Source organism: Arachis stenosperma, chromosome 10 (genome assembly GCF_014773155.1).
Source record: "Arachis stenosperma cultivar V10309 chromosome 10, arast.V10309.gnm1.PFL2, whole genome shotgun sequence".
Lineage (NCBI taxonomy): Eukaryota > Viridiplantae > Streptophyta > Magnoliopsida > Fabales > Fabaceae > Arachis > Arachis stenosperma.
This window is the reverse complement of record NC_080386.1, coordinates 55959495-56031324: the sequence shown is the minus strand read 5'-3', so window position 1 is coordinate 56031324 and position 71830 is coordinate 55959495. Positions and strand designations below refer to the sequence as shown.

At 34.5% G+C, this 71830-nt stretch overlaps 6 protein-coding genes across 9 annotated transcripts; 3 read left to right on the top strand and 3 right to left on the bottom strand.

The window, feature by feature from the left end:
* The first annotated feature begins 5627 nt into the window (after positions 1-5627).
* On the top strand, positions 5628-6692 carry LOC130957114 (uncharacterized). Its single transcript, XM_057884004.1, has one exon. The coding sequence runs from the start codon at positions 5628-5630 to the stop codon at positions 6690-6692; it is 1065 nt and encodes a 354-aa protein (XP_057739987.1).
* Positions 6693-16555: 9863 nt separating this feature from the next.
* Positions 16556-23734, top strand: LOC130955807 (DNA mismatch repair protein MSH4). The gene is made up of 24 exons (XM_057882781.1): positions 16556-16715; positions 17127-17330; positions 17578-17613; positions 17720-17832; positions 18104-18149; positions 18533-18579; positions 19117-19224; positions 19294-19369; positions 19638-19710; positions 19820-19965; positions 20085-20170; positions 20499-20638; positions 20774-20913; positions 20992-21042; positions 21301-21364; positions 21600-21743; positions 21824-21891; positions 21980-22038; positions 22395-22551; positions 22637-22689; positions 22758-22856; positions 22933-23047; positions 23117-23239; positions 23444-23734. Exons 1-24 carry the CDS (start codon positions 16650-16652, stop codon positions 23606-23608), a joined length of 2379 nt encoding a protein of 792 aa, XP_057738764.1. The 5' UTR covers positions 16556-16649; the 3' UTR covers positions 23609-23734.
* Positions 23735-23962: 228 nt separating this feature from the next.
* LOC130955808 (60S ribosomal protein L15-1) lies at positions 23963-26340 on the bottom strand. Its single transcript, XM_057882782.1, has 4 exons — positions 26247-26340; positions 25167-25333; positions 24435-24632; positions 23963-24338 (listed from the first exon to the last, which is right to left on the bottom strand). Exons 1-4 carry the CDS (start codon positions 26248-26250, stop codon positions 24093-24095), a joined length of 615 nt encoding a protein of 204 aa, XP_057738765.1. The 5' UTR covers positions 26251-26340; the 3' UTR covers positions 23963-24092.
* Positions 26341-45492: 19152 nt separating this feature from the next.
* On the bottom strand, positions 45493-47408 carry LOC130957905 (heat stress transcription factor B-2b). Its single transcript, XM_057884750.1, has 3 exons — positions 47231-47408; positions 46692-47064; positions 45493-46607 (listed from the first exon to the last, which is right to left on the bottom strand). The coding sequence occupies exons 2-3, from the start codon at positions 46938-46940 to the stop codon at positions 45852-45854; spliced, it is 1005 nt and encodes a 334-aa protein (XP_057740733.1). The 5' UTR covers positions 46941-47064; positions 47231-47408; the 3' UTR covers positions 45493-45851.
* A 16776-nt stretch (positions 47409-64184) lies between these two features.
* Positions 64185-66493, bottom strand: LOC130955966 (uncharacterized). Of its 4 annotated transcripts, none has more exons than XM_057882982.1 (8): positions 66430-66493; positions 66165-66334; positions 66037-66076; positions 65863-65920; positions 65672-65766; positions 65454-65557; positions 65019-65147; positions 64185-64923 (listed from the first exon to the last, which is right to left on the bottom strand). In XM_057882982.1, the coding sequence occupies exons 2-8, from the start codon at positions 66302-66304 to the stop codon at positions 64305-64307; spliced, it is 1185 nt and encodes a 394-aa protein (XP_057738965.1). In that variant the 5' UTR covers positions 66305-66334; positions 66430-66493; the 3' UTR covers positions 64185-64304. The 4 variants fall into 4 exon arrangements, with proteins under 4 accessions (XP_057738965.1, XP_057738964.1, XP_057738966.1 ...); XM_057882981.1 differs by having other exon boundaries at positions 66459-66492; XM_057882983.1 differs by having other exon boundaries at positions 66037-66070; positions 66459-66492.
* Positions 66494-69414: 2921 nt separating this feature from the next.
* LOC130955513 (protein P21-like) lies at positions 69415-70352 on the top strand. Its single transcript, XM_057882385.1, has one exon. The coding sequence runs from the start codon at positions 69468-69470 to the stop codon at positions 70140-70142; it is 675 nt and encodes a 224-aa protein (XP_057738368.1). The 5' UTR covers positions 69415-69467; the 3' UTR covers positions 70143-70352.
* The last annotated feature ends 1478 nt before the right edge of the window (positions 70353-71830 follow it).

Below are 71830 nucleotides of genomic sequence, written 5' to 3'. Positions count from 1 at the left end.
AAAATTAACTTTCCCTGAAAATATACAGCACAACAAAATTCACTAGTTTTAAGAATCTTCTGGTTCTTTAGTGAATGTCCATGAGAGTTTTCAATAATTCTCCGCATCATGGTTATTCTCGGATGACCCAATCTATCATGCCAAGTTATGAATTCATTTGGGCTAGTAAACTTCAGGTTTACAATGGCATGTGATTCAATTGCACTAATCTTGGTATAATACAACCCAGATGAAAGTGATGGTAACTTTTCTAATATAACCTTTTTATTTAAATCATGAGTTGTGATACATAAATACTCATGATTTTTCTCATTCATTGTTTCAATATGATATCCATTTCGGCGAATATCTTTGAAACTCAACAAGTTCCTCAGAGACTTGGTAGATAATAGTGCATTATTTATTACAAATTTTGTTCCTCCAGGAAACAAAGTTATAGCTCTTCCGAAGCCTTCTATCACATTGTCCGAGCCAATAATAGTATTAACATACTCTTCTTTTGGCACAAGATGGGTAAAATATATATTACTTTTAAGAATAGTGTGCGAACTTGCACTATCCGCAAGGCAAATATCTTCAGAATATGTCCTTGCCATTTTTCTTCAAAGACAAATAATAATAATAATAAAATGAGTAGAAGTACATACACAGTAAAATTTTTCACATGAATACTTAACAAATACACATATTAAACTATTCCATCATTGATCAAATAGCCAATATTTCCTTCAGGATCCTCAAAGAAATTAGATACATCATAATGAGTGGTGGAATTTTCATAATTTGAAACAAAATTTGTTTTCTTTCCTTTGTCATCCTTTTTCAAGGATGCTTGATAAAGATCAACTCGGTGCCTTGGGGTACGACAGGTACATGACCAATGGCCCTTTCCGCCACAACGGAAATACTTATCCTCTGTTTATTTATTTTGCCCAATATTTCTTTCTTTATCCCACTTCTGGTGAGATCCTTTCTTGTAAACATAATTTCTTTTTCTTCCATAATTTTTCTTGTTATCAAAATCTTGCCATTTACCTCTTCTGGAGTTATAAGTTGCCGCATTTGCTTCAGGAAATGGGGCGGCGCCAGCTGTGCGCGCTTCATGATTTTTTTTAAGAGTAACTCATTGTTGCGTTCAACAACAAGAAAGTAAGAAATTAGCTCATAATATTTTTAAATCCTTTTTCTCGATTGCTACTGTAGGAGCACATTCGAGGCATGAAAGATCGAGAAAGTTTTCTGTAACATATCGAGCTTAAGGAAGTATCACCGTCCTTTGATGATTGCACCCTTTTTCAAGGTCTTTCCACATATCTGCAAGATCTTTTAATGTGAGATATTCATTTTTCAATCATACGTCAAGATGATGACGAAGAAAAATCATGGCTTTGACTTTATCCTTTTGGGATGTATTATTTCAGCCTTAATGGTATCTCCAAGATCCATTGAATCAAGATGGATTTTAGCATCTAGTATCCATAATAAATAATTATTTTCAGATATATTAAGAGCATTAAATTCAAGATGAAAGAGCTTTGACATAATGAAAATTTGTTATCTGGAGTCTTCCTAAAATTTTGTTAGAGTGTCGTGCTGATAACGTGTTATAAAATAACTAAATAAATAAATAAGGAAGAGGTAACAACTATAAAATAAAGAAATATAAAGAGAGAAGAATGTATGTTATAAAATAACAAAATAAATAAACAAGAAAGATGTAACAAATATAAAATAAAGAAATATAAAGAAAGAGAAGAATGTGGTAGTCGTATAAGAGAGAGAGAAAATTTTATTGCTGTATGGAATATCTCAGTTGCTTCTCTATTTATAGGCAAAGAAGTTTTACATTTTTCAACTTCATTAATTTGGTTTGCCTTGAGAAGTTAAACTATTCAGTATTGAAATCAAACACCCATATTAATGATGGTCATCTACCTCATCTTTCATCCTTATCACAATACAATGCTCTTTTTTTAGGGCAATTCACGTTGATAAGCCAAGGGAGGAAGAAATTTACACAAATCCGCCAAACTAAAATCTAGTTCATAAATCAACCAAACCACGTTTATATGTAGTTCGAATCAGCTAAATTTGAACTGCATTTACACATAAGTCGAATGATGTTGATTCGAATTATACTCAAATGTACACACCCACTAATTCGAATAAACCTGAATTCAAATCAGGGTGATTCGAATTACACTCACACACGCTGCACATAGTAATTCAAATTAGCCAGATTCGAATTACTCATGATTTAATTCTGCCCATTCTTTTATTAAAAAATTAATAATTCATTAAAAAATTAATAATTTAAAAATTAAAAAAATATATATTTTATTTCATGCATTAAAAAAAGCTAACAAAATATTTAATTACGAGACTTCTTTAAAATGTTAATGAGCTATCAATTTGAATTTTATACAATACTCTTTTGCCCATTTATAATAGCTCATGAATATTTTTTTATAAATTTTTTTAATAAATTTATTTAAATTATACCACAAAAAATATTTTATTCTATACAAAATAATTAAAAAATGGCTTAAAAGATGTTATGAGTACTATAAAAATTTGTAATGTCCTAATAACTTAGGACATTAAAGAAATACTCTACATAATCAATAATAATTTGGAAATTAAAAAAATATAGTTATAACCAGTATTTACCTAAATTACTAGAATATTACAAACTCTCCTAACATTTTTTAAGCCCTTTTTTTAAATTGTTTTGCATATAATTTTAATAAATTTATTTAAAATATACCACAAAAAAATATTTTCTTCTATGCAAAATAATTTAAAAATGGCTTAAAAGATGTTAGGAGTACTATAAAAATTTGTAATGTCCTAATGACTTAGGACATTAAAGAAATACTCTACATAGTCAATAATAATTTAGAAATTAAAAAAAATATATTTTTATCATGTATTTACTTAAATCACTAGAATATTACAAACTTTTATAATACTCATAACATCTTTTAAGCCATTTTTTAAAAATTATTTTATATAGAATAAAATATATTTTACAATTATTTTGTATGGAATAAAATATTTTCTTTAATTTCTAAATTATTATTGACTATGTAGAGTATTTTATTTAAAATTTGAGTACATGCATGTATTTACCTAAGTCATTAAAACATTACAAATTTTTATAATACTCATAACATTTTTTAAGCCATTTTTTTAAATTGTTTTGCATAGAATAAAATATTTTTTGTAGTATAATTTAAATAAATTTATTAAAAAAATTTTAAAAAATATTCATAAGCTATTAAAAATGGACAAAAGAGTATTGTATGAAATTCGAATTGATAGGTCATTAATATTTTAAAGAAGTCTCGTAATTAAATATTTTGTTAGTTTTTTTTAATGTATGAAATAAAATATATATTTTTTAATTTTTTTAATAAATTTTTTTAATAAATTATGATGAGTTTGAAAACTCTAATATAATTTGATGATGATCAAATATTATTAAAATAATTAATTACAAAGTTATAAATTTGATAATTGCTAATTTAAATAATTTTGCTATGCAGATTTTGGTGTTGGGCAGAAAAATTGGCTAGCCCAACGTAAATCCAAATACTCAGCCTTGATATTAATTTGTTGTGATGGCTGAAATTATGGTTATGCTAATTGGGCCAATAGCTTGGGAAATAGGCCCAGTGCATTCAGCTTTGAGCAAAAATATTATATTAAGTGGCTGAAGCAATTTGTGGTTAATTGGGCTGAAAAGAAAAGAAAAGAAAATATCATAAGCCTAATAAGATCAAACTTCAGGCTTATGCAATTTTGTCATATGAATGTTGGCTGAAATACTTTATTTGTTGGGCCAATTTTAATTATTATTGATACAAGCCCAAATTATTTTGCTTGCTTGGTCTGAAACCAATTGAGAGAGGAAGCAAATGTTTTTGCCTCATGCTTCCAACGGATCCCACCTTTCAAGTAGTGATGGATTTCAAATTTAATTAATTTGAATTTAACTTACATTGGGAACCATGAGAGAGAAAGTGTAATTGATTTGATTGATTGCATTAATGATGCACGCTACTCAGCATAGAGGGAAGTAAAAGCAACTTACTTTTAATTAATTTGTTCAACTTTATTTAATTATTTTTCTTTTACTCTATCTACTCTCTTTACTATTTCTTCTTTCTTTCGGTCATATCACAGAAACCATGGAAGCTAAGCCTAGCCACCGAAAAGAAAGAGAAGCAAGTAACAAGATCATCACAATGATGTCAAGAAAAAAAAAACAAAAAGTATGTTGTGGCTGAGATTCTCATCACTTATGGTAAGATTTGGTGAAGAGATCTTGGCTTCTCCATACCCAAAAATGGATGAAGAAGATATCGGTCAGAAGAAGAAGATCCTTGGAGGGATGGCTTGACTCTGATTTTGTTCAACCACCACAGGAGGTAGCTACAGTGGCTACGTGATGGAAGAGGCAGATGTTGGAGCAGATGATGCTATCATCATCATGAAGCATCAAGGGCTAGGAGTTCATCTTGGAGTGCAAGGCAAGATGGAAGGCTCGGATTGATGATTATTGGTGACCAAGGAAGGACCAGAGGTAATTGCATGTTGGGTTTTATATTCAGTTTCCTCTTCTCTCTCTCTGGCCAAACCGATTTATATGAAGAAGAAGAAGATTAGCTTGGTTTGTTTGGTTTCAACCGTGGAGGCTTCCCCCTATATATAAGGGTGAACAGCCAGGGCTTGAAGCAAGGAGTGAGAGTGTAAGGCATAGAGTTCTCATAGCTACCTAAGCTAATAGAAGTTCTTCTCCTTCAATGTTTTTATTTTGTAATTTTTTTGTTTAATTTTGTCTGTCTTGAGTCTCATGGAAAAAAGGCAAACAGTGAGGTTTGTAAAGAAAAAGCCATAGAGTGGAAAAAGGCAGAGAGTGCAAAATTAAAAGAAAAAGCCATAGATGTCCTTAAAGGTCCTTTGTACATCTGTGTTATGTTTCATGATTCTGTGGGAATCCCCTTGTAAGTTGGGTTAGCACTTTGTAGTTGGAAGCTTGGCAGTAACTAAGTCAAGTTCATGATTAGGTTTTAGATTCTAGACTTGTCCCAGATAGGAAGGGTAGCTCCTAGGGAGAATTGGTGTTTGTAATCAAGAATGATTATAGTGAAATTCCATCATCATTATGATGAAGACTAGATGTAGGCTGCACTGCACTTAGCAGTTGAACCAGGATATATCTGGGTGTAATTTTCTCTCTCTTCTACTCCATTTTTGTTTTTGCTGCACAGAAGATAAAACTGAAAAATATCTCGTGCCGGGTCACGAGATAAAAAGAAAAAGTCTCGTGGTTAGATACGAGACAAAAATAAAAAAGTCTCTAGAAGTTGTTTCAAAGGCCAGCAAGTGTTGTCAAATGGAAAAAGGGGCTAAGATTCAACCCCCCTTCTCTTAGCTACTGAAAATCATCAATTGGTATCCGAGCTTAGTCTCAAAGAGATCAAGCTTTGCAACTTGGAGAAAAGATCCAGATGGCAGAAAATAGTGGCTAAACTCTGGTGTCCTACAATCTGACAGAAGGACAGTCAAGCAACAGACCTCCTCTTTTCAGTGAGAAAAACTACACCTATTAGAAGGAGAGAATGAAGATTTTTGTGCAAGCAATAGATTACAGACTATGGAAGATCATCCTTGAGGGTCCTCAGTTTCCAACCACTACAAGTGCTGAAGGAGTAATCTCACTCAAACCAGAAGCCAGCTGGACCAAAGAAGACAGAAAGAAGGTGGAGTTCAATGCCAAGGCTATCAACTTGCTCAACTGTGCTATCAGCTTCAAGGAGTACCGACAGGTATCACGATACACAATGGCAAAGGAAATCTGGGATAAACTTCAAATCACTCATGAAGGAACCATCATAGTAAAGAAGACAAGGATAGACATGTTGAACAGAGAATATGAAATGTTCTCAATGAAGGAAGGAGAATCAATAGATGAAATATTTGAAAGATTCAACATCATCATTGTTGGCTTGGATGCTATGGGAATTACGTATCCTTATTTTGTGCTTGTGAGGAGAGTTCTTAGATGTCTTACTAAAGAGTGGAAAACAAAAGGTTTAATCATATCTGAGAGTAGTGGTCTAGATTCCATGACATATGATGACTTGAGAGGAAACCTACTTGCTTTTAAAAACACTTATTTGAAAAAAGATTCAAAAAAGAAAGGAATTGCTTTTACATCTGTTACTAACCCCCTGGATGATGAATCCAGTGATAATTCCTCTGAAAAGAAATTTGTGTTGTTTGCCAAAAAATTCAAGAAAATGGTGAAGTTCAAAAAAAGAAGCAAGGAAAGCAGCTCAAGAAAACAAAGGAAAGATCTCAGCAAGGTGACATGTTACAACTGCAAAGAAACTGGGCATTTCAAGTTAGATTGCCCAAAGTTGAAGAAAGAAGAGAAGCCAAAGAAGGGAAAGAAGAAAGGGTTGATGGCTTCTTGGGAGGACTTAGAAAATAATTCTGAAGATGATGAAGAATCCAAAACCAAGTCTCAACCATGTCTTATGGCTGACCACATTGAACAGGTAGTCATTTCTAACCTTGACACTGAAACTCTTCATCTTATGATAGATAACTTTTTTGAAAAAATAAGATGCTTTTTGCTGGATGATCAAGATCTTGAACAACAAATCACCATTCTTAAATAAAAAAATGGATTTCTCAAAGAAAAACTAAGGGAGGCCGAAACTGCTGTAAATCTTGTTGAAGAAAACAAGCAATTAAAAGCCCAACTTAGGAGCTGCAAAACTGACCATTCAGTTGTTGCATATGTAAACTATTTTAAAGAAAATGAAAAGTTGCTTAAAGAGGTCAAAAGGCTTAAAGATGACTTAGCCAAGTTCACTCAAAGTTCTGAAAATCTAAATCAAATCTTGGCTAGTCAAAAACCTCTCTATGATAAAGCTGGCTTGGGGTTCTATAAATCTGTTGAGAAACCTTATTTTGAAAATATGGCCTTATCTTCTAATGACATAATGTTTCAAGACCCAACAAGCTTTAACAAAACAGCAACTCCAAGGTTTTGTATACTATGTAACCGAAATGGACACTTTCCCATTCAATGCTTTTTCGGTGAAAGAATGATTGGTGATAAAGTTTACAAAGTTGTTTTTTATTATAATGGATTAGGACATAAAAGGTGATTTAACGTGAAAGGATCCAAGAAAATTTGGATACCTAAGGTCACTTAAGCTTGTTTTGTAGGTGTGCCTAGCATCCAAATGGAAGGAGAATATGTGATACATAGACAGCGGATGTTCTAGGCATATGACTGGAAAGACAACCTTCTTCATAAAGCTTGATGAGTATGATGGAGGATTTGTCACCTTCGGTGATGATGGTAAAGGAAAGATAATGGCCGTTGGGAAAGTTGGTAAAAGCTTTTCATCTTGTATAAATGATGTCCTTCTTGTAAATGGTTTGAAACATAATTTACTTAGTGTAAGCCAATTGTGTGATTTAGAATATGAAGTTATCTTTAGAAAGTTTATGTGCTTAGTTGTTTGTGAAAAAACTGGGGATATTTTGTTTGAGGCTAAAAGGTGCAATAATGTGTATGGATTGACTCTTGAGGACTTAAAAGAACAAAATGTAACATGTTTTACTTCTCTTGAATCTGAAAAATGGCTATGGCATAGAAAGTTGGGTCATGCTAGCATGTACCAAATTTCTAAGCTAGTCAAGAAAAATTTGGTTAAAGGAATTCCAAATATCAAATTTGATAAGGATCTTACTTATGATGCTTGCCAATTGGGCAAACAAGTAAAATCCTCTTTTAAACCAAAACATGGAATTTCAACCAAAAGGCCATTAGAGATGTTACACATTGATCTTTTTGGTCCAACAAGAACTCAAAGTTTAGGAGGTAAACACTATGGTCTAGTGGTGGTAGATGATTACTCTAGATTTGGTTGGATACTTTTTCTTGCTCATAAAAATGATGCTTTCCATGCTTTCTCAACCCTTTGCAAAAAAATTCAGAATGAAAAAGATTTAAAAATTGCCCATTTGAGAAGTGATCACGGAAGAGAATTTGAAAACCAAGACTTTAAAAAATTCTGCGATGACTTTGGAATTGCTCATAACTTTTTATGTCCTAGAACCCCTCAATAAAATGGGGTGGTTGAGAGAAGGGATAGAAGCCTTCAAGAGATTACAAGGGCCATGCTTTGTGAGAATGAGATTCCAAAATTTTTATGGGCTGAAGCTGTAAATACAGCTTGTTACATTTTGAATAGGACCATTATTAGAAAAGGGTTGAAGAAAACACCTTATGAGCTATGGAAAGGAACCCCTCCAAATCTTAAGTATTTTCATATTTTTGGATGCAAATGCTTTGTTCTTAACAGTAAAGAAAACCTTAGTAAATTTGATCCAAAATCCTATGAAGGGATGTTTGTTGGATACTCCACCACTAGCAAGGCCTATAGGATTTATCTCAAAGAACATAGAACCATAGAAGAATCTATACATGTCTCTTTTTGTGATTCTAATTCAATTTCCAGTGCTGTGATTGAAAATGATACAAATTATGAAGATGTTGTCAATAAAGAAACCAGTGAAAAAAATTCCAAATCTGCTCAAAATGAAGAATCTGCTAGTCTAGTTTTGTCTCGTCAGAATGGAGGAGATATTTCCATTTTGTCTCCTAAGCCAGCAAGAGAAACTGAAATAGTAAGACCCACTGAAGTTCATCAAATCTCAACATCACTCTGAAAGCCTAGAGAATGGAAGTCCATGAGGGGTTATCCTCATGACTTCATCATTGGTGATCCCTCTCAAGGTGTAACAACAAGATCCTCAACCAAAAGGCAATCCGAACCAAGCAATTTTGCCCTCTTGTCACAAATGGAGCCCAACAATGTAAAACAAGCTCTTGAAGATCCATCATGGGTCAAAGCCATGCAAGAGGAGCTTGCTCAATTCGACAAGAATAAGGTTTGGACACTAGTACCTCATCCGGATGGTAAGAAAGTTACGAGTACTAAGTGGGTGTTCAAAAATAAATTAGGTGAGGATGGAAAGGTTGTTCGTAACAAGGCTAGATTAGTGGCCCAAGGTTACGATCAAGAAGAGGGTATAGATGTTGATGAGTCTTTTGCTCTGATAGCTAGAATGGAAGCAATTAGGTTGCTTCTTGCCTATGCTGCCCATAAGGGTTTTAAAATGTTTCAAATGGATGTAAAATGTGCCTTTCTTAATGGCTTTATTGATAGAGAAGTGTTTGTGGCACAACCCTCCGGTTTTGAAGATAAAGAATTTCCAAACCATGTTTTCAAACTCTCAAAGGCTCTTTATGGCCTTAGACAAGCTCCAAGAGCTTGGTATGAAAGGCTTAGTGCCTTCTTGTTGGAAAATCAATTTCAAAGGGGTACCACCGACACTACTTTATTTATTAAAGCATCTAATGATGATATCCTCATAGTTCAAGTTTATGTGGATGACATTGTGTTTGGATCGGCCAATGAGTCCTTGTGTGAAGAGTTTGGAAAATTCATGACTAGTGAGTTTGAGATGAGTTTAATGGGAGAGCTAACTTTCTTTCTTGGCCTCCAAATTAAACAAACTCCTAGTGGTACCTTTATTCACCAAGGAAAGTATGCACTAGAACTAATCAAAAAGTTTGGCCTAGAAAACTCTAAACCAATGGGAACACCAATGCATCCAAACACTAAACTTGAAAAGGATGATAATGGGAAAGATGTGGATGAAACACGGTATAGAGGAAAGATAGGATCTCTCATGTACCTTACCTCCTCTAGACCGGATATTGTTCAAAGTGTGGGTGTATGCTCAATATTTCAATCTCACCCAAAAGAATCCCATCTTTCAGCCGTTGAGTGCATCATTAGATACATTAAGGGTACAAGTGATTATGGTTGTAGTATCCAAAATCTGATGACTTTTGTGCAGTAGGGTTATGTGATGCAGATTATGCGGGAGATAGGGTGGATAGAAGGAGTACATCCGGTATGTGTTGCTTCCTTGGAAGCTCACTCAACATGTGGTCAAGCAAAAAACAAGCCACATTGGCTCTATCCACAGCTGAAGCTAAATATATTTCTGCATCTGCATGTTGTTCTCAACTAATTTGGTTAAAAACGCAGTTGGAAGATTACAAATTAAAAATCAATAGTATACCCTTATTTTGTGATAATATGAGTGCTATAAACATTTCAAAAAATCCTGTTTTGCACTTAAGAACCAAGCACATTGAAATTAAATATCATTTCATTAGAGAACATGTGCAAAAGGGTACTATTGATATTCAATTTGTAAAATCTGAAGACTAACTTGCTGACATTTTTACAAAACCCCTATGTTAAGAAAGATTCTGCACCTTGAGAAAAAGTTTGGGAATGATAGATTTAAGCTCTATTGATAACTTGTGAAATTTTTTATTCTGTTCAGTTTTGTCTCATAGGAAAGCAGGAGATAAAAATCAGGATGCGTTGAAAAGGTTATGATCAAGGGGGAGACTGCACAGAAATTAATTCTTTCTGGCCCCACCAAACTTCTTTGACCCCACTCTGACCGTTTTGTTAGTTCCTCTTTGTGTAAATCACAATCTCTTTTTGTTGTCTCATCAAATCTTGTTGGAAGAGGATATTGTCAAATCAAATCTTTTCCCTCTTCTAATCCCTTGATTCTAGGAAACCACTTTTCAGTTTTAATTTCAAATAAAAGGAAATTCCCTTGGTTAATAACCGCTCATTAATGGTCATTAAACTTCCTCCAATTCTCTCTCCACTCAACATTTAATGCGTCCCTAACATCCTTCTTATCCCCACTCAATTCGGTTCTCTTCATCTTCTCCCTTTCATTTCTTCATTTTCATTATCATGAAAAAGAAAACCGCTCCAAGAAAAAGTGAACGACTTCTCTTCTCCCAAAAACCTCACACACCTCAAACTCACACTCACATACACATTCATTCTACCTCTTCATCCTCTCCCTTACCACCTTCCAAGCAAACCAAAACCATAAGGAGAAAAGTCATCGCAACGAAGACTTCTTCAGGGAAAAAGAAGGAGAAGGTACCCGTGGCTGAAGAAGAGGAATCCCACACCTCACCTCCTCCATCACCGCAACTATCACCCCCGAAGAAAACCACTCCCGGACGCAGTTCACAGAAAACAAAGAGTTTTGTGTTGCACAACACCAGGGAGCTCGTGAATTCAGAATCATTGGATTTCAAAAACAAGTTCAACAAATCACATTCACACTTTGATCCGGCCAGGTTCAATTCATATGCATCCTATGAGTTTCACAAAGAAGTGTTGGAGAAACGCCACTTATGCGCCACTTACCTAGTGAATCTGGACTCACTGGCAGCCAATGGGATAAACTTTTCCATCTGTTTGAAAATCTGAAATGGACTCCTCTGCTCCATATTCAGAAACCAGTTTATCTAGGGTTGGTCGTGAGTTTTATTCTAACATGCGACTGATCGATGGCACCATTCACTCCTATGTCAAGAGGGTATACATGACCCTGAACTCAGAGGCAATCGGGGCTGCCCTAGGCTACACAGATGAAGGAGCAAGAGCTTACATGACTGACAAATGGGACTCACAGGTTGGAGTCACATCCAAGGTTGCTCTTCAACATATTTGCGAGAACCTATCTGGCTTGGACGGCACCATCCCGACTCACAAAGCACCCGGCCCCACAAACTCACTGCTTCACAGGATCATCACTCATATCCTAACTCCTCAAAGTGGTTCACATAATCGAGTAACTGTCTCTGACTCTCTCTTACTTTTTGCTATTGTCACTTCCTCTCCTATCTCCTTTGGATACCTTATGATAAGGCACATGTGGGAATCTGTTAAAAGTACAAAAAAAGGCTAATTTACCTTATGGCATGTTTCTCACTAGTATTTTTGAATATTTTAAAGTTGATTTAATCAATGAAGCTGTAGAAAATAAGGTTTCCCTCATCAAGGAAGGAGGAGGTATGAAAGGAAACAAAGGGAAAAAGTCTATTCCCTCTGACAGCGACTTTGAGAGCAGGCCACCTGAGCATTCCAAGACAGTCGAATCCATGAGAGACATCCTTACTAAGTTCTCTAATATGTCTAAATTAATGGTGGATTCATACAAGGCTGCACAAAAACAAGTGTTTGAAAATGAAAGGGCATGGGGGAAGTGCCAAGAGAGGGTGGGCCTGATGTTGCAGAGTCTTGAGGAGGATATGGGTGTGGCCAGTGATGATGAAGCGGATGAATCTGAGTTCAACTTATCTGATGATTAATCTATTTTTCTTATATTTGATATTGGCTTGTTTTGGCTCAAATTGATACTATACTAGTTTACTTGGATACTTTAGACCTATGACATTGTGATAAACTCTTGGTAGTTTGATTATATTTTGGATATTTTGCTTCCAATACCATTTTTTGTAGGTGCCCCTTGATGCCAAAAGGGAGAGAAATGCTGAAAAATTGAAATTAAGAAAACAGGAGATGAAATCCTTTGTGGATTTATGATCACCCTTGTTTCAATCACTCGGCATGGTGATCAACCTGATTGTGATGCATTTGTTTTATCTTGAAGATATGCATGATGTGTTTTGGATTAGAAATATGCATTTGATTTATCTGTGGATGCATTTGATTTACTTTGAAAAAAATGTTTGCTGTTTTGATTAAGGAATATTTTTTGTAGTTCCTTTAAGCTGTAACATGTAAATTCGGATAGTTGCTATGTTTAGAGATGATCATGCTTGATTAAAAATATTTTCCTTGTTCTGATTAATTTGCTCTGATATGGATTGGAAAATATTTTTGAATGAATTGAATAGCAACCTCTTGAAACATCAAAAAAATTTTTGGTTAATATGTACTCAATTACCTTGTATGAGTTTGAGCAGAAAATCATTTATATGATAGCAAAGGAGTTTTGTTTGTCATTCAATTCTACTCATAAATTAAGCCATTCAACATCCTACAACAAATGTGTTGAATAACATTGTTGCCTTAGGCTTGATAAAAATTATTACAAGTATAAAGCTTCCCTTGGTAAAATAGCATATATTAAGGGGGAGCCATGTAACAATTGGAAAGGGAGAAATTCAAATATTCAAAGGGAGTACTCTAAACTCTAATCTTTAATTCCTTTCCATTTCAATTTTTAATAATGTTTGTCATTAAGGGGGAGATTGATGAGTTTAGAAAACTCTAATCTAATTTGATGATGATCAAACATTATTAAAATGATTAATTACAAAATTATAAATTTGATAATTGCTAATTTAAATAATTTTGCTATGCAGATTTTGGTGTTGGGCAGAAAAATTGGCTAAGCCAACGTAAATCCAAATACTCAGCCTTAATATTAATTTGTTGTAATGGCTGAAATTATGGTTATGCTAATTGGGCCAATAGCTTGGGAAACAGGCCCAGTGCATTCAACTTTGAGCAAAAATGTTATATTGAGTGGATGAAACAATTTGTGGTTAATTGGGTCAAAAAAAAAAAAGAAAAGAAAAGATCCTAAGCCCAATAAGATCAAACTTCAGCCTTATGCAATTTTGGCATATGAATGTTGGCTGAAATACTTTATTTGTTGGGCCAGTTTTAATTATTATTGATACAAGCCCAAATTATTTTGCTTGCTTGGTCTGAAACCAATTGAGAGAGGAAGCAAATGTTTTTGCCTCATGCTTCCAACGGATCCCACCTTTCAAGTAGTGATGGATTTCAAATTTAATTAATTTGAATTTAACTTACATTGGGAACCATGAGAGAGAAAGTGTAATTGATTTGATTGATTGCATTAATGCTACACACTACTCAGCATAGAGGAAAGTAAAAGCAACTCACTTTTGATTAATTTGTTCAACTTCATTTAATTGTTTTTCTTTTACTCTCTCTACTATTTCTTTTTTCTTTCGGTCATATCACAGAAACCATGGAAGCTAAGCCTAGCCACTGAAAAGAAGGAGAAGCAAGTAACAAGACCATCACAATGATGGCAAGAAAAAGAAAATAAAAAGTATGCTGTGGCTGAGATTTTCATCACTTATGGTAAGATTTGGTGAAGAGATCTTGACTTCTCCATACCCAAAAATGGATGAAGAAGATATCGGTCAGAAGAAGAAGATCCTTGGAGGGATGGCTTGACTCTGATTTTGTTCAACCACCACAGGAGGTAGCTATAGTTGCTATGTGATGGAAGAGGCAGAAGTTGGAGCAGATAAAGCTATCATCATCATGAAGCATCAAGGGCTAGGAGTTCATCTTGGAGTGCAAGGCAAGATAGAAGGCTCGGATTGATGATTATTGGTGACCAAGGAAGGACCAGAGGTAATTGCATGTTGGGTTTTACATTCAGTTTTCTCTTCTCTCTCTCTGGCCGAACCGGTTTACATGAAGAAGAAGAAGATTAGCTTGGTTTATTTGGTTTCAATCGTGGAGGCTTCCCCCTATATATAAAGATGAACAGCCAGGGCTTGAAGAAAGGAGTGAGAGTGCAAGGCACAGAGTTCTCATAGTTACCTAAGCTAACAGAAGTTCTTCTCCTTCAATGTTTTTATTTTGTAATTTTTCTGTTTAATTTTGTCTGTCTTGAGTCTCATGGAAAAAAGGCAAACGGTGAGATTTGTAAAGAAAAAGCCATAGAGCGAAAAAGACAGAGAGTGAAAAATTAAAAGAAAAAGCCATAGATGTCATTAAAGGTCCTTTGTACATCTGTGTTGTGTTTCATGATTCTGTGAGAATCTCCTTGCAAGTTGGGTTATCACTTTACAGTTGGAAGTTTGGCAGTAACCAAGTCAAGTTTAGGATTGGGTTTTAGATTCTGGACTTGTCCCAGATAGGAAGGGTAGTTCCTAGGGAGAATTGGTATTTGTAATCAAGAATGATTATAGTAAAATTCCATCATCATTGTGATGGAGACTGGATGTAGGCTACACTGCACTTAGCAGCTGAACTAGGATATATCTGAGTGTAATTTTCTCTCTTTTCTACTCCATTTCTGTTTCTGCTGTACAGGAGATAAAACTAAAAAATATCTCGTGCCGGGTCACGAGATAAAAAGAAAAAGTCTTGTGGATGGGTACGAGACAAAAATAAAAAAGTCTTCAGAAGTTATTTCAAAGGCCAGCAAGTGTTGTCAAATGGAAAAATGGGCTAAGATTCAACACCTCCTTCTCTTAGCCACTGAAAACCATCAAATTATTAATTTTTTAATAAATTTTTTTAATAAATTATTAATTTTTTAACATCATAATTCAAATTATACCATGAATAATTCGAATCAGTCAAATTCGAGTAACTTGGAAACGCGTGCATGGGTGTAATTCGACTGATTCGAATTACCGTGTGTAATTCGAATCAGGTTGATTCGAATTAGTGTGTGTGCAATTGTGTATAATTCGAATGAACATGGTTCGAATTATGTGAAAGTTGAGTTTGAATTTAGTTGGTTCGAACTACATATAAACATGCCTTGGTTGATTCATGAACCGAATTTTGGTTTGGCAAATTTGTGTAAAAAATTTCTCCCCTTGACTTAATAGAGTGTTTTGTCCTTTTTTTTATTAAAAAGCAATAACAAAAAAAACACACACGTGATATTATTATATTATTATAAAAAATGTTATTTATCGTTTAATAATTATCAATTAATCATTCTTTAAATTTAATTTATTAATTATAATATTTTGTAATAAATTTATATTCTAAATTTGTAAAACAATAAAATGGATAAATTACCAAAAATACACTCGAATAATTTTGTTGCTAATAAAATGTACTCGAATATTTTTATTGACAAAAATATCTTTAAATAATTTTAAATTTTGACAAAAATATCTAATATTAAATATGTATTTCTTAAAAAATTTTTAATAATTAAATTTTGATGCAATTTTTTGTAAATAATATTAGAAAATAAGATATTTTAATTCTTAAAATTTGGTAAAAAATCACTAAATTTTAATGATAAAATAACTTTTTTTAATTATATTTACAAAAAATTGTATTAAATTCAATTTTTAAAATATTTTTAAAAATACATATTTAATTTTAAATATTTTTATCACCTTTTAAAATTATTTTTAAATGTTTTTATCAATAATAAAATTTAAATATATTTAATTATATTTTTGATAATTTATCCAAAATAAAACACATAGTGTAACTTCTTTTTTAAATTGTTATATTTTTTTCTCTTTGTTCAAAAAAGCGGTTACTTTTTTGAATTCGCTCTACGGTATCTGAATTTTTCGGTTTCCATCGTCATCACCAGTACGTTTTTTTAATGTAAAAATCGTTCATTTCAAGCTTTTAGCTTGTTTCAGATCACAGGTATTCCACGGGGTTCTTGAACAATGCAGAGTTTCCAGGGATTCCAAAACTGCAGCAAAAACCCATGCAAGGGTTGTAGTACTTGAGTATTCAGTTGGTGTGTTATTTTTATTTATTTTCTTTTTTTTTTTTAAAAAAAAGGGATATCGGGTAAGCGGCTTGAGGGATTTAAAACGTCCCAGCGGGAACTCGCTACATCTTCAGCTAATGGAACGTGTGCATCATCGACGCTACTATTAGTATCATTTGGCAAGGCATACAACAGAATTTGCTAAAATTTGAAACCACACAATGGAAGACGCCATTGGAGAGGGTTCCAGCTTCGTCATCGGGATCATTGAAAATAGAGCCAAAGAGGTTACGATCTTCGATTCTCTCTCAAACATTCATTTCGTGTTTTATTTCTGCTCCAACTTTTCTAATCCGTATATTCCTTTCTCCCTATTGATTATTGTTTGGTTTTGAAATTTCTATATTTGTAGTGGTTGATTATTCGAAGGATATATAAGCTCCATGTTTAACTATTCTTTATTCATCAATCTACTTTCTAGATCTGCGCGCCGGTAGGAATCTCAATAAAGGAATAGTTAGAAAGACAAATGTAAAATTGATTCTCATTGGCAATGTCAACGAAGTGCAGTAGTATAGTTGTTTTAGCATACCGTTTGTGTTATTTGGGCTATAATTCGTCTTAAATGAATATATTCTACTTTTGCTTAATTTTCTATTCATCAGGTAAATGAGATTTATACTGCCTAACTGGAACAGGTTGGACTAGCTGCTCTTGATTTAAGGTCCGCGTCCTTGCATCTATCTCAATATATTGAAACTAGCAGTTCATATCAAAACACAAAGACGTTGCTCCATTTCTATGATCCCATTGTGATCATTATTCCTCCAAACAAGTTAGCATCCAATTCCGCAGCTGCAGTTACAGAATTGGTTGATAGATTTTATGCATCAGTCAAGAAGGTAATATCTATAGTCTTGAGGGACTAATACCTGAAAAAGAGAAAAAGAGTTTTATAAGGCGTTGGACTCTCCTATCATAGTAGCTAGCTTTTGTAGTGATAGTTTTTCCGTAGTCTTGTAGCTCATTGCAATCTTTTTCCCTCTCTCACTACATCCTTCTCTCATTGTTGTGCTTTGAATGCAAAACAATATTGTTGGCATCCTTGTAGTACAACGTTTATTTTATGAGTAGTTCTTTTATGTGCAGGTAGTTTCAGCCCGCGGTTGTTTCGATGACACAAAGGTTTCCACACATGCTTTTTTGCTCTTCAGTTTACTTCAAGATTTAGGTTGTTGTAACAACTTTTTTCTGGTAAATGGCTAAATGCTACTGAACCTTTATTTTATAGGGTGCTATCCTAGTAAAGAACCTAGCTACTAAGGAGCCTTCAGCACTTGGTCTGGACACGTATTACAAGCAGTATTATCTATGCTTGGCGGCCGCGGCTGCCACTATTAAGTGGTATTCCCAATACTCAGTCAATATAAATCTTGGTGATCCCCCGTTAGTGATGTCTAAAACCTGAATATTAAAAATTGTTTTCCTTGATATTGAAGCTTGAGTCTTTCGTGTATAATGCTTTCTTAGTTCTACTGCACTAGTCATCTTTCTTATTAGGTTTTCTTTTCTTGAAAGGTTATGAACACTAACATCCATATGTTTATGTAAGTATGGATCCTCATTTTCCTAGTGTTTGATTGCCTGCAATCAAATTTCGACTGTACATGCACAGGATGGAAGCAGAAAAAGGGGTCGTTGTTACAAATCACTCGTTATCAGTATGCGTTCTGTTTCGCATTGTTGTTCCTTCATTTATTCTTTCTTGTTTCAATTAATTTGAAGTCAGTATTGTTTATCTTATCACTGGCATTCCCTGAATCTTGGAAAAAAATAGTATAGGTCACTTACCTATACAACTTCATAGTTTGAACTTCAACTCTTTACACACTTGAAGTCTGCTGCAAATCTAAACATTATAAACATCTGTTTATAGCCATTCATTGGGTTGTTAATGTTCTTTAGGCCAATGATCAATGTCAAAGATCAAATTCTTTAACCAGAGAACTCCCGTATTTAATTTTTATATTGATTTAATCTGCACCTAATTCTTGTGGAATGAATACTGCTTATTTTTGCTCTTCAATGCATTTCACTATCTCAGGTCACCTTTAATGGATCGTTTGATCACATGAATATTGATGCAACCAGGTACCTACTTTTCTGAGGGGATAACTGCTTCTTACTGGGAGATACTTCTCTATTGTTTTTTTACGTGTACTATAAGTCAAAACCGACTCAAGGCTCATTTCTTGTTAAAGACTGATGCAGTTTTTCACTTTTCCTTTGTTCAGTTTATTCATTTATTATTGCTTTCATTTCACTGAAACTCTTTTACATTTTGTGGAGCATATTTTGATTATTAGTTGTGATTTGAAAGTGATAACTATTTTGGAATTTTGTGATACTGTAGGAAACACTTTCAATTATCAACAGGAACCAATTCCTATATGTTAAATTGAACAACAAATGTATGGTGCTCCTGAAAGTAAATTATTAAATCATATTTTGATCTACAAATATGCCATGAAATCACTTTTGACTACTTTGTGTTAACGGATAGGACTGTTTGCCCCTTTGGATTAGAAAACGGGATACATTTTTTTGTAATATATTCTTTCAGTAATAAAATATTGATACGGCATCTGTTTTATGCTAACGGATTCTGTGGTCAAAATACAATGGCAGTGTTCAAAATTTGGAAATTATTGAACCATTTCACTCTGCCTTATTGGGAACTAGCAACAAGAAGAGAAGTTTGTTTCACATGCTAAAGACAACTAAAACTACTGGAGGGTATGTGGTGAATCAACACTAGTTTCCTGATGCAGAAGATCCAGTTTGACATTGTATTTGTACCTCCAGGACTAGGCTCCTCCGTGCCAATCTGTTGCAGCCACTAAAAGACGTTGAAACAATCAATGCTCGTCTTGATTGCCTGGTTAGTGTTTATCACGTTGATTCAATTTGCCTTGTTATTTTCGACTTTAAACCGTATTATTGCTGTCTCCTTCAAAGCTCACCTTGTTATAAATTTCAGCTCCAATGATATTCTTAATCGTCGGTGCTCTAGCCTGAAACTTAGTTACTTAAACTACTTCACCTCTCATAATTGCATGCTGATTTTTTTTAAGTTTGGGAACAACCTTACAGAGGTTTAACAGCATTCCTATAATATTTATATCATGTCTTCTAATATTGCGTTGTAGGATGAATTGATGAGCAAAGAGCAACTATTTTATGGTCTCTGTCAGGTTTTGCGTAAATTTCCAAAAGAGACTGGTAAGTATTGTAGGATGAGTTGATCATGAGCAACAAACTGATGAATGATGTGTTTGATAAGTTTTATACATCTCTGTAATAACAGAGCTCTATGGTTCTCTTAATTCAGATAGGGTATTATGCCATTTCTGCTTTAAGCCAAAGAAAGTTACAAACGAGGCCTTGTCAGTTGACCATGCTAAAAAGAGTCAAGTGCTAGTATCGAGTGTTATTCTCCTTAAAACTACTTTGGATGCCCTTCCTCTACTATCAAAGGTACCTCTATCTCATACACAAAATCACAAACTAGAATAAATATTCTGGCAGTAAGCAATTTAGGCTGAAAAAAGGGAGCTTGTAGATGATTTTATCCTTTCTTCTGCAAAATACAACAGGTGCTTAAGGATGTGGAAAGTTTACTTCTTTCAAATATCTACAAGTCAGTTTGTGGAAACGAGAAATATGATCTTATTAAAACAAGGTATATGCTAGAGTTTCCTTCTGACTATGAGTATATGCAGTGGTTATAAATTATATCTTCCTAGTATGAAAATTCATTCAAGTAGAGGGAATACCAAATTATATATCAACCTATATTTGCTTCATCCGTAAAATAGCTCCTGAGTAATACAACAACTTAATGCACTGTTTGTACCCAATAACAGTGCGCCATATGCTATTGGTAATGTAAAATATGTTGAATATACTGAAAGAAAAGAAAAAAAAAAACTCTATATATTGTAAAACGTTCCATCAGCCAACGACTTGTTAACTCGGGATTTTTTTTTTTTTTTTTTTTTTTACCTCAGGATAGGGGATGTTATTGATGAAGATGTGCTTCATGCCCGTGTTCCTTTTGTTGCTTGTACTCAGCAATGCTTCGCTGTTAAGGCTGGGATTGATGGTCTCTTGGATATTTCGCGAAGATCATTCTGTGACACCAGTGAAGGTTTATAAATCTGCCTTGGGTGTGATCTCCATGCTTCCAATATCTTTCTTGTGCATGGGTGTAATCATTCTTTAAATGAAGCATTACCATTTACCATATGAGACTTAACTAAAGCCCTTGATATTATATTCATAGCTATCCACAATCTTGCAAACAAGTATCGAGAGGATTTCAAGTTGCCGAATTTAAAGCTTTCCTATAAAAACAGGCAGGGATTTCACTTTGTTATACCACAGAAGAACATTCAAGGAAAACTTCCAAACAAGTTTATTCAGGTTAGAGATTTCTTTTTGGTATGTTATCCTTTTATTTAATCTTTGTTTCCTAAACCTAGTTTCTGCTGGCTGTATTAGGTCGTAAAACATGGGAACAACATTCATTGCTCAACTTTGGAACTAGCATCTGTGAGTAACTAGCTTGAACGTTTGACTTGTATTACACTTACAATAACAGCAAATTGATAAAAAGACCCATTTATATACAAAGCCTAAAACTGTTCTTATTATACAACATTTTAGTTTTGGTTTGCGTCCTACAAATGTGTTAACATATCAAATAGTGCAGGTTTTATGTGAAACTACAACACTAAGATGTTGCCTTCCTTAGAAGCTTGTCTTGGCTCATGAAACATTATGTTTCATTCGTTGTGGTTAAATTTGCAGTTGAATGCTAGGAATAAATCTGCAGCAGCAGAATGCTATACCAGAACAGAGATTTGCCTTGAAGGTAGTACTTTCTACTTACTGAGGGAACTAGCTAATGCAGACTTTCATAGGTCTTGGCATATTTATTCTTTATCAACTACTAATAGTGCATAAATTAGACAACTTTCTAATCTGGCATGTAAGAAAGGAAACTACTGTAAAGGTCATTTAGTTCCTTGGGCTTACAATATCTTATATTTCAAGTATTGCATTTCTTCTGTCATAATGTCTATATTCTAATAGAAAAGAAATCACAGAACTAATGGATTTCATCCGGGAGAATGTCTCTGTGTTGACACTGCTTGCTGAGGTCTTGTGCTTGCTAGATATGATTGTGAATTCCTTTGCTCATATGATATCCACTAAGCCTGTCGACCGATATACAAGACCAGAATTTACTGGTAAGAAAATTTGGTATTTCATAACATTTTTGTATCTGGATCAATAAAATTCTTGATTGATGTTTTCTTTTGTTTTCTAGAGAACGGACCAATGGCAATTGATTCTGGTAGGCACCCAATTCTAGAGAACATACACAATGACTTCGTTGTATGTAATGATATTTCCTATTTTCCTTTCTTTCTTATAGAAGAATTTCTCTTCTAACCTATGAATAAATTATCTTTCTGCTTTGTAGGCCAATAACATATTTCTTTCTGAAGCCTCAAATATGGCGATAGTGACAGGCCCCAACATGTAAGAGAATTTCTTCTCAGAATTTAAAATTCAGTTATGTTAAAATTACAAGTGCATTTTACTGGCAGAAAATTATTGAATGATTTTGGTAGAAATAGGGAGCCTTTTAAACAGACCCTAAATCTCCCAAACGCATTAATGGGCAAAGGAAGCACTCATGGTGCAAAATGATTTTATTTAGAAATACCTCAGATATGAGTTTATCGGTTTGAAAAATTGGATGAAGTATGAAAGTTGACTAATTGACTTTTCTGGCAACAAGTTTGGTCCTTTTCCTTCTATCAATGTGTGGCATCAGTTCTTTAAATTAGTCTGTTCCTTACCTACACTTTATTTTGTGTACTCCTTGCCCCCAGGAGTGGAAAGAGCACGTACCTTCAACAAGTGTGCCTCATAGTTATTCTTGCTCAAGTTGGATGTTACGTGCCTGCTCGGTTCTCAACTCTAAGGGTAGTTGATCGAATGTTTACAAGGATGGGAGCAGTTGATAATCTTGAATCAAACTCTAGCACGGTACAGTTTTAGGCGCCTGCTTTGAGAGTATTGAACTTATATCTTAACAATGTTCATACAGAATTATATGTAAAGATGTGTGTAGTTTATGACAGAGATGAAGGAGACGGCTTTCATAATGCAGAATGTCTCACAAAGGTAATGCACCTTTTTTTTTTCACATAGGCACAGATTGCAATTCTTATTAAACATTCTGTTGGATGCAGAAGTCTGATTGTTATGGATGAACTTGGGAGGGCCACTTCGTCTACTGATGGATTTGCAATTGCATGGAGTTGCTGCGAGCATCTTTTGTCACTCAAAGCGTAATTTGTTTCTTGATTTTCAATATTTTCCACTAATGGAGAAATTTGGTTGAAGCTTTACCTTTCTCTCCTTCAGGTATACCATATTTGCCACTCATATGGAGAATATATCAGAATTAGCAACGATTTATCCAAACGTGAAAATTCTTCACTTTCATGTTGACTTGAGAAACAACCATTTAGATTTCAAGGTGCTGCCTCTAAGAATCTTTTCGTGCTTTGAAATGTTTATTTCCAAACTGAAATTCCGCTTTATGTAGTTTAACCTTAAGGAAGGACCAAGACATGTCCCACACTATGGCCTTCTCTTAGCAGAAGTGGCAGGACTACCAAGTTCGGTTATTGAGACAGCCAGAATGATCACCTCCAAGATTATAGAAAAGGTAAATATAACCACACATTTTGTAGAATTTTATAGGAAAGGTAAATATAACCTCCAAAGTTAGTGTATTTTTGAGCAGTTTTATACAGACGTGCTTGCATAAATAAATAGTCAAAAGCACATTATGAAGCATGTTTATTTGAAGAGCAAAGAGCAATTGTGAAATCAGTTATAGCATTATGTATTGACTTGCTTTTTCCTTTAGGAAGTGACGAGGATGGAACTAAATTGCTTGCAGCATCATTCAGTACAGAAGGCTTACCTGGTTGCACAGCGCCTAATATGCCTCAAATATTCCAATCAAGATGAGGAGATGATTCGCCAGGCGTTGTCGAATCTTAAAGAATGCTACCTCGAGGACAAACTTTAGAGTTTGCTTGGTTTATTCAATCTATTCGCGTGTGAATATTCATTATTCAATATTTTTGTTACCCATGATCACATCCAGTGTCATTTGAATTCCTCGGACAAATTCGGACTTTGCTATACAGTAAAAATGGATCTAATTAGAAGTTATTTGAATTTAAGTTTACCTAAAACATCCAAATTTCAAAGAGAAGAAGATCGATGAACAATAATTCTTTGTTTTAAGCCGTGGAAAACCGCATTTAAACGATTAATTACGTTAACTTAAGGATTATATCGGTACGGCAGTTGTATTTAAAGGAAGTCGATGTCGTATGACAATATAATTCATCCCAACAAAAAAGAGAAGCTTCAAAACTTGACAAATTATAGAAAAGTATTTGATTCAGGCGTTCAAAACTCAACGACTTGGAAGTCAAAACATCAAATTCCATGTCCTCAAAATGGTATTCAGATAATGAAATAAGAGATAACTGCATAGAAATAAATCAACGATAACGACGAAGGGAAAGGGTGTTGTTTCTCTTCCACGTTGCCCTGCGGGATGGACGATTTTTGTGATAAAGATGTCCCTTGCCACGTAGACCTCTGTTGCTTTTGCCAGCTGAAGTAAGTCCACGCAATTCCCTGTGTTTGTGCACTGGATTGCACAGCCAATTGATTCTTGGATCGTTTCTGATGGCAGCATGGGCAACATCTACCATAATTATCTCAAAGTACTTGTAGGTTGAGTCCTGAAAAGAGAAATAATAACAGTGAGGAATCGGATCATCATCACGGATATAATTATAAAAGAAGTTTTCAATTTATAGATGTGTGAAATAACAAACCTCATTCACCCAATAAGAATTGAGGACCCTAAGGCCACCCAACTTCCTTCCGGCTCGCTCCTCAGCAACAGACCTCTTGCTCCTCTGGAATTTCAGTTGGGTAACACCCTGGTTTGTTGGCTTACCATAAACAATACCTTTGGGAACTGGTCTCTTGCGGCCACCCCTCCTTACACGAACCCGGTAAACAACATAGCCCTACATTTTAAAAAATTAACAACAGACTACAACAAACACGGGAAGGCACAGCAACACTACAGGGACAGACAATACATTTTACACAATGCCAGTTGAATGTTATGGCAATTTAATCATAATCGAACAATAGCATAACATCAATGTAAAGATAAAACATAAGAACACAAAATGAATCCAGTGAAAAGAATGTGTTGAATTAAGAGAGACATAATTGAACCAACAGGACAATTTGCAATTCAATTTGACGGAGTCACTGTAATTTAATAGCACTGGTGTCAGGAAGTACTCAAAAATTGTATATATAAATAACTCTTCAAAGAGAATAAACATTTGCATTGTGACAGTGCATAATCAGCACCATTACAACAATGTTCATATAAATCCACTCAATAATCCATTCTAATTTAGAATTTAGCAATAATGTCTGAAAAAGCAGCTTACAAGTGTTTACCAAGTGGTACACATAGATGTCTCACAAAGCACGGTGAATAAACCAACAAGGCATATCAATCAATTCATTGATAAGTCTGTTACCTGCTTAGCCTTATAACCTAGGCGACGGGCCTTGTCAGGGCGTGTAGGTCTTGTCACACGAACAATGGAAGGTTGCTGACGATATTCCCAGCACCTTACACGCTGAAGGAACCTCATGACATCTGACTGCTTCTTGCGCCATAGCTCAGAGACATACTTGTAGGCACCTATTGACAATAATAACAGTAATTTAATGTTACACATTTAAACAATATACCAAATCGTATCAAAGAATGGAAATATAAAACAATGTCTAAAATAGATCAAATGATGCATGCTTAATTAACCATTCCATTATATTTGAGATTTGAGACTATGTGCTACCTATAAAGCTGCAGAATCCTGTATATGACAATAATTTGGTGATTCACTAATGTTAGATAAAAGACGAGTACTAAAATATCCCCAACCTCATTTAACAATATGAAGACGAGTACCTATAAAGCTGCAGAATCCAGTATGAAATACTTTGGCATGTTATTTAACAATATCCTCAACCTCATTCTAAAATCAACTTCGGCTGTTTACTTTTAGTTAGATCCGAAAATTAAATTTAAAAAAATTACAAAGTAGAAGTTACTAGGTTCTCAAATCCAACAAAAAAGTATAAAACTAGCAACGCAAGAAAGATATCCTACGAAGTAATCATTTCAACCATCAAATCATAAATATGTTGCAAAGGAAGAATAAAACGGAAGCTAATATCATTTCATAACAAAAAATATAAAATGAACTTAACGCAGACAGAAAAACCATAACCGTGGACTGAACAAGCATCAAAATAAAAAACAAAACCAAATAGTTCATCGTAGCAGGGAGAGAATGCTTTGATTTGCTTTCGAAGCTACGTGTTAAACTACAACGAAACAATAAATCTACGTTATAACATCCATTCAAGCTCATATTTTCTAGGAAACACAGAATCATACAATGAAAACAAAATCTACGAGAAAGAGATGGAGAAGACAGAATAATTTCGCATTAAAACACGATGGCAAATATAAAATGGAACAAAATGGCGAAACAAAACGAGATCTGAAAGGGAATAGCAATGGAGATAAGAGTGTGTGGAAAGTGTACCCATCGCGCAGTCTCCTTCGTTGGAAGGGTTCAAGCTCAGCTACTCCAACTCGGAACTAGGGTTTCTGCACTACTCCAAACTTTTATAGACGCGCCTCTCCCCCCAAAGCCCATGAAATTTGGATCATCTCCTTAAATGTTGTGACCCAATTGAGCCTTGTTCTTTGTTTGTGAGGCCCAATGGTATTGTCCTCAGTTTATCTCGTACTCGCGCAAATGTAACGAGATTTTACTTTCAAAATGGGTCTTTCGGTCCAAGAAAATGAGTAATTTAGGGTTTATTGCGAGAGTTTCTACGGAAAAAAAAAATCTTTTTTAGTTATCTTTATAAAGATCTTATAAAAAAGTAAAAGTAATTTTATGTTTGGATATCTCATACAAAAAGATCTTTTTATTTATCAATTATATTTAGATATAATAATATAAACGTATTTTTTATTTATTTATTACATAAAAACATTTTTTTAAGAAAAAAATATCTTTTAAAAAAAATCTAAATAAATTACAGCTTCTCAAAAAAGATGTTATTTTTTATTTTTTTAGTGTTTTTACTTTTATTACTAAAAATTTGTCAAATACACTAAAAAATAAAAAAAATATATTTTTTATTAAAAAAACATCTTTTTTATCAAAATAATAACGCCCAAACAAACACTTATTACTCTTTTTCATTTTCTTTATTTTAGAATTTCACTAGTGAATGAACTCATGCTATACACAGAAATAAAAAGGCCACCTTGATAAATAAGATGGTTTATGACAACTTGCCATATAAACAACATGAATGAACTTATGCTTCATTATAATAATATTTTATTGCTTCTCTTTAAACCATATTTATATTCATGTACTTACTTAATTAACCTTAGCAGTGAAGTTTGTGTCTGAAAATTGTATTTTTAGAAAAATACATGTCTTACAAAATAAGTAATTAACCTTGCCCTCTTGAACAAAAGCAACTTTTGCCATGTGAGCAAAGATTCAATAAAATTTTGAACATGTAAAAATTTGGTTACAATATAAAGAAGCTACTCAAATGAAGATATTAAAATTATTTTTTTTACGAAGATATTTTGTATAAAAGTATGATTTATTTATTTAGCCATATTTTAAATAAAAATACTTTTATAATATATAAAATCTAATCCTACAATTCATCATCCAAGGATTAAAAAAAAGAATTTTCATATAAAGACAATTATAAAATCTTTATTGGAATATCCACCTATATATAAATCAACATATCATCATCCTCGTGAAAGCAGGACGAGAAAGGCCCTCCATCAGAAAACATCCGCATTTGATATCTTTGCAGAACTCGTCGGTTGGAAGTGTGGCGGGAGATGCTCCGATCCTTTGAGATCCAGCCATAATTCAGCTATAGAAGGGAGTAGCATCACCATTGGTTCCTGTGAGTGAAGTCTGAGAGTTTGGTGTTGCATCAACGTCTGAAAAGGAAGAGGTGCAAGGAGGTACGAAGAGCGCTATGCCACCGCTGATCTTGTCGATCGTGGCTCGAGACATAAAGCAGAAGGCAGTGGTGCATGAAGGTTCAAGTTGTTCCATTCCAGGAGACAAGTTTTCTATTCAAGTTGGTTGTGCAAGTTAATTTCACCTTTATCTTGATATTTTCTTTTCAATTTTATTTAATGGATATTTTAAATATCTTAGTTTGGAATATTAGAAGTGCTTTTAATAAGTTAATTCGAGTGAATTGTAAGGAGTTTAATAGAAAATTTAGACCTATTTTTTTATTGTGGTTAAGACTCATTCTCCCTTTCAACATTTAATACTGCTCTGGAAAAGACTCGATTACTATCCTGTGAGTATAGAAGAGGCAGTTGGACATAAGAATGGTATCTGATTCCTTTGTTCAATGCAAGGCACTTGCTATAAATTGGTTAATGCTTGCGAACAGTATGTCACAATCAAAGTTCAGCTTGAAAATGTGGTTTGGAGATGTAATGATATCTATAGTAATCCTCAGCATAATACTAGAAGTTTTCTTTGGGATTATCTGGTATCTCAATCTTCATCTTTTCAAAGATTTTGGATTGTCCTCGGTGATTTTAATGAAGTTCTTTTCTCTCATGATGTTAAAGGTTGTCATTTTTTTTTTGGATTACTTGGTATCTCAGTCTCACTTTTACCATTTGTCACCTTGGTGTTTTCGGTTAACAAAAACGGGAGAAATTGACATATAGTTACTGTTACGTTGGGTAACCGAAGGTTGATGGACCGGACTCGCACAGTTGGCCCAATCATCTTGGTAAGAAGGCCTTCAAGCTTGATCCCGCGCGTGAGGCCTCCGTCCGACTTGTGTGCGAAGGAAGGAGAAGGGGGTGGTACTTGCAAAAATACTCCAATGTCTAAGTTAGTAAGGGTCTTAGCAGGTTTAGAGAGTATGGAAACTTAGGAATACCTGAGAGTTGTCAGTGTACTTATAGTGGTAAACCCATAACCACCGTTGGAGTGGTTCCACCTTTTAAGGAGGATAACCGTCCCTTTATTTTAGGGAGGTTAGGATTTGACTCCTGGAAGTGGGTTGAGAGATTTTAGGGGCAGTTACTTATTTGAATAAGTGCTATCTGCCAGCTAATCTGACTCCCGACTTTCTTTTAGTGGAGTTTGTGTAGAAACCGACCTCTTCAGTGGAAGTCGGTCGCGAGAGGTGGCCAATCTTCGGATTGGGCCTTTTTGTCTTATTGGATCCTGGGCCTTTAGTGTTGGGCCAGGGTATGAACAGTGTCCCTGCTCGAGTCCAAGCCATTTTTCGGAGAGAGTTTCTTGGATTAGGCTTCTGTTGTTCCCTCCTGGTTTGGTACTTGCAAGCTTAGAGAGGGCGTCTGCCCTGCTATTGAGGTCTCGAATTATATGCTTGATCTCGGTCTCTTTAAAGCACCTAAGATGCTCCAAGGTTTTGTCCAAGTACCTTTTCATGTTGGGATCTTTGGTCTGATACTCTCCGTTTATTTGGGAAGTCACCACCCGAGAGTTGCTGAATACCATTATTTTGGTTGCACCAACTTCTTCTGTCAGCTTTAACCCTGCAATCAAGGCTTCATATTCTGCTTGATTGTTGGAAGCTGGAAACTCGAACTTGAGGGAGACTTCTATTTGCGTTCCCCCTTCACTGACCAGTATTACGCCTGCACCGCTTCTAACCTTGTTGGAAGATCCATCTACATATAACTCACATGTAGTGAATTTTTCCTCTTGATCTCCTGCGTATTCTACTATGAAGTCGGTGAGGCATTGGGCTTTTATTGCCATCTGAGTTTCATATTTCAGGTCAAACTCGAAGAGCTCTATTGCCCATTGAACCATTCTGCCCGCAATGTCCATCTTCTAAAGGATCTGCTTCGTGGGCTGGTTCGTTCGCACCTTTATTGTGTGTACTTGGAAATAAGGTCGTAGCCGGCGTTAGGCTACTACTAAGAAGTATGCAAACTTTTCAAGTTTTTGATACTTTAATTCCGGGCCTTGTAGAACTTTGCTGGTGAAGTACATAGGGTGCTGCTCGACCTCATCTTCCCGTATTAGGGCTGATGCTACAGCTTTGTCTGCTACTGACAGATACAGGACGAGTTCTTCCCCGACTATGGGTCAGGTCAGAATTGGAGGTTGGCTCAAAAATCTTTTAAACTCCTGGAATGCTTTTTCACATTTTGGAGTCCATTCAAACTTACATCATTTCTAAGTACAGAGAATAGTGGAAGGGATCTTAGTGCTGATCTTGCCAAGAACCTGGAAAGGGCAGCAAGTCGGTCGTTCAATTGTTGAACTTCTCTTAGGCAAGTCAGGCTTTTCATTTCTAGGATAGCTTTGCACTTGTCAAGATTTGCTTCGATCTCCCTTTGTGTTAACATGAACCCTAGAAAATTTTCAACTTCCACCGCAAAGGTACATTTTGTGGGATTTAGTCTCATCCCATGTAACCTTACGGTGTTGAAAATTTGCGAGAGATCTGTCAAGAGGTCGGTCTCTTCATTGGTTTTCACCAGCATCTCGTCCACGTAGACCTCCATTAAGTTCCCGAGGTGGGTAGCGAACACTTTATTCATCAACCTTTGGTATGTGGCCCCAGCATTTTTTAATCCAAAAGGCATTACCACATAGCAGTAGTTCGCTCTAGGTGTGATGAATGAGGTTTTTTCTTCATCCGGCTTATACATCGGAATTTGGTTGCATCCCGAGTAGACATCCATAAACAACAAGTACTGATACCCTGAGCTCACAACTACTAAGGTATCAATACTGGGAAGTGGATATGGGTCTTTGGGGCATGCCTTGTTCAGTTCGGTGTAATCGACGCACATCCTCCACTTGCCGTTTTGCTTTTTGACCAGCACTACATTTGCTAGCCATGCCGGATACTTGACCTCTCTGATGAAGTCGGCCTCCAAGAGAGCTTGTACTTGCTCCTCCACCACTTGAGCTCGTTTTGGTACGAGCTTACGCCTGCGCTGTTGTACTGGTCGTGATCCGGGGTGTACCAAAAGCTTGTGGGACATGAGTTGAGGGTCTATCCCTGGCATGTCGGAAAGCTTTCCAGCCGAAGAGGTCAAAATTGTCTCGCATGAGCTTTATCAACCTCTGTCTTAAATCTCCATCTAGATTGGCTCCTATATTGGTATTTTTCCCTTCATCTTTTTCGATTTGAACCTCTTCAGTTTTTTCCCCCGGTTGCGGCCGCAACTCTTCTTTAGCTTTTACCACCCCGAACTCTATGGTGTGAACTTCCTTGCCCTTTCCTCGGAGGTTCAAGCTTTCATTGTAGCACTTTCTTGCCAATTTCTGGTCTCCCTGCACCGTCGCTATTTCCTTAGGCGTTGGGAATTTCATGCAAAGGTGAGGGGTTGACACCACTGCTCTGAGCCAATTTAGGGTAGTCCTGCCGAATAAGGCATTATACGTTGACTCGACATCGACGACTATAAAGTCGATGCTCAGAGTTTAAGAATTTTTCCCCTTTTCAAAGGTCGTGTGGAGAGGGATGTATCCTAGTGTCTTTATTGGCATGTCTCCTAGTTCATACAGGGTGTCCGGGTATGCTTTCAACTCCCTTTCATCCAACCCTAGTTTGTCGAATGCAGGCTTGAAGAGGATGTCAGTTGAGCTCCCTTGGTCCACCAAGGTTCTGTGAAGATTGGCATTTGCCAAGATCACGGTTATCACCACCGGGTCGTCAAGCCCGGGAATGATCCCTTGCCCATCCTCCTTGGTGAATGAGATGGTTGGGAGATCGGGAGTCTCGTTCCCTACTTGGTAGACCTGCTTTAGATGTCTCTTGCGAGATGACTTGGTGAGCCCTCCTCCTCCAAATCCTCCTGAGATCATGTGTACATGTCTCTCGGGAGTCTGTGGTTGTGGGTCTCTTCGATCACTATCATCCCGCTTCCTTTTTCCATGATTGTCCGACCTTTCTACGAGATATATGTCGAGCCGACCTTCTCTGTCCAGCTTTTCTATCACGTTTTTGAGGTCGTAATAGTCATTTGTAGGATGGTCATATATCTTGTGGTATTCACAATAGTCGCTACGACTTCCCTCCTTTTTGTTCTTGATGGGCCTAGGGGTGGAAGCCTTTCAGTGTGGCAAATTTTCCTATACACATCGACTAGGAAAACTTTCAGAGGAGTATAAGAGTGATATCTCCTCGATTTTTCCACGCCGATCTCCTCTTTCTTCTTAGATTCTCTCTCTTTTTCTTTCGACACGTGAGAGTGTCCAGGCCGTCAATTCGGCTCTCATAGTCTAGCGTTTTTTCCATATTGATGTACTTTTCAGGGAGGTAGGGTGCCTTTTTGATATGGATTGGAAGAAGAAGTCTTCCCTGAGTCCATTTACTAGGCCCATGATTACTACCTCCATGGGCAGGTCTTGAATTTTCAAGCACGCTTTGTTGAACCTTTTCAAGTAGTTTCTCAAAGGCTCTCTGACCTCCTGTTTCATACCCAAGAGGCTCGGTGCGTGTTTTACCTTGTCTTTCTGGATGGAGCACTGCATCAGAAATTTTTGCGAGAGGTCGTCGAAGCTCGTGACCGACCTTGGAGGAAGGCTGTCGAACCACTTCATCGCTGCTTTCGTCAAGGTGGTCGGAAAAGCTTTGCAGTGAGTGGCATCAAAAGCATCGGCCAGGTACATCTGACTCTTGAAGTTGCTCAGATGATGCTTTGGATCCGTGGTCCCGTCATAGAGGTCCATATCAGGGCTCTTGAAGTTCCTGGGAATTTTTGCCCTCATTATATCCTCGCTGAACGGGTCGTCTTCCCCCAAGGGTGAATCTTCTCGGTCACTACGAGAGTTCCAGCTTTTAAGGGAAGATTCTAGCTTCAAGAGTTTTTCTTCTAACTCTTTTCGTCGCTCTATCTCTTCCCTTAGGTTCCTCTCCGACTCTCGTTGTCGTTCTAATTCCTGTTCTAGCTGCTCCAAACGTCCTTGGTAGCCGTGGACCAATCCCATTAGTTCAGCTGCATGGGGCGGTCCTTCCTTTCCTGATTCACGCCCTTCAGAGAAATTTACCTTTGGATTTTTTATCCCAGAGGTACCCTCTTTATGTTGGTCATTCGCTTCCTGGTGGAAAGTCATGTCCGCCTCATTGTTTCCTGTGTTTAGATTTTCTTGTTCTGAATCGGTCGTGGCATGGCCATCTTCGGGTGAGTTATCCGCCATCGACTGATGATCTCTCGGGTCCCCAACAACGGCGCCAGTGTTACGTTGGGTAACCGGAGGTTGATGGACCAAACACGCACAGTTGGCCCAATCGACATGGTAAGAAGGCCTTTAAACTTGATCCCGCGCGTGAGGCCTCCGTTCGACTTGTGTGCGAAGGAAGGAGAAGGGGGTGGTACCTGCAAAGACACTCCGATGCCTAAGTTAGCAAGGGTCTCAGCAAGTTTAGAGAGTATGGAAACTTAGGAATACCTGAGAGTTGTCAGTGTACTTATAGTGGTGAACCCATAACCCCGTTGGAGTGGTTCCACCTTTTAAGGAGGATAACCGTCCCTTTATCTTAAGGAGGTTAGGATTTGACTCCTATAAGTGGATTGAGAGATTTTAAGGGCAGTTACTTATTTGAATAAGTGATATCTGCCAGCTAATCTGACTCCCGACTTCCTTTTAATGGAGTTTGCGTAGAAACCAACCTCTTCGGTGGAAGTCGGTCGCGAGAGGAGGCCAATCTCCGGATTGAGCCTTTTTGTCTTATTGGATCCTGGGCCTTTAGTGTTGGGGCAAGGTATAAACAGTTACTTTTGTCAAATTTTAAAATCTTTTAAAAATTATTTTATCGTTAATATTTTTTAGAATCTTTTTTGTCAGTGTCTGAATCTTTTCAGATACTATTTAATAGTTATCTCTAATAATAATCATACACATAATTAATCTAACTAATTAATTAAAACAAAAAAATAAATAATTATACAAATTTGTTGGGACTGTCTATTAGATCTCATCACTCTATTTTTGTTACTGCTATTGTGCTCTCTATTTGTTTAGTCTCGCTGCATGTATTCTTTGTTTACCATCACTATATTGATTACCACCACGAACCCACCACTACCACTCTGAGTCTGTGACCACAACGATAACCTCTCCCACAATTATAGCGGTCACCACCTCATCGATGACCACGGTATTCGTATTGGGATTAAAATAAATAATGGGAATGGTGGAGTTATATAAAGGTGAATGAATAACGTGAAAAAATGATCCTGGAAAATTTAAATTTTAAAAATTATGAGCTAAGGAACAAAATTTGAAAAAAAGATAAAAAATAGAGTAGATAATTAGATAGAATGAGAAAATAAACAGATAAAAAATTGTGATATCTAAAATATGTTGGGAAGAGCAAGCAAAAGAGGTGAAAATAAGAGGGTAAACACTATGATAATAATTATGCTATCCGATGGCATGCATAAGATCATGGAATAAACTAACTAGTGACTTCTTATACAGGTATGAACCATTTCTTGGAATGTGATTAATGATGGATATGCCATCAAGAGTGCCACAATGCATAGAGAGTTGACCGCATAAAATTCTATTATCAGGCAAACCTCGACTAGAAGGATAATATTAGATATTAGATATTAAATACCTGAGTATATATATATATATTTTTTTTCAAAAAATACTTGGGGAAAAATAATTTCATTTTCTCCTTTCCTTTGTAATAATTAAGAATTACTCTTTAATAAATAAATTGTTAATAATTAAGTTAAATAACTTTGCTTCATCAATATAAGTAATTTTGTCATGCGCATTCATCCTTTCTGAAAGGATTTCACACAAGGTGGCAGAGGGAGAAAATATGATTATTAACAAATATATTTATAAATGAGACCTGGGTATAATCTTATTCATAAAACTTATTTATACGATTTTATCTCCAAACAAATATATTCTTAAAAGAAGATATTATGTTAAGAGAAATAAATTATCAATAGTCTTTTAATTAATATTTAGCAAATAATTTTGTTCTTTTTTCTTTTACAAAAAAACCTTAATTCATAAAAAAAAATCATTTTCATTGACTATAAAATTATACTACATGTGGCATAACTCATAAGTCAATTATCATCAATTCAATTTAAGAAGGGAGGGAGGAAAAATATTTACTGTTAGGTAGACAATGGAAATTGTGAATAATAGACTATATTTTTGGTCCATAAAAGGTGAAAAAAATACAGTCCATTATAAATTATCCTCCCAAAAATTCTACTTTCACCTATTACACTTTAATCATCCACCTTCTAACTCTTTTACTGCAGCATACCCTCTCCCTAAACCCTCACTGCGTCATCGGTCTTTTCTTCACCGGCCAGCTTCAGTACTGCCGAGCTTATTCTCTATTTAGCTATCGGTTTAGAATGAAAATAATCATCTACGTATCTAGTAAAGTGAACATTCAATAAATTTCATTGTATCTACTTAAATTCTATCCAAATTAAATAAATATCCACTTTATAATGAAAATAATCATTCATATACCTAGTAAAATGAACATCCAGCAAATTTTATAGTATCTACTTAAATTCAATCAGAATTAAATGAACATCCACTTTAGAATGAAAATAATCATTCGTATACATAGTAAAATGCACAACAATTCAAGATATGGAGAACCACAACGGTGGAGGGAGGACGGTGACGAGACAGCAATAGCAGCGTCCGTGGAATGCAAGACAGTTGCAGTGGCACATCGGGAATGCGTGCGATGGCATCACCTGCGTGGTAGCAACTGGCAGTAGCAACCTAGACGATGGAATGAGCGGATTGATGGCTCCATCGATGGTTCACTCTCCAGTGACTTTTACCAAGAATTACAGCGTCTCAGAACAACAAACCGGCACGACGCAGCAGCAACTCCACGAGAGGGTGGCGCGACACCACAGCAACGCCGTCAGGGAAGAGTGGTGCGAAAACAGCGGCATCGGCACAATACAGCTTCAAAAATCGAGAGTCGCCTGCGGGTGGGGGTGTGGGGGGAGGCGCGTTGGGCTAAGCGCTGGAGGAGGAGGAGTGTCGGGCTGAATGGTGGTGTGAGTGGCGGAGGAAAATGAGGGTTGAGATTGAATAGAGACATGATGTGACAGTGTGTTGGAAAGAAGTTACGTTGCCTAATCTTAAAAATTCAAATTCAAAAACGGATTATTCTAATTAATTGAGAATCTGATTTTATAATTAATTTGAAATGAATTAATTTTTTATGTTGTTGTTTATGTTGTTTAGTTTCTATATTATCTTCTTATACTTTTTCTTTATCATATCATACGTGTAAGTATACGTAAATGAGGAATGTTTATGTGATAACGGTAATTATATATAAAAATATTTAAAAAACAATGTTAACCATTAAATTGAATTGAATGATTCATATTACATCGTTTAATTAATACGTCACAAAAGTTTAAATTTACCTAATTCCTTTCTTCCAACCAGAGATATCAGACATAAAATTTTTATATCTCCCTACCTATTTGTATTATGTGTGAAAAGAGTATTTCAGATTATCTTGATGACAATGAATCACGAATTTTAGGAACTAATTATCTTCAATAGAGGTAGTTCAGAACTATCCCATCTTTACTTCGGAGATGATATATTATTATCTATAAAAACATCCCTGGATCAAGTTGAGATAATGAGAGATGTTTTGGACTTATTCTGTCCGAGTTCAGGTCAAAAAGTAAATTATGAAAAATTAGGTATTTTTTTTACAACGTATGTTTAATAAGGAAACTATAATTAAATAGAGCTTTGGGGATAAGGCTGACATCCAATTTGGATATCATAAACAAATACCACAAGTTTACCTATGTTAACCACAAGTTTATGCAAGTACGAAGCCTTGAACTCCCTTAAGAAGTTGGATCCAATGTGTCTGATGTAGAATGTGTCACACTCTTGGTAGTGCCCATGCACCGTTACTACGGGCCACTGCTGGCTCGATCAAGATATGGTGGTCAGAAATAATGGCAACGCCATCTCGAGTAACAACGTATCTTCACAAATTAATCAGAAAAAACTCTCATGCATCTGCCGTCTCACCCTCGACAAACGCAAATGTAATTGGCACAATTTTTTTGTTTCCATCTTGTGCAACTGCAACTAAAAGTGCACCTTTATATTTTCTATAAAGATGTGTGTCATCCACCTACACTAATGGCTTGTAGTGTCGAAATACTACAATACACAGATAGAAGCTCCAAAACACTGAATGGAGAACTCTTACACCGATCACCTCCTCACTCCCACGATACACAAGCAAAGTTTTTATTTGAACACGAGACCTTGGCATGTACGCAGTCATTGCTTTTAACCACACTGGTGCATAATTTATAACCCACACTTACTAACCGGCAAGTGCACCGGGTCGTACCAAGTAATACCTTACGTGAATAAGGGTCGATCCCACGAGGATTGATGGATCAAGCAACAATGATTGATTGATTGGCTTAGTTAGGCAAGCAGAAATTGGTTTTGAGATGTTCAAAAGGTTTAAGTTTGAATTCAAAATATCAAAAGGATAGACCAATAAATAAGTTGGAAATAAAATATGGATAAACAGTTAAGGCTTCAGAGTTATCTATTTTTCCGGATTAACTTTTCTTACTAACTATTTTAATTATGTAGGATTTAATTTATGGCAAACTATATGTGACTAGATCCTAATTCCTTAGACCTTCATAGTCTCCTCTAAAATTCATTAACTGCCAATTCCTTGGTCAATTAATTCCAATTAAAGGGTACATGATCAAATTTCAGTTTGCATGCCACAAAAACTCTAATTACCCAAAGAATAAAAGGATTATATGTCACGTATCCCGTTAAATCCAGATAATTAAAATTTAGGAGAATATGTTTTCAAGCTGTTGTTCAAGTATAGAGCTTTTCCAAGTTATACAAGAACTCAAATAGAAAGAGGGTCATACTTCCGTTCCATCCAAATTCATAAGATAAAGAACGAAAATAATTTTTAAATATAAATCCAAAACATAAATTAAAATAGAAAAGTAATAAAATCAATCCATACAAATAGACAGAGCTCCTAACCTTAACAGTGGAGGTTTAGTTGCTCATGAAATGGAGAATGTAAATTTGTATATAATTCTCTAATGGAATCCCTCTAATGTAATCTAATGTCTCGTAATGTGATGTCTAATAGAAGAGAAGTCTCCCATATTTATAACTAATCCTAATTAATTTAATTATCTAAAAATAAAAATAATATATTTTCCTAAAAGATAAGATTTTGAATTTAAATTCGAATTAATTAACAGATTTTCAGTTGATGGGTGGGGATCACTTGTTTTGTCCATTCTACAGCTTCTAATCTGTGTTTTCTGGGCTGGAAAGTGGGTCAAAACAGCCCAAAAATCACCCCAGCGTCATTTGTATTTTTGCATATCGCGCATGTGACGTGTCCGCGTCGTCCACGCGCTCGCGTCATTTGTGCATATTCCAGTTCACGCGTTCGCGTCAGGCACGCGATCGCGTCATTGCGATTTCTCCATTCCACGCGGTCGCGTGAGCCATGCGTCCGCGTCGGTCTTCGCTGGTCATCCTTTTGGTTTGTTTTTTTTTCTCTGCAGAAACTTCATCAAATCCATCCGAATGCTACCTAAAATGAATAAAATTGCACAAAACTCAAAATAGCATCCATAGTGGCTAAAATATAATTAATTCTAAATTAAACTCAACAAATTAGATGCAAATTCACTAGAAAAAGATAGACAAGATGCTCACGCATCACAACACCAAACTTAAACTGTTGCTTGTCCTCAAGCAACCAAAACTAATATAAGCTTATGATGTGAATTTGCATGAGAATGAGAGTTCGATTAAGCTCATGTCTCTTTTTTGGGGTTTATAACTGTAATCCTGAATAGGTTTGGCATCTCACTCTCCTTTGAATCAAAAGAATGTTAATGTCATTCGGAATTAGAATCCGGATAATATTATGAATTCTCTGATCTTTACATTTCAGTTTAATCCTTGAACACAACAACATTTACTTTAATTTATTTTTCTTTGGTGCTTTGCACCTTGAGCCTAGCCGTGACCTTAAATATTTTGTGTCAAGGATTACTTGACACAGAAACACCACAAGCACTTAACTGGGGAATTCTTTTTTAGTCCTGGGTTTTTTTTTCAATTACTCCCCAGACGGTGGTGCTCAAAGCCTTTGGCATACTCTGTTAAATATAATCGATCTCGACTCTAAGTGTTCTGTCTCAAGGAATACTTGACACAATCACACCACAAGCATATGACTAGGGAAACAACTCTTTGAGCTTTTAATCATGTCTGACCTCCCTAGTCATTGATGCTCAGAGCCTTGGACCTTGCTTTTATTATTAATTTTTTTTATATATTTTTTTCTTTTGCTGTTTCTTTTCCTTCAAGGATTAAATTTTTGTTTATTTCAGAGAAGTCATAATAATTCTCTAAATTCATGTTCCTTATACATCAACATCACTTGATTCAAATTCAAATATGCACTGTTCATATCATGCATTCAAAAATCATAGAAAATACCACCACTTTTAAGTAAATGAGACTATTCTTAGAATTAAACTCAATTTCTCATGCAATACATCACTTCTTTTTCTTTTCTTTTTAGATTCAAGTTCAGTGAGTGGTACATAAAACATCTTTTCAGCATTAAAGAAATTAAAAAAAAAACTAGTCCTAGAATTCTAACTAATAAAAGATCATGCAACAGACAAAGTAAAATAGTAGAAAATCGGAACATAACATAGAAAAAGAAGGGAGGAATAAAAAATATGAAAGGAACTCAACCACCTTAGTTATCCTAGTGGTCGCTTTATTCTTCAGGTTGTGCTCCTTCGTGAAGATGATTCGCCTCCCTTTTGGTGCCAAAAAACCAATACGCGCAGCGTCAACACCAAACTTAAAGGTTTGCTTGTCCTCAAGCAAAGAAGAACTGAAAATAGAAGAAACACTTACTAAGAGGAGAGAAAAATAAGAGGAGAAAAGAATAAGAGAGAATTAAGATTGGGAGAGAGAGAGAAAGAAATCTGGGCAGCGCAAGCAACGCGGCCGCGTGGGGCACGCGTTCGCGTGATTGCGTTTTAGTTAGTTGTCGCGGTCGCGTGACCCATGTTATGCTGCACTCGCACCTGCACAACTCTCTGTTCGAATTTAAATATTTGCCAAATCTGGGGTGACGCGATCGCGTGGGGCATGCGATCGCGTGAGTGGCTTCAGAAGGGAATGATGCGGACGCGTCGGCGACACGTTCGCGTGATAGGGATTATGCGTCTAGCACCAAGCCAGCACCACTCCAGCACAATATTTGGTTGTGCACCCTTTTTACGTCGAAAATCAGGGCACGCGGCCGCGTGGGTCACGCGGTCGCGTGGGAGGCTAATATTCCCACATGACACGGACGCGAAGCGATGCGGTCGCGTGGGGCGATTTTTGCCACTGGCACGCCTCCAGCCACGCTCCAGCGTGACTCTCTGTTCGTTTTTATTTTCTCCTCTCTCCTTGCGACGCGGACGCGTCGCTGATGCGGTCGCGTCGCGTGGCATTTTTTTTATAGCTTGAGGTGTTCGGTTCCTGAGATAAAATAGCTGCATGATCAGAAAATTAGTAAGAACTTAATAAAAATAAAATAAATGAGAAAATAACTAAGGATACAAAAAAGAACGATCATACCACGGTGGGTTGTCTCCCCCAAGCACTTTTAGTTAAAGTCCTTAAGTTGGACATGTGGTGAGCTCCTTGTCATGGTGGTTTGTGCTTGTACTGATCCAGGAATCTCCACCAATGTTTGTAATTCCAATGGCTACCGGGATCCCAAACTAGGCGCCTAACGCCTTTGAGCAAGTTGAAGTAAGTGACAGGGCCCCATGAGTGTTGATTGTGGGAATGAATTCCAAGGTCCCAAATCTTGCTTTTACGTCTGTCTTCTTGTGGATCACCATTATTTTCACCTGGTGGCAAGCAATCTGAATTCTCACAGAGACATCCAAACAACCTTCTAGACCCATTCAAATTAGCTCTACACCAATCCTTGCACTTCGATTTGGAGCATGCAACCATACTGAACCTTGCTTGACATCTCTTGCCACTAACCATCTTCCTCTTACTCTTAATGCCACAAAGAGCTCTAAGTTGACCATCCGTCTCTAGTAGCTCATATTCAAGTGAGAAAGTAAAGGTTAAGGGTAGGAATTTTATCCACTTGAATGTTGTATTGGATGGTAATGGCTTTGGAAGAGGTCTTGCAAGTTTCACTTCCTTGTGTTCTTCCTTGAATTCTTCTACCTCTTTTCAAGCTTCCTCAATTCCAACCTCTTCCTCTTGGTAGCTTTCTTCTAATGCAATATCTTCTTTATTACTTACCAAGGGCATTGGAGGTTGTGTATCTTCCTCTTCTTCTAATTGCTTGCTTATTTGGCTCATTTGCACTTCCAAGTTTTTTATTGAGGCTCTGGTTTTCTGCATAAAACTTGCTAAGATTGCTTCCAAATCATTGTTCTGTTGAGGCTGAGAAGACTGAAACTGGTGGTTATTAGAACTATTCTGTTGAAAAATACCCTGAGAACTATGATTAAAATTTTGTGGTCTCTGAGGTTGCTCTCCCCACTCAAACTTTGGGTGTTAGAAGTTGATAGTTGGGACTTGCATGCCACTCATCTGTTGAGTAAGTAGACTTAATTGCTGAGTCATAAGCTTGTTCTGGGCAAGAATAGCATTAAGAGTTTCTACTTCCATAACACTCTTCTTCTGAGAAGTTTCAATATCTGATGGTGGCTCTTGACATGGGTAGAAAGATGATGGTTCTTGGTAGTTGGAACATGGAGCACTGAAGTTTCTTTGGTTTTGGCTTTGCCAACCAAAATTTTGATAGTTCCTCTATCCACCATAGTTTGAATCACTACTTGGATGTAAGTAGTAACCCATGTGATCTCTTTCCATTATTTTTTCTTAGCACAAAACACCAAAAAGGATTACACGCACCATGTGGTAAATAGGAAAGCAAAGAAGACAAAACAGAAATATTTTTTTTTAGAGAAAAATTACTACGGGGATACCAAACTTAATTTCAAAAATTACCAAAAATATTAGTGTTATTCAATAAGTTTTTTTTAAATATATAGTTTTTTTAAAAAAATTAAATAATAAAGGAAAAGGAAAGGGGAACGAATCAGGGAAAGGGGTAAATGAAAAGGAAAAAAAATAACGTTAAAGAAAAATACCGCGAAAGATTTTTTTTAAAAAAATTTAAAGCAAATTTTTTAAATGAAATTAAAACTAAAATGCCTAATCTAAGCAATCAAATAACTAATAGTTATTAATCACAATCAATCCCCGGCAACGGCGCCAAAAACTTGGTGCGAAATTTATAACCCACACTTACTAACCAGTAAGTGCATCGGGTCGTACCAAGTAATACCTTACGTGAGTAAGGGTCGATCCCACGAGGATTGATTGATCAAACAACAATGATTGATTAATTCGCTTAGTTAGGCAAGTAGAAATTGGTTTTGAGATGTTCAAAAGGTTTAAGTTTGAATTCAAAATATCAAAAGGATAGACAAATAAATAAGTTGGGAATAAAATATGGATAAACAATTAAGGCTTCAGAGTTATCTATTTTTCCGGATTAACTTTTCTTACTAACTATTTTAATTATGTAGGATTTAATTTATGGCAAACTATATGTGACTAGACCCTAATTCCTTAGACCTTTCTAGTCTCCTCTAAAATTCATTAACTGCCAATTCCTTGGTCAATTAATTCCAATTAAAGGGTACATGATCAAATTTCAGTTTGCATGCCACAAAAATTCTAATTACCCAAAGAATAAAAGGATTATATGTCACGTATCCGTTAAATCCAGATAATTAAAATTTAGGAGAATATGTTTTCAAGTTGTTGTTCAAGTATAGAACTTTTCCAAGTTATAGAAGAACTCAAATAGAAAGAGGGTCATACTTATGTTCCACCCAAATTCATAAGATAAAGAACGAAAATAATTTTTAAATATAAATCCAAAACATAAATTAAAATAGAAAAGTAATAAAATCAATCCATACAAATAGACAGAGCTCCTAACCTTAACAGTGGAGGTTTAGTTGCTCATGGAATGGAGAATGTAAATTTGTATATAATTCCCTAATGGAATCCCTCTAATGTAATCTAATGTCTCGTAATGTGATGTCTAATAGAAGAGAAGTCTTCCCTATTTATAACTAATCCTAATTAATTTAATTATCTAAAAATAAAAATAATATCTTTTCCTAAAAGATAAGATTTTGAATTTAAATTCGAATTAATTAACAGATTTTCAGTTGATGGGTGGAGACCACTTGTTTTGTCCATTCTGCAGCTTCTAATCTGTGTTTTCTGGGCTGGAAAGTGGGTCAAAACAGCCCAGAAATCACCCCCAGCGTCATTTGTATTTTTGCAGATCGCGCATGTGACGCGTCTGCGTCGTCCACGCGCTCGCGTCATTTATGCATATTCCAGTTCACGCGTTCGCGTCAGGCACGCGATCGCGTCATTGCGATTTCTCCATTCCGCCCGGTCGCGTGAGCCATGCGTCCGCGTCGGTCTTCGCTGGTCATCCTTTTGGTTTCTTCTTTTTCTCTGCAGAAACTTCATCAAATCCATCCGAATGCTACCTAAAATGAATAAATTGCACAAAACTCAAAATAGCATCCATAGTGGCTAAAATATAATTAATTATAAATTAAACTCAACAAATTAGATGCAAATTCACTAGGAAAAGATAGACAAGATGCTCACGCATCACACACTGACAGTGTCTGGTAAGAAACTTCCCAATCACAAAAAACTTTTGCAACAGCCTTTTATTTTACCAACCAAGCCTTGCGGTAACTTACAATATAGTTGAATCTGGATTGAACTTCTACAATAATAGATTTCACCTTGACTGATGGGTCTGCTTCAATCAACAGCCTAATAGCATTTGCAATTGTGTCTGAGTCCAACTTGACATGATCTTGTCAAATCATCCCCATGGTGCACGTGTATTTGCCATTGTATCTCCTGATCTCCCAATAACCTTTCTTACGAATCAAGCTTGTTCGAATAAGCCAATTGCATCTTGTACCACACCCCTTGCATTTTGCGTAAAATGTTTGCGACTGCGATTCATACACGTTAATCAACTCCCCTAGCAATAGTGTAGCTTCTGATTGTAGAGATCACCGACTCTCTAGAACCAAATTCCATGCCGACCCTAAACTCACCATCTTCCGCCACACCATTCTTTTCACCTATCAAATGTGAACCTCTGTTAGTCGGTCAAGGATAAATGACGAAATTGTAATGTTAACTTTAATTAATAAACATAACATACTGGTATTTGCATACTCATGAAACTTCGGAGCATGCATGGCTGCGAGATCCAGAGTTTGCATAAAGGATGGAACACTGAATGAGTGTTGATTGACAGCTACTTCATTTTGCACCGCCGGATTGCTTGCCTTGTCTTGATCATCGTTTTCATCATCGACTTCATGGCTGGCTTCAAATTCGTCTTCACTATCGTTGTTATCTTTTTCCAAATCTATATCCCCAAGTTCATCGATATTCACCACCTCGCCAACCATATACATCTCCAAATGTTGTTCAAATTCAACGTACAACTCTATTATCGGCACTTGAAATATAGTTTGTTGATGAATACAGAACATCTGCTACATGCATGCGTCGTCAATGATGGACATTATTTAAAACTATATTAGCCCACAAAAATTTGTACATGATTCTTGTATAAAATATTGCTCACACTCTTTAAAATGTAATTTTATATGTTTTTACAAAGGCCATTTCGCAACTTTACAAAACTGATTGTGCATGGAATAGTAAAAGAAAACAGACATTCACAAACAAATGTCACTCTTTTACTTGTGTTTGGTATGATCTCATAGTTATCATATACGGGCAAATTTGTAATACATTCTATAGCCTCAACCTCACATCACTCAAAATTTGTTGACACTGTTAATCGTGAGAAAAAAAAACACAAATATGATAGAGTTATTAATGACAATAATTTTTATAGACAAGACTCTCATATTAAAATATTTTATTTAAACAAAATACAACTTATACTTTATCCAAATGCATACAGGTTTCATTTTAAAAATTTTCGAAAATACACGTAATCTGCATTTTACATTATTCAAAACAAAAAATAGTCAAAATACAAAATGCAACATGTTTTATTTCAAAAAAAATTTTGTTGCGATTTATATTCTTCCAAAAAAGAAAAAAGGTAAAAAAGCAAAATGCAACATACAATTTACTCAGTAACATCATAGCAATATAAATACTTTATAAACATCTATTTCATTATGTAACATTAATTTCTTTTTCATACGTAAAAAATTCAGCTAATTTTATACAAATATATATGTTTTTTTTTAAATATTTTTTATTTTAATATTAAAAAATAATATCTTACAATATTATTGAAATTTGATGTATTTAACTAGAGTCTAGCGGACACAAATCAAATCAACAAATTTATACAAATCTCATTTTTAAATTTGTGTGCTTGAAATTTTAAAAATTTTATAATATACAAATTTGACCTTTTAGATTTGTATACTTCACCTAAATCAAACACTCAAATTTCATTCACCTCTTCTCTAAATAAATTTAACCATCTAATTTGTTTAATAACAATTTAGAAAAATTAACTCTATATTAAAAAAAAACTAATCTTCTAATAAAAATATATTACACACTACTTCTATCCATATAAAAAAAAACCAAAAATTTCCACCAATTAAATTAAATTACCTAAAGTTTACATATGTACAAACTTAAGTAATCTCTAAAATGTAGTTTTTATCCATCTGAAGCCACACCAAAAATCACGCTAACGCAACATCACAGCAGCAGCATCCAACATGGAATTTTCAGCCGGGGCGCCCTATTTCGTTGGCACACTTGGCAGCACCAACGGTGTGGTGTGGCCGACATATGGCAAATTTGGTTTGCTGTATACCAAGCGTGGTTTTGGCCGCATACTAACAACTAACCAACAGCCAAACACCGCCTTTCCCAATTCGTGAAATCTACACAATATTACCCAAGCTCGACCCATCGAGGGTCCTGATCATCCGATCCGTCCCCATCCAACGGCTCAGATTTCACATCTGACCCGCGTTCAGGTTCCTGTGATGACTGTGTTTTCCTTTGTGTTTGCGTTTGATTGTGATCTTCTCTTTCAATTTCAGCCTCGCTTTCGGTTCTAGAACGTTTCATCCCAATGGAAACCCCAAACAACTTCGGAACCTCCGCTTCGGCGGTGTCAACAGCACATGGAACGCCCTTCTCAGGCAAAAGCTCCAACGCCACTTTCCCTTCAACTACCGCAGCGGCGACGCCACTTGCAGAGGAGTCTAGTAATTGCGCTGAAGAACGAGAAGCATAGTTTGACATCAACGCCAGTATTTTATTACACAAACCTCTCAATTGACTCAACTCGTTTTTCATTTGACCATTCTCTTTCCTAAGCCTCTCGTTCTCTTCTAATAGCTCGGGTCCACTGGTGCAACTGGTAGTGCGGTGCACTGTATTTTTACTATTATTGTTGTGTTGCGCAGCAGCAGGAGGAGCAATCGGAGATGAGTTGGAGGATAGTACCTGTTCGTCGCCGGAATTCGTCGGCGTAGGCGACACCACTCTCCCCGGTGCTGCCATGGCAACCGTCACCACGTTATTGTCACCAGCTGCCGGCGATATTTTACGCCTCTGTATGTCGCGAAGCAAACCTTTCTCCCCTCGCCGGAAACATTCATTAGCGAATTCCCAGCGGTCAGGTACGACCTTGCGAAATCCCTGCACAAGTAAAGGTAATATAAGATAAGAAAATCTGTTTGGCTGTGAAGAAAATCCATGAAGAAGGAAAGAAATAATGATTACGTAGGTGTTGAGCTGGCGAACGAAGCTGGAGAAGTTGTTGTGCTTGAAATACTTGGGAAGCAAATCTCGAGCGAATTCAGCTGGTCGCCAAACAATAAAGGTGGTGCCATCTTCGTTCCATGAAATTAGGTCATCAGCAGAGGGATCGTCCACCAGCTGGTACGTCTTCGTCAGAAACGGCGTCGGAATGGATCTCTGTGACTCCGTCGCCCCTGATTCGCCCGTCTGCTCCACCGGCAATGGCGTCATATGCTCTTTGGTTTCAGATCTGCAAACTTAACCTCTAGCTACCTGCTCGCCATTTATGCTCCTCCGAGTTTCGTAAAAACGACGAAGTTAATTGCTCTAACTGTTTGAATTTGATGTTTCGCCGCTGCAACAAATTGAATGACATAAGCTTAGCTAAGCACGGTTCCTATTTTTATTATTATTATTATTATTGCTATTATTATTATTATTATTATAGAAGCATATACTAAAAAGAAAATAATACCACTAGTTATGTGGTATTATATTGATTGAGGATGAAGATTAGTTACCTTGGTTTATATGAATTAGGGTCGGAGTCTGTTGAAGCAGATAATCACCAGTTAGGCCATTGAGAAAGAGGAGGGAGGGAGTTAGGTTATTTGTGGTTTCCAGAAGTTTCGAAGGTGTTAGTGTGATAGAGGATAGAGAAAAGGAGCCTTGGCCTGGTGGCTTCGAGAAAGAAAAAAAAAAGGAAAAGGTAAAATGAAAAGGGCAATATTTCTGGGGCCCACTCTCATGATATGGGGATAAGGCAGGGGGGCAAATATGGAAAACAAAAGAAGCATAGCCCAAGAAGGTGCTAGAAGAAATGTCTTTGTAATGGGACTTGCGACGTGGCGGACCTACGATCGTGCCACTGCTTCCATCCGATGTTGCCTTTGGACCGTTGATTTGATTGTTGCTTCTTCTAAAGGATCGTCTATGCAATGCTAGCTAAATTAGTAAATTACACTATTCTTTAAATTTCTTTATTTGTTGCTTATTCTATTTAACTTCATTCTTCCATATTCAAACATGATGTGGATGAGAGCTCGAACATTTAATTTACGTGTGAATTTATTTTTCTTTTAATTTATTTTATTGGGAATTTGGTCGCTTTGATTATCATTCTATCTACATGTGAGAAATTTAATATCTGAATGGTGTAGATGCTTGAACATTTACTATGATGTTCTTGATGATTATTCTCTAGGGAAATGTTTTGTTGATTTTCTTTTCTGGGTGTTATTGCATGTTATTGCATGCTATGTTGACTGTAAGGTATGACCAAAAAAATCAAAGATTTTGGTATTTTGGTATCGCGTGTCTTAAAGAACACGTTATAAAATTAGAAGTTGAAATTTTTTTATTAAAAACATAAAAAATTAAAATTTTTAAAATATTTATTTTATATTTATTAAAAAATTAAAATCTTTTATTATTAATAATTTTATTATATAATTTTAAGATATATGTTAACTAAATTCTAAAATCAATTTTAATTAAGGGTACTAAATAATTAAATATAAAGTGTTCACAAATATTTCCCTCCTAACTATCTAAAGTGAGAGACACAAATCATTCAAAACTAATCCGCATTTATTAACACTTTGTTTGGATGATGTTGAAATGAAAATAAAAGGAAAAAATGTGAAAAAAAATAAGGAAAAAATGAAAAATAAAATTTGAGTTATTTGTGTGTTGTTTGAATGAATAGAAAATATATAGAAAGAAAATAAAGAGAAAATTTTTTTTTGTTTAAAAAAAAAGTAAAAAAATATAATAATATAAAATTATATTAATATTCTTATTATAAAATAAAATATAAATATTTTTATTTATTCATATTTTATTATATTTTATAAATATTATAAAATATTATAATTTTATATAATTCAAGTTCAGTTATTTATCTAATACATATAATGCTTAAATATGAATTTCTATTATAATAATATATTAAAACTAAATTTATATTAATAATTGTTAATAATAATATAACTAAGGGTAGTATTAAAAATATAAAAATATAGCATTTTTTTAAATTTTTTTGTTTGTGATGGAAAGAAAATTTTTTGAATAAAACCTACACAAATTTTTTTTTTCTTTCTATTTTCTTTAATAACTAAACAAAAAAAATATCATTTTTCATCTATTTTCTTTTTATCCATTTTTTCCACTCATTTTCTATCAAACTAAATATAGTGTAAAAGAAAAATGTTATTGATCTTTTAAAATATTATTTTTTAAACAGTTTTTTAATTTAATAATTTAATTATAATAATTTTTTAATTATTAATTTTTTTTATCTTTTAAAAATTATATCTATTAAGATTTAGTTTAATTTTTTTTAATTTTTTACTCTATTAAATTCTTGTTAGTTATTTTATTTTAAAACATTAAAAACACATTAAAAAAAATTATTCCAAACTAATTGAATACAGACTACTATTTTCTTATATACACTTGACTAATATAGAATTCTCTTTTTATTTATTTTTTTTATTAAGTATTGTTAGGTTTACTGACACTAAAAATTAGTTTGGATTGACTTTTTTTAAGTGAAAAAAATATTTTTTTAAATAAAGTACTTTTATTCAATTTCAAACTTATTTGGATACATTTTTTAAAAAAATTACTTTTATTAAAAAAAATTATTTATTTTTTCTAAAAGTTAAATATACCTTTTTTTTAAAAAAAGATGTTTTTAATACTTGAAAACTCTTTTTAAAATACATACCTATCTAAATGTTTGATATTTTTTGTCTGTTAAATTTTTTAAAATAAAAATAAAAAAATAAGTATTTTTTTCAAAGTCAATTCAAACTGACCATAATTCTAATATATAGTCAACAAAGCTTGAAAGGTAAAGACAAAAAATTAAAATAAAATAAATAAAAAATAGATGATTAATTCTACCACTGTAACATTTATTTTTCAATGATGTTTATTTTAAAAATAAATAATTATTTATATTTTTTAGTAGTGTCTTTCGAAGAAGTGATTTGATTTATGGTATAATTTTTAAATTATATTCAAGATACATCTAAAATAATAAATAATAAATAAAATATATTAAAACACATCCAAAAATACATATAATATAAATTTTTTTAGTAAAATCAAGCAAACACATCTAAAATAATAAATAACAAACTAAATATTTTGTAAACACATTTAAAATTATCAAAAATCATAAAAAGAAGGATGTGAAGATATTCTTACAAGATGAAGTTTTTTTCCTCAAATACAAACAAGAATATATATTAAAGAGTAAAGTACTATTTCTACCCATAGAAGTTGAAAACGTTGACAAATCTACCCACAAAAGAAAGAAACTACCAAATGTAACCATCAATCGTGACATTCGTGGGACGAAATTAACCAAGCCTTATTCCGGCGTTGACTCTGTAATGCTACGTACGTGGCACTTCACGGCGTGACATGGCTTCATACGTGGAGATTATAATTACAATTATCTAAAAATATAATTGGATTTTGAAATTCTATTTTTTTAAAAAAAGAGAAATTAGAATTGAACACCTCTTCGCGCGTTTCACATAACAGAGGGTAGAGCCCTAAGAATACACTGTTCATCTTCTCCACTCACAGAAAATCTCTGGTGTCGACGATAATTTTCGTGTTGAAGAGATGGTGCTTGTTGGTGTGGATCGTGTCAGCTGTTGGAGTTGCGTGGTGTCATCCATAGGTAAGTAGTAACCTTTGATCTCTCTGTCATGGTTTTATGGATTTTCGGTGCATGGTTGTGGATATGAGGTTTCTATTAGGGTGTCTTTGTAGTGGCTATGATGTGGTTGTGAATTGGTTTTGTTTTCTATATATGTGTATTTGCAGATAGCAACTATCCACATTACGTTAGTCATTAGTCACAGAGAAAAATTTGAAAAGGGTGAAGATGGCAAACTGGCATCTGTTAGGGGTGAAAAAACAGAGATTGAACGAGTGAATGTGGATACCCTTACCAAGTTCTTCATGAATGACCTAGTAAAGAATATAGGGTACACTGATGTGAGCGAGCTTTACTGGCTTGAACCTGGAAAGGAGTTGGATGGTGGGTTGAGGTTGCTTAGACTAGACATGGATGTGGTGAGTATGTACAAAGCAGCAATTGCTAATGGGAGGACAGTTGATGTGTTCACTGAGCATCCAGTTAACCTTCCTGAGTTCATAGAAGAAAATAATGAACCTGAACCAGAGCTTGAGATAGTAAGTGTTAATAGGACCCCAGTCAAGCACAGAATCAAACAGTGTGTTAGGAGACCCCCAACACCAAAGAAGAAGGGAAAGAGACTGGTGAAATTGAGTAAGAGTGTAGGAGGTGTGCCTGGACTAATGCTCAAACAGAGGATGATGTGGTAGACAAAGACGTCCATCCTACCACAAGAAACACACAACAACAAGATATAAGCAATGATCAACTAAATATACCCACCCATTCACCAAAGGTAACCTTCGATGAGGCACCAAGGATCATTCAGCTCCCAAATGCACCCACCGAACCCAACTTACCTCCATATCAACCACTGGAGAAGACTCCTCCACACCCTGAACAACCAAATGTGTCAGCTGCAAGTGAAGAAACTGGACACCAAATTCTAGTTTCTGCGGAGTCAGTGGCTCCCACTGTTGATAAAGGGCCTGTAGAATCTGTTGAGGTTTTTACACAGTACATTCCACAGCCTTGTCAAGAACCAGAGTCTCAAGACCAGAGCATTCAAAATGAAAAGGAAACACCCGGTAGTGGTAGTCAACCCAGCAGTTCACATCCCGAACCAGATATAAATCTAGATGTGGGTGGTGGTAGTCAAAAGAAGAGGAAGAGACGATCAACAGTGAGGCATCCACCTTCAGGGCAAACATTCATACCTAACTAGGATCCAAACAAGCATCCTTCATTTTTTATACCTGTGGAGGGTGAAGATATGTCAGAGGCAAGTGCAGGGATGCATTGTTACGAGTCGGAAGAGCTGGATTCTGTTACAAGTGATGATGAAGACAGTCAGCAGGCAGCATTTCCTCAAGCGAATCCAGATGCTCCAGTAAGGGAAGTAAGGTTGGAGCTTGGCATGGAATTTGAAAATCTGGACCATTTCAAGAAGGCAGTTAGGAAGTTCAACATCAACATAGGGCGAAGCATATTTTTTCCAAGAGTGGATTCAACTAGGTGTAAGGCCATATGTTATGATGAGAGTTGTCTGTGGCAGATATATTATGCAAAACGGTCGTATCCCTTAAGCTTTTAGGTGAAGACATTTGTGAATGAACATACCTGCAGCAGAGTCAATAAGAATAAATCTGCAGATGGTAAAAAGGTTGTAGAGGAGCTTGAGAATAAGATCCGTGATCATCCAGACATGACCCAAAGGCAGGCACAAGATATTTTCAAGAAGGAGATATGACGTGATTGTGAACGAGAGGAAGATATACAAGGCTATGGTGAAGGTGAAAGAACTAATAGAAGGGTCAGAAATAGCTCAGTATGCAGTTCTTAGGGACTATGCTAATGAAATTCTGAGGACCAACCCTGGCTCCACTGTGAGGATTAGTACTGATTATGTTGAAGGGAATGGGCATAAATTCAAAAGGATATATATGTGTGTGTGTGTGTGTGTGTGTGTGTGTGTGTTTGGAAGGGTGTAAAAAGGTTTTTTGGTTGGTTGTAGGCCTTTTATAGGGTTAGATGGAACTTTCCTAAAGGGATACTATCCTGGCCAATTGTTGACTGCAATCGGCCACGATGCCAATAACCACATATACCCAATATCGTATGCTGTTGTGGAGTGTGAATGCAAGGATAGCTGGAAGTGGTTTCTCGAACTGCTCCAAGAAGACTTAGGTGATGCTGCAATTAATGGAATCAACTTCATGTCAGACATGCATAAGGTAATGACTGAATTCTTATCCTCTGTGTATGTCTTCATTATTAATTTTTTACAATGTATTCTGCATACCTACTGATGTCATAGTTATTATCCTTCATAGGGTATAATCATATAGTCGCTTTACTTTTCTCAACCAGGGCCTCATCCCTGCTATGGTGAAGTGAATCTAGGAGCACATCATAGATTTTGTGCTATGCACATATGGCAGACCTTTAGAAAACAGTGGGGGGATACAGAATTGAAAATGGCAATGTGGAGATATGCCAAGGCCACAACCTCTCAAGAGTTCAATGCTGTACTGGATAGGATCAAACGGGTTAATCCCCATGCTTGAGAGTATCTAAACAGGATCCCTCCAAGTCAATGGAATAGGAGTGGTTTTAGCGAATACCCAAAGTCTGACAATTACACGAACAACAATTGCAAATAATTCAATTCTAGGATCAAGAAAATGAGAGGGAAGCCTATTATAACTATGCTGGAAGAGGTGAGGTGTTATATGATGAGCATCATTGCAAGAAACAAGAAGTACAGGGAGAGCAACAAATGGCGGCCGTTTCCCACCAGAGATGATCCTAAAAATGTGTATGAAGTACAGTGCCTGCCACATAAGGTTATGGTGGATATAGAAAAGAGGACTTGTTCCTGCTAGTTTTGGCAACTGACTGGCTTGCCGTGTAGGCATGCATGTGCTGCCCTTGCATACTAGAATAGGAGGCCAGAGGAACATGCACACAACTGGCTCTCTATGGGGCATATAATAACACATACCAATTCGTCATCCAGCCTGTTCCTAGTTAAGAATACTGGCAGCATGTTGATTTACCTCCTATATTGCCCCCAGTATACAAGAAGCAGACTGGGAGGCTAAAGTTGAAAAGAGACAAAAAGAACGACGCCCCAAAAGAACCCACCCCAGATCCTCATAGGGCCCCCAGAAAGTATGGCCCCATCACCTGCAAGTACTGCCTAAAGGTAAACCATAATTCATATGCTCACATTACTTGTGCTTTCAATGTCCACGTTTATTTCATGATAAATGTATTGCAGACTGGACACAACAGTCGTAGCTGTTCCAAGAAGAAGGAGGTAATGGCACTACAAGAAAATGAAACATTTGTAACAAAAATTTTGTATCAAATTTAAAATTATTACAAAAAAATAATTTTTTGTAATAATAATTAGTAATTGTTACAAAAGAATAATTTTTTGTAATAACATTACAAGTTGTTACAAAATATGCTTATATTTTGTAACAATCTAACTTTTGTTGTTACAAATTATGTTAGTTTTTGTAACGAACCTTTGTTTTGTTACAAAATATTATAATATTTTATAACAAAAAATAAAGAAGTTGCAAAAATTCGTAATATTTTGTAACAAAATATCTTTTTGTTTCAAAAACTCCAATTATTTTGTAACAAAAAATTAATTTGTCACAAATTCAACATTATTTGTAATAAGTTATTTGTTTATCACAAAATGTAAATATATTTTATAACAAATTGTTTATCTAAAAAAATTGTTTATATAATTTTTATAAAAGAAAATAAATAAATAAATAAATAATAAATATTTTATATATCTTACTTTTAAATATTTAAATTTTTAACCTTATTTTATAAATAAAAAAATTAATTTAATTATTATAAATTTTCATTAAATTAGTATTTATTCGAAGATAGATTTCAAGTTAGTAATTAAACGGCATTTTAAAGATAATTATTTTATATTTAATTTAATTTTAAATTATTACTTTATTTTATTATTTTATTAATAATTTTACTCTAAACAAAACTTTAATTTATACTCCCAAAACACTAAATCCTAACTTAATCCTAATTTTACTTAAACCTAATTTTCTACCCTAACCCTCTAACACACAAATAGCAGCCACACAGTGGCCACACCCCTCACCCACTCACCCACGGTCACACACTCACACTCAATACACACAAAAAGAAACCTAACAGAAATTAGAAAAGAAATAAAAGAAAGAAAGGGGAAGAGGGGAAGCACGAAGAGGGAGAAAGGGGAGAGAGAAAAAAGGAGATCCGACGATGAGAGAGGGACGCGCTGCTGCCACCGCCAGAACCGCGAGGAGAGGGAGTCGTGCCGTCAGCCGCGTCGCCGTCCGTGAAGGCATCGCGGTCCGTGAAGCCATCTCCGTCAGCGGCGTCGTTTACTGTCGTCGCCGGTTTTCACCACGCCTCGTCACCACCGCCGCGCCGTGCTCCATGCCGTCGCCGCCACTGTTCCGTCACAAGAGAAGGACGCGAGGGAGGAAACAGAACCGCGAGGGAGTTCAGCCATGGAGAGAGGAGACGCGTGTCAGATTTGTCGCCGCGGGTCCGCCCATTGCCAAACCACGTCGCCGTCTGTGAAGCTGTCGCCGTCGCCGCTGCCGGAGGTCGCCATCAGAGCCACCGCTCCACTTCTGTCATTCTTCTTTTTACAGTAAGTTGCCCGTGCCTTGCACCGTGTTTCCTTTTTGTAGTTCCACCTTGTCCTAGGTTCCCAGCAGCAATGTCTGCAAATGAGTGAGTCTGTGTGTGTGTTTTTTTCTTCTTATTTGTTCATTGGGTTAGACATGATACTAATTGGTTGTCTTTCTTTTGTTTGCCTAATTTAGTAGTTTTCACCATGGATAAGACCATTCTAATGGCCTAGTCAGTTAATACCATTGTTTGCTCTTTTCAGATTAGCATCAATACCAGCCATGTTCAATAGCACACTCACAAAGGATGAAGCATTCTTGTGTCCTATTGATGGATCCATTATGATAACAGGTACATGATGAGGTTGTAGCTGAATGTCACTATTCTAACTGTAAGACATCATAGTTGTTTGAAAGCTTTAGATTTTGTTTGTAACATACTCTTCAATGCAAAAGCCCTTTTGAGTTATCTGTAGAGATTGGTATTGCACATGCTTCTTCTTGTGAAACTATAATGAATCTTGGAGAATGTTGAAAGGAGGGTTCAAACAAAATCACTTAGCCATGAAACCTGATATACTATGTCAAGGAACTACTATTTATACCTTAACCCTTAGCTGTTAGACTGAGTGGTTTTTCATACTAGTTTGTTATTGTATTGGTGGTCATGAATTGTTTTTACTATTTCCTGTTTGTTAATAATTAACATCCATGGGTTTTGACAGACACTTTTATGTTAGTTTATTTTGGTTTTGGTAATTGAAAAATAATTTCTCATGGATAAAATGAAATTTTGAATATTTAACTCACCAATTGTTTATGAAACATCTCTATATGTGAACAGCGAGTCATCTGCCCTTCAACCGGAATGGATTCAAATTTTTCACAAATGCTGGTGGACTTGGAAAGACTGATATCAAAGACGTATTAGAGCGAGATACTGATATATACAATCAATTTACAGCTGAAAGTTTAGCAAATTCTGAGAGAAAGGCTTCATCATCTATTAAGCAAGTTGATTACATGAATGTATATACATCTGACCTAGTAAAGGCAGTTCGCAAAGCAGCAGGAAGCATATGTATGGCTTGATATTGGTATGATAACAAATAATTGTTTGGTAAATGAAGTGGTTAATAATGGAGTTCTAATTGGGATACATTATGTGTTATTATTTTTATTGTAGCATTTACAGTTTTTTCTCTGTCATTTTTTTTGAATGTTCTGATCCTATTTGCTAATCTTATATTACATTGTCTACTGACAGAGAAGCCATTGGCTGGTTTCCATATAGTTGTTGATGCAGGCAATGGGCCTAATGATGAAGTGCAATGTGCATTTGACTCTTTCTTCAAACTTAATATTTGATGTTTCGTTTTGATAATTAATCAGAAAAAGGTTCTGGAACCATTCGAAGCATTTACTACTGGTAGTCAATTTTTGGAGCCTGATGGTATTTTCAATTTCTGTTGTTTCAATTATGTTTTATCAGAAAGTTAACAATTCTATGGTGCCTTATTATTTTACTCTAGTGCCTGATTATTTTGATTCTATTTTTTGCTTTTTTTTGTGATTTTGATACTTTTTGTTTTCTTAAATTTGTGTGTTTTTAGGTAACTACATCATCATTATTAACATAGAAATATTAATTCAATTTTGTTATTGATTTTGTATTTTTTACAATGTATTGAATTAGGATAGTTTGTATTGTGGAGTTATAGAAAACCGCCTTGAAATTTAGTTTACATAGAGCCCTTTGAAAGTGATAGTCGCTGTGATGCTAGGTTATGGCATAAAGGCTTAGAAATCTAAGTTAAGGATTCAAGTACAACTTCAAGAGGCAATGCAAGACCGTGAGGATCTAACAAAGGAAATAGATGTGCTCAAAGAAAAACTTAAAAAGCAACAAACACGCCAAAAGGAAGAATAAGCTCGAGTGAAAGTTCAATTGGAAGCTCAACAAGTTGTTGTGAACTCTCTCATAGCGCACTTTGACAATGAAACAAACTAGACCTTAAAGGTACTCTTAAAGTTGCTTATGGTTTTAATACATTTTCGTAGATGATTCCCATTTTATATTAGTATATTTTAATTTGTATATGGATCTATTTATCACATTTTACTTGTGTCATGGTTGAAAAATGACAAATGTCCTATTATTTGGTTTGATAAATTTGGTTGGGTACGGCTGAGATATAAGTTGTGAATTGGTTGTGTTTGTTGGAACCGTAGACGGTGGAAATATCTAAGTTTTAGGAGAGGTTCTGCTGAAATTTTTCTAAATATTTTGGATAAAACTTAGTGAAAAAATTATAATTAGTGTTATATCTTGTTTCTAACTTTTTTGTTTCGGTTTTTCTTATTTACAGGAGTGCTGAAATGGTGACCATATGCTACCTTGAGGGCTCAAGAATGTTTTGATGCATAGAGACACTAATCTATGTTAGAACTTTTATGTTTTGGTTGAACTAATCAATGTACTCACTAGCTAATGTTATTTTGTTTCTAGACAATTTTAGCTAAAAGGATCTTGTTTGACTTATGTATGTTTTTGTATATTATATACATGTAAACTTGCTTATTAAAATCGTTAATATATTAGTTAATTTAAAAATAATTTAGTAAATTATGCATGTAATTTGTAATAAAAAAAGTTGTTACAAAATAATTAATTTGCTTTCGTAACTAAAGAAAAAAAAATGTTACAAAATCATATTACATTTTGTAACAAAATTTGTTGATAGGAAAAAAATTGACTGTCACAAAAAATACCTTCAAGATCAAAATTTGTTACCACTTTTGTAACGGCTTCTGATTTTTTGTATCAGAAAAAATTGTTACAAAATATGGTATTGAATTGTAACAATTCCATTTTTCGTTACAAAAACTTTTTGTAACGGGACTTACTGCAATGGACCCTTTTTTTGTTACAAAAAACTTTTGTTTCAAAATTTTGACATTTTGTAACAATATTTTTTGTTACAAATGCGCCTTTTTCTTGTAGTGTGGCTGGGAGTGCTGGGTAGGAGTGTGGTCCGACCCGGCCCGAAGACCCGGCCCGGCCTCGAACAATTTAGGGGCTAATTTGGTATGATTTCACCGGGTCTAGGGTCGGGTAAGGGTCTAAAAAATAGACCCGATCATTATTTTGGGTCGGTTCCAGGCCATGGCTCGGACCACCCGAAATCGACCCAGTGGCCCGGTCATCATACACAATTAATATTTTGTGTATTAGTGATTGATGATGGCTATTCTTATATGGAATTTAAGTATTGTAAACCTTAATATTTTGTGTTATTAGTTATTATAAGACTATAAGTTAATGTTTTATGTTTAAAATGCATAAGATTTTAGACTAATTAATACATAATATTGTGTTATTTGTATTGATTTAAATATTTGGTGCTATTAGACAATATTAGTATTGATTATGGTTATGATTTAATTTTAGAGAAGAGTTTATTCTTGTTATATTTTTCTAAGTGAATTTTACCATGTCAAATAATGATTGGAGTCTTAGAAATTTGGATATTTTCACATGCTTGCTTATAAGAAGGTATTAAGGTAATGTAATGTTAACAGCCCGGTTTTCACTCGATTTTTACCCGGTATAATCGTGGCCCGAAAGTGTATAGGTTTCATCGAGTTTAGGGTCAGATTCGGGTCTAATAAATAGACCCGGTATATATTTTGGGTCGGGTCTGGGTCACATTGAACCCGGTTTCACTCAGCCCACACACACCCCTAGTGCTGGGGGACAAAGTTCAAGTCAACACCCAACTGCTGAGGATGACGGGGAGGAGGCAGCAAGACTAGAAGAGATGTTCTGGGAGGAAACTCTAGAAGCTCTTGACGCAGCTGAAGCAGCAGCATCTCAGCCACCACCTGTAAGTCTAGTGATGTATTTTACAACTTCATTTTACAAGTTCTGTTTAATCAAATCACTCATATGTATCTACTGTTGTAGGAGACCACCCCAGTTCCTCAACCCGTTCCTAATCCAGTGAGGTCTCCTTCAACTAGGCCACCAACTGCAAAAAGGCCACCAAAGAAGAAGAAGAATTTGCGAAGACCACCACCAACTACTCAGCAACCACAATCTGCTCCAGCAACACCAACTACTACTGGTCCATCACCCCCGGCCTCTGATGTGCCACCCACTGTGACACCTCAAACCATGCAAGCTACATCCCAGGGCACTACTTCCAGGTTCATGGAATTCATGCCAACTCCCACAGTGAGAGGATCAAGCTCAAGTAGGTGGCCGCAGCCTGCCTTCCGTCCACCACCAAAAAAGGGTTCAACAACTGCACACTTGAAGGAAGGGTCAAGCGGAAGCAGCAACTCCACTCCAAATCCATGAAGCAAGAGTCTTTATATTATGTTTTTTTTTTTTTGAATTGTCCATGGCAGTTTATCTTACAATTGTTGGATATGTCACATACTATACCTTCAATTGCTTATGTTTTGATTTTCGGTATGTGTGCATACTTGTAGTTGATAACTCATACCTATAACTTGAACAATTCAGTAACTCAATTACTACGTACTTATGAGGTTATTTTGCCTGTCTTTCATGTTATTTTGGAGTAGAAAGTAAAAAAGACTTGTAATTAGTAATAGATAACTTCTGCAAGTTACATATCTTATAAGACTCTATTTGACATTTTCTTGATTCCAGATGTCTACAAATGACAGATTCAGAATCGAGCATGGGTATTTTTGTCATTCTCTAACACTAACAACTACTTAGGCTCAAAACCTCCTAAAAATCAGATACAAAGTGCTGACAACGTTACATACCACCACCATTGACATAATCACAAACCAAAACCTAAGTTTACTAGCTTCAGCTTTAAACTTCCCTAACATCATGAGCATCTTCACTTCAGCCTCAGCTTCATTAATGTTTTCCTGCATCTTTCTTTCTGACAGTGCTCTCCTCAAATCCTCCCACTGCCCTTCGATTTCGTCTACCCATGCAAAGAAGTTGCAGTCCAAGTTCTATCCATGGCAAAAAAAACTAAAATCAGATGCACATTCAACTCACACAGAACAGGGTGTACAACGGGTTACCTTTCAATTGGGACAACGGACGAACCACCTCCCAGGATTCATCGCCATCCCTGGTTGTAACAGCGTCACCCGCAACCCACAGAAATATCTGCCGTTGAACTTCCTATCATTCACTCGCTTTGAAATTGAGCTTCCAGACACACTACCACTGCCATTCGAAGGTGGAGTAAAGAGTCTTCGCCTCGACATTGGTATAATTTCGAAGATTTTGGTGAATCTAGGGTTAGGGTTCGTCTTTAGGATGGAACAAGGTTTGAATTTGGAAAATTTTGGGGTTGAGGATACATTATAACGGTCACACAGCTCAGCAATCCACGTGTGAAGCCCCCCAAGCCATGTCACACCGTGAAGTGCCACGTACATAGCGTTACTAACGGAGTCAACGCCGGAATAAGGCTTGGTTAGTTTCGTCCCACGGATGTCACGATTGATGGTTACATTTGGTAGTTTCTTTCTTTTGTGGGTAGATTTCTCGGCACTTCAACTTCCATAGGTAGAAATGGTACTTTACTCTATATTAAAAAGATAGAATCTTTTACTAGAGGAGCACGAAACAGAAAAAGAGCGCGGCGCGATAGAGGAGCACGGCTCGAAGGAGGAGTGCAGGACGGGCGAAGAGAGCAGGGTGGGGAAGGAGCGTTGTAACAAAGAAGGAATGTGAGATGTTGCGGATCTAGAATTTATGAGCAGGTGAAAAGTTTGATAGAGTAAAATTTATGTTTCGAGATAGATATATATTTAAAAAGTATTTTGAGATGTGTCAAAATTTAAAAAATTTAAAATTAAATTGTTGAATTTTAATTTTGTTTAAACTGTTTCTTAAATTTATATTTTAAATTAAAAATATTAAATCTATTTGAATATGTTGTTTTAAATTTAATTATTTTAAATTAGTATAATAAAAAACTGTGTAAAGGATAAACTTAAAGGATAAATTGTATTGTTATTAAAATCAAGGTTCTCAAACCGATTAATTATGCATTTCAATTGATAAGCCAAAAACCGTCAATTTAAAAATCACCACTAAATTACTAAACCAGTTTCGAATCTGTTGGTCAAATTGAACCTAAAATCGGTTGGCTTCAAAAGTTTTTTTCTTTCATTTTACGACTCTTGTGGGGCGTTTTTAATGAGCTATTCAAGTTTATGACAAAAACTTTTTTTTTTCATATATAATAAATTATCTTTATCCATGATATATTGGATTAATTATTAATTTAGTACTCGAAAAATTTATTTGATGACAAAATTTTTTTAAAAAGATATTCTCGATAAAATAATTCTTAAAGGATTTGAAAATACAATAAAAATAACTAATAAATATTATATTTTTGTGAGTAACAAAAAATTATCATATTTAGCAAGCGACTTATCCATTTGATCCGAATTTTTGTGACAATATTTGAATAAATATTTAGAAGTTATATAAAAATTTTTGGAGCAAAATTTGACTCTAGATTTTTATTTTCCAAAAAAAATGGTCATTTACAATTAAAAAATTTAAAACAAAAATAATTTGACATAAATTTATCAATTTTGAAGGATAAAAAGATCTTATTTTTTAATAATGATTGCAAAAATTTGTATCAAAATTTGATTTTTAAAATCTTTTTGTAGAATATATATTTAATATCTAAATTTTTTGTCACGTTTTCAAATCTTTTGAGAACTTATTTATTGTTAGTATTTTTTAAGTTCTTTTTGTCACTCATATAAACTTTTGAATACCAATTTAGTAGGTAAATAAAAAATATAATGCATTTAATTTAAATTAAATATATAAGAATTAAAAGATATAAATACACTTTTTTTAATAAAAAAATTTACAAATTAAAATATAACTAAAATAATGATTTTTTGTTTGATTATTTTATTATTATTCTATAACAAAATATATAATATCATGAATATTATACACGTATAAATCTTGATATTTGATTGTTTTTTCTATATAACTTTTTATGTTATATGGAATTAGATCATTTTAATTAATTTTGCACTTTTTTATTTTTACCAAAGATAAGAAGACTCAAATTTGTAACCTTTTAAATGAATATGAAGAGACTATGTCATTTGAACTATAATTCATTGGCATTAATTTTGTACTTTTAATGTATATATTTTTAAAATTAGTATATAGGGTAAAGTATTAAATTGGTCCCCTACATTTAGACTTAATTTTGTTTTGGCCTCTAAGGTTTAAAGTATCTTATTCAATTCCAAAAAATTTTAATTTAGTTTCAATGTAGTCCTGCTGTAAAGTCAATGCTAAGTAATTAAACTCAGTTTTTAGACATAGAAAATTTATATAACCAAATTCTTCGGTTGTCGAAGGAAGTAGTTTCCATAATAGAGGTGATGATAACTTTGTCATTGTTGCCACCAGCGAACTTTCTCGCAGAAAGCGAGTTCTTAACCATGTTCTTCATGTGTTTGAAGCAAGGCTCGTGGCTCACGGTGATGCATTCGTTGCTGATCCTGTGTCTCTCGAGTTTGTACCTATTTTAGCGAAGGACATTAAGATTTGGTGGGACGGTGACGTTAATTATTTAATGTTGACTTTACCGCAGCACTACATTAAAATTAAATGAAACTTTTTTGAATTTAAATATGACATTTTAAACATTAATAAGGACCAAAATAGAATTAAAACCAAACATAAAAAATTAATTTAGTACTTTATCCTAGTATATATATATATATATATTTATTTATTTATAATTTTATAATTTTTTCTAATTAAACTACGACTAAATCAATTAAGTTTTTAAATTGGTGAATTAATAATCAGAAGAAATTTAGATATTTTATATTGATATTTTGATATATTATTAATATTAAAATATAAATTAATTTTTTAATTATTTTTTATGTTTATTTTTAATTATATAAAATATTTAGCCGTGAATTAATATTTTTTAGATATATTATATTGATATTTTAATAATTAATAATATATATTATTTTTAAATTTATTTCAAGAATATATATTTAAAATAAGATTGACTGATACATGATAATATTTAGGTGCATCTGATTTTTTTTCTATTAAATCACCATTAAACATAAAAAAAAACATATATATCAAATGAGTATTACTGAGAATATTATGTCTAAAATGCATCTGATACACATATAAGTATATAACTGATAAAAAAAATCCATACTTAAAGTAATGTTTGGTAGAGAGATAGAGACTGAAAGACTAAGACTGAGAGACAAAGACTAAGAGACAGAAATTAAAACAAGAATAAAATTTTAATTTAATTTGTACAAAGGATAAAATTGAAATTAATTAATTGAAATAAGGGTATTTTAGATATGAAATGTTATTAAAGTTTCAGTCTCCATCTCTAAAAATTTCAGTCTCCTATATCCCTACTTTTTGGAGGTACTGAAATATTAAAATTTTGAGGATAGAGACAGAAATTTTAGTATCAATTCCTGAACTAACAAATATAATACGATATCTCGGTCTCCCAATCTTTATCCCAATACCTCAAAATAAACGCTACCTAATAGTTTGTTATGTGTAATACATAAAATCTAAGGTCCTTGCCCGTAAGCCCGAAGCTAACCTAGGACCTTGAATTGGCCACAAACATTTTGAAACATCAATCACTCTTCAACTGCGCATCATTGGTTGACGAAAATACACTTGTACCAATTATATTATTGTTATGCATCCAGTAAATTAAATTAAACTGTTATTATCTAACAAATATAATTATATTGTGTTTGTTCAGAAGGATATAATACCATTGTCCGTCAACTAAACGAGATAATCTCGTCTTTCAATGGATTGTGCCTTTTGTTTCTTCCATTATTTTCTTTCAAAAAACGTTTCGTTTTGCTTTTTTTATTATTATTATTTAAGGGGAAGGCGGCGGAAAAACGTAGCCGGTGATGAGATAGAGAAACAAGAAAATGGCTAAAATGGGACAAGCATAATGGATCATAGCGCGTGTTCTCTCTTTCATATAAGGTGAAGCCCAACAAGAAAAGCTGCGAAGTAAAGAACAAAAGTTTAGGCCCGGATATCGGCAATTCAAGCATGTGCAAGTCTCCTTTGACCAAAGAAAAAGGAAGGTTCAACTCTCTATGAACCAAAAAGGGTAACTCCCTTTCGGTAAACCTTGGGAAAGGTTACATTTACATGGCAACATTACAACTTCCAAGCATATTCTATCATTCCATGTATCCTTCTAGAGATTTAGCTATGGCTTTAGTGTTTGGTGTAGTAATAATGGATGGAATAAACTCCCGGCTCAATTTTAAATTTCGTAAACTAATAACACGTTCGTCTTCAGGAGTTTGGGCACACTCAGCCTTGGTGGGAGTTCGTTTCCTAATAATAGAAGGAATATTCTCATAGGTCATGGCTAAGCTTCTTAGTACACGTTCTGGACTTTGTTCAAACATTGTGCGAGTATCTCTGCTGTCATTATTGTCCCCACATCCTATGTCGTTACTCATGTCATCTGCATTATGGCACGTACTGTTGATTTTGTTGTTGCTTCCATTTCCAACTTGGTCTCTCTTGGCATCTGAGGAAGAAACTTTCTGTCGTTTGGGAGATTTACTGGGCTTTTGAAGAACCAAGTGTGTTGGGAAGTTGTCAACCCTGTGCTTCGAATCCATTTCATTGAAACTATGGCTATCTACTTTAACTGAAACATGAGCTGGAACTATTGGAGATGTGCGAAAACTGGAAGTAGCAACATTTAGGTCAAACCCAAGATGTGAAGATGCATCCCCTTTCTTTTTCATTGAGCGGTTCCAATGATTTTTAATGGCGTTGTCAGACCTGATTCACTCAAGGACAAAAACAGTGAGAATCCAGGTCTTAAATATTAAGGCATGTTTTGAAAATTGAAGCATGTAATGTCAGATAAGTAATACCTTCCAGGAAGATACCTTGCAATCACTGCCCACTTACTACCATATATTTGGTGATAGTGAGCAAGTGCCAATTCCTCTACCTCCGTCCATGCATCTTTCTTTATAGCTGGATCAAGATTATTGTGCCACCTGAAATTAAAGTTGATAACTTGTTAGTTCATCTAATGCATCATATTTTACAGTAACATGCATGCATACAAGGATCTGCCCAATAATTTTTTGTCAATACAAAAACCTAAGTTATGTAAAACATGTATACAACATAATGCAACCAACTCAAAATATCCCCTTAATGAGTCATCTAGAGTTAGACACAAATCACAGAAATCTTACAATTAGGCAGATGTATTACATAAATTAAGAAAACAGCACAAATCCACAATATGAATAAAAATGGACAAATTATACGACAAAATAAGGTCTAATATCGGCTACCTCTCTCGGCATTGCTTCCCAATTCGACCCGGTAAGAATTTTGCAATTTCGGCCCATCTCTTCAAACCATACTTTCTTACTAGCTCAGTGAGGCGATCATCCTCCTAACAAGTTGAATGCACAAGAAGACCGCAATAACGATCAACATCTCCACTAACAGAAATGAGTACAATTCAAAATTTCACCAACAGTAGAAAGTAGTAACATAGAAAGTGCACCTCCTTTGTCCAATAACCCTTCACAAGATCAGGATCCAAAACTTTCTGCCAGCGATGTAAGCATTGGGCTTCAGTTCGCCCTGAAAGATACGCAGCTGCAAAAGACCAATTTTAAATATTTAACTACCTATGCATTTTAATTTCAAACTGGAGGAGCATATTCCTTCAATATTAAAATCACTTTGACATACCTATTTTCTTCCAATTCCTAGCTTCATGCTTCTTGACTATCTGAATCAAAAGGTTGTCCTGTTTGTCAGAAACAGGCAGATCGTTAAGTATCGGAAGAATACCGAAGAAGAATTGCAGAGACATAGAGTACTTCAAAAATGAGAATAATATAAGGAGTGAAATGAGTCAAGTACCTCTTCCTCCGACCAGCGTCTAGCTTCAGCCTTGCTACTCCTTTTTTTTTTGGGGGAAAAAAAGTAAGCAATTATTTATTTATTGTTATATTGAGATGAACATAGAGGCATAGAGCAAAGTAGCTTACCCTGAAACAGGGGTGGATTTCAGAAGAGTGGCATCACAGTTGCAATTTGAAGAAGAAAGGCATAAATGGACTCCATCTCCTTCAGATGAATCAAATTCAAAACTCACCTCCTCGAGCTCCGTCTCAACCTCCAACATCATATCACACTTTTTTGGTAAATCACATCCAATCTGCAGACACAAAACGATTAATACTGAGACAAGTGATAGTGACTAGTGAGAGTAGTGGAATATGAAACGAAACGACTGGGTTGAGCGGTTTTAACTGCCACTCATTTCCCTGTTAAGTACGCACAAGCAGCTTGCCTTGGAAGCCAAAGAGTGACACTGAAGACTGAACGGAAGCTTCTTTTCTTTTATTTCTTTAAAAATTTATTATTATTGGAAAATTGGAACGGCTTGCCCCGCACTCTTTTTTTTTTTTTTTTTCCCTAAAGTCGGAGGCTTTCTTCGCAAACCTATTCTGGATATATTATCCTATTTGGGCCTCAGTGTGATTGAGATAATATAAGCCAATTACCATAACCCATCCTCCTTATTATGGGCCTCCATAATGAGACCGAAATATATCTTCCCCGCAAAGTTATGAACTTATGGTGAACACAGTAAATATTCCATCGAAAATAAAACGGAGAATTTAATTAATTTTTAATATAATATATGCTAATATTTTAATTATTATAAAATGCTTTTCTATGAAGATTTGCCGAAATTTCAAAATTACAGCAAAGGAGAACTATTAAAGGTGTGTTCAGTAAATATGTTGGAGAGGATAAAAAATATGTTTAAAATTTTTTATAGTTGTTTTTGTTGTTTGGTAATTTTTTTTTACATTAAAAGTAAAAGTGATTTTGCATTTTAAAAATATGTTCACTTGAAGCAAGAAATTATAATTTTTGCGTTCTCGTTTTTGTGTGACTAACGTGTATTTACATTTACTAGTTTCATAAGAATTCAGATTTGTTTCAAATTATTTTAAATATTTTAATTTTTTATCATTTTTACTATTTTCTTTCGTATTTTTATTTTTATTATAATTTTGTTATAATATGAATTATTGATCTTATTAAAAAAGAATAAAATAAATAGAAAAACAAATCAAACATGTACCAATAGAATTATAAGTAATAAAATTTTATGATCCAAAATAATACTAAATAAAAAATACTGAAAGTACTCAAAAATTTATAAAATATTTTTTGTTTGACATTATAAAATTGATTATTATAATTCTTGTGCATTGTATATTATTCTAATTTTTTATAATATATATTATTGTTTCTATTAAAAATGATAAATTAAATAAAAAATAAACCATAAATAATAATAAAAATATAACTAATAAAAAATTAAAATCCAAAATCATAATAAAAATAGATTTATTGAGAGTACTTCAAAAAAGTACTAAAAATATATTATTTATATATTATTTTAATTTAATAAATAAATATTAATTTTTTATTATAAAAATACTTAAAGAGTTGTCCATTTATATATATTATTTTTAATTTAATAAATAAATATTAATTTATATTATAATAATAAAAAATTATAACATATTAAGATAGAATATTATAAAAAAATACTATATAAAAAATATGTTAAAAGAAGTATAAAAAAATTAAATATACTTAAAAAAATAACATTATAATTTAATATTATGTCTTTTAGTAATTAACTAATTGTATTTTTAAAAATAATTTTAATTAATATTATTCAAAAAATATTTATCCTATTAAAATTAATTTAATATAAAATTATTAAATATAAATTATATTAATATAAATTCACTTCTATTTAAAATTAATTTTACAAAATTATTTTTCTTTCGAATTCCAATTTACAAACGCCAACAAACACCAATCTAAATATACACTAACTAATCAAAATCCAACCATTCCTAGGACTAGAAGGATCTTTGTTTAAGATGAATGAATTACGAAAGTTTATAATAAAAATTCAAGACTTTCGGCAATACTGTGCACAATTGACTTTAAACAAATGAAATGAGTTATATTCAACATTTGTTTTTCTTCAACTCCTCCTAGGATTAAAAATATGACTTCTGAGTTGTGACTTTGAGTTTTCATTTATAATTCATTTTTTTTTCACCGTCTTTCCATAAATTAATTTATTAATTCAATGAAAATGAAAACGACGTTGCCTCGCGTCATACTAGACCCTGTCCAACCATTACGTGCTCCATATGAATTCAACTTTGTTGCGACCTGGTCCAATGTTAAAAAAAAAAATAATATTTATCTCTGGCATAATTCTTTTAATAGAAATACTATTAGTTCAAATTTGTTTTCTAATTAATTTATGATATACAGAATATATTCAAAAATTTCATCCCTAAAATTCGATCTCGGCTTCTATAATTTCTTGCATCTCTTATTTTTGTATTTTACTGAATGTTAATAAGAGGAGTCCAAAACTTTCTTATGCAACTTATATACGCGTTTTCTATTGACTCTAATGTTAGTTTATTACATTAATAAGTTGATCATGCATAGATATAGCAAGTTATCAAAATAATTACATAGATATAGGTTGCTTAAATTGACGCGTTACCATGTGGTCATCGCTCTTAATTCACGTAGGCCTAATGTACACGTCAATGAAAACTCAATAACATATCCGTTTTCTTTTTGTAATTTGTTTGCGCAATGCAAAATAATATTTATCAATGTCACCATTTGAGACAGTATAATTGAAATTAATTAATAAAAAAAATGCAATAAGAGACATTTTTTAAAACCAAAAGAGAGATGAGAAAAAAAAATAACTCTAGTAAGGATTAACTAACCGATTTTCTAACAATAAGACTTGATCTAAGCTATAGTTATTTAGATTATTTAAACTTTATGTTCTGAATTCATGCTTAGCATCCTATCTAGAAAAAGTGAACTCCAACGGGGATTAAAGATTAGTTAGCCTCTAGCTAATGAATGCTAAAGAATTTGTACTCTTATTCACCCAAAGACAAAGTAATCAGTTTTTCCAAAATCACGGCACAAAGCACGTTTTCCATTAATTAACGTGACTGTTTTTGCCAAGCTACCTACAATAGTTATTTTGATCATATAGATTTTCCAAACAGTTGACTTGTCTTCATATCAATGTGTATATCATATATCTACCAAAAATGACATCACCAGAGATCATTGTTTTTTTAAAAAGTCCAACCGTGCGAAGGTTCCTTCTTCAGATAACAAAGCTGAATAATCTCCCATCCACTTCATTTTTATATATATCCAACCCTCAAACAACTCCTTCAATTTTCACCAAACTAAAAAAACAAATGGCACTTACGAAAAACCTCTCCATTTTCTTTGTGATCGCCCTAACCTGTTTGGCTGCAGCCCAAGCAGCAACACTCAACATCACAAACAGCTGCAATTACACAGTTTGGGCAGCTGCGGTGCCCGGCGGAGGCCAAAGACTCGACCCCAATCAAACGTGGACTCTCAACGTGACAAGCGGAACGTCGGGGGCACGTCTTTGGGGCCGAACCAACTGCACCTTCGACAGCGCAGGTAATGGGACGTGTTTAACTGGTGACTGTAAAGGCGTCCTGGAGTGCGATTCATTCGGCACGGCACCCAACACGCTTGTGGAGTACGCGCTTAACCAATATAACAATCTGGACTTCTACGACGTCTCGGTGGTTGACGGTTTCAATATTCCTCTTTCGTTCACTCCGTTAACGAACAACTGCACGCGATCCGTAAACTGCACAGCAGATATCAACGATGAGTGCCCGTCTCAACTGAAGGCTCCAGGTGGTTGTAATAACCCTTGCACGGTTTTCAAGACCAGCGAATATTGTTGTATGAACACCACGTGTGGGCCCACTGATTATTCAAAGTTCTTCAAGACGAGGTGCCCTGATGTGTTTAGCTATCCTAAGGATGATGTAACTAGCACTTTCACTTGCCCTGGAGGAACCGATTATAGTCTTGTATTTTGTCCTTAGAATTCCTCTTCTTTTTCTTGTGATCTTCTATTTTATTTTATTTTATTGTTTTTATTCTACCATGATTTCTATGTCTAGGTTGCTATATATACCTGCAGCCAAATAACAGGGTTCTTCATTGTAATAAGGTTTATGAGCACATGTGTAGTATGTGCCCTCCCTCTTCTTTTTTTCTGAAATAAGCGAGAGATCTCACGCAAATTCTATAGATATGGCTGCTTGTTTATCCATACATGTATACTAAAAAGTAAAAACTAATTATAATTGTTTGTTTTTTAAAAATGCCATTAATACGTTAAAATTAACTATTAAAATCAGCTATTAATATATTTGTGTATAAATTTATGTGATTTAATTTATTTTTAATATGTATTTAGTATACATATAATATAATCGTTTATTTTATGTTTAATTAGAACGAGTCTTTTTAAGATCCATTACCGAATCTTGGATGCATGTCTGGTTGTATTTTTAGTGTTGTCAATTTCATGGCTTTTTTAGCAAAAGAATAAAAGAAGATGTAGACATGTTTTTCTTATGTATTTTCAACTTGATTATTAATTATTAATAATTTGATTATTTAACTGATAATTTTATTTAAAAATATTATTTATGTATCAAAAATATATATAATTTATTTTATTTTTAATATAAATTTTATATTTTAATATTATTTTATATTAATAATTTATTTTAATATACATCTAATATAATTATTTTATTTATATTGATATTTAATACTATCATTAGAACTTTCTTGTAGGTCATTGTTTAAGTATTAAATTTGGGATTTGGAAAAATAAAAAGGAAACCTTCTTCCCTGTAAGTTGATCTTTGAACTTCAGACATATAGCCTCAAAGACAAATCTTTCCTTCTTATATGTTCTCATCCTCTTATCATCAATTAGAGTACTCACCCTGAGAAAATGGCTAGACATTGTTAGATTTATTAGCTTATTTATAGAAAAAATTTATTAGTAATCTATTTTCAGTTAGATTTAATAATAGAATAAATTCAACGATATAAATATTGTCCATAATTATTTATTGATAAATTTTTTTATTCATTGTTAATTACTAATAGATATTTTTTTGGCGATACCGTCATATTTATTCTTTAGGAAATCTAATGTAGGAATATATATCTTTATATTTGTGTGGTTAATTAAAGTAATTTAATTTATCATATATTATTATATTGTGTTATGAGTTAGTCTCATATTGTTCAAGTCATGAAAGTTCTCCTTCTCTTATTAGTATAAATATGCATATGTATTCTTTTTGTTTATGAATTTGAGTTGATTGAGTTATATATTAAGGGTTTGTTTGGGTGAGTATTTAAGAAAAGATCTTTTTTGAGTTATCGTTTTTTAAAAGATCTTATAAAAAAGTAAAAGTAATTTTATGTTTGGATATCTCATGCAAAAAAATCTTTTTATCTATCAATTATATTTGAGTATAACAATATAAAAGTACTTTATTTATTTATTTATTATATAAAAAATATTTTTTTAAAGAAAAAAATCTTTTAAAAAAAGATGTAAATTGCATCTTTTCAAAAAGATATTTTTTTATTTTATTCTTTTAGTTTTACTACTAGAAATTTGCTAAACACGCTAAAAAATAAAAAAGATCTTTTTTCTTTAAAAAAATATCTTTTTTTTATCAAGATAATGACACCCAAACAA

Excerpts from the sequence above, each read along its gene's own strand:
- LOC130957114 (XM_057884004.1), top strand. The coding sequence starts at position 5,628 with ATGAAGATTTTTGTGCAAGCAATAGATTACAGACTATGGAAGATCATC.
- LOC130955807 (XM_057882781.1), top strand. The coding sequence starts at position 16,650 with ATGGAAGACGCCATTGGAGAGGGTTCCAGCTTCGTCATCGGGATCATT. Across the intron at positions 17,614-17,719 it reads GTTGTTTCGATGACACAAAG|GGTGCTATCCTAGTAAAGAA; the intron begins GTTTCCACACAT and ends TTTATTTTATAG. Across the intron at positions 21,892-21,979 it reads ACATACACAATGACTTCGTT|GCCAATAACATATTTCTTTC; the intron begins GTATGTAATGAT and ends TCTGCTTTGTAG.
- LOC130955808 (XM_057882782.1), bottom strand. Across the intron at positions 24,633-25,166 it reads TAGGTTATAAGGCTAAGCAG|GGCTATGTTGTTTACCGGGT; the intron begins GTAACAGACTTA and ends TTTAAAATGTAG. Across the intron at positions 24,339-24,434 it reads ATTCTTATTGGGTGAATGAG|GACTCAACCTACAAGTACTT; the intron begins GTTTGTTATTTC and ends TTCTCTTTTCAG.
- LOC130957905 (XM_057884750.1), bottom strand. The coding sequence starts at position 46,940 with ATGACGCCATTGCCGGTGGAGCAGACGGGCGAATCAGGGGCGACGGAG. Across the intron at positions 46,608-46,691 it reads TTCGCCAGCTCAACACCTAC|GGATTTCGCAAGGTCGTACC; the intron begins GTAATCATTATT and ends TTACTTGTGCAG.
- LOC130955966 (XM_057882982.1), bottom strand. The coding sequence starts at position 66,304 with ATGATGTTGGAGGTTGAGACGGAGCTCGAGGAGGTGAGTTTTGAATTT. Across the intron at positions 65,558-65,671 it reads AGGGTTATTGGACAAAGGAG|GAGGATGATCGCCTCACTGA; the intron begins GTGCACTTTCTA and ends TCAACTTGTTAG. Across the intron at positions 64,924-65,018 it reads GCAAGGTATCTTCCTGGAAG|GTCTGACAACGCCATTAAAA; the intron begins GTATTACTTATC and ends TGAGTGAATCAG.
- LOC130955513 (XM_057882385.1), top strand. The coding sequence starts at position 69,468 with ATGGCACTTACGAAAAACCTCTCCATTTTCTTTGTGATCGCCCTAACC.